Here is a 60948-nt window from a genome sequence, read left to right on the forward strand (position 1 = left end):
AAACTGTAAAGATGATGATGAATAATGGCGAAGAAGATGATGATATTTATAATGGTAATTAAACGGTGAAAATAAATCCTATTGTTGTGATAGTAGATGATATATAAGATTGATGGTAATGAATCAATGATGATGAAGATTACGGTTTTAAAAAGGGTTGATTAAGATTATGATTCGAATATTGATGATCCGTGAATTAGGATTAAGATGATGTAGTTGAGAATCACGATAATTATGATGAGCTTAGGAATATTATTGCTTTGGTCATTTATCAAATTAATTAGGAAGAAGAGGAAGAAACAGAAAACGAAATTAAAAGAACTAGTTTGAGTATTAATAATAAAAATAGAGGTGTAGCGTAATGGTTTATGCTACTATTGGGTTAGCGGGACGTCGCGGGTTCAAATCCGGACTTGGGCATTTTGTTAAGGGCTACATCATTGAGGTAGTTTAATTATTACTCATTTTTATTATTATTAATATTATTATTATTAGTAAAATTATTTTTACAAACGTAATTATTTAAAATATCACTATTATGAAAATTCTACTAATTATTAGAACTACCATTTTTATTAAACTTACCATTTTCATTATTATTATCATATTAAAACAAATAAAAAATTTTGTACACAAAGTATATTTATATTACCTATAAATATATATTAAACATATGAAAATATTATATATATATATATATATATATATATATATATATATATATATATATATATATAAATAAACATATATATAATATATAATTTAAGTTATATTATATAGACAAAATGTAATGCAAGTTCTATATAAACTACAATACTAAATATAAAAATATTATATAATTAATAAATGTAATTATTTGATTACCATTATATGTGTTAACATATATAAATGATATAGGTTCGTGAATCCAAGGCCAATCCTGCATTGTTCAATATCGTCATATGTATTTTTACTACAAAATACAGTATTGTGAGTTTTCATTTGCCTTTTTACCCTTTATATTTTTGGGCTGAGAATACATGCGCAATTTTTATAAATGTTTTACGAAATAGACACAAGTAATCGAAACTACATTATATGGTTGAATGATCGAAGCCGAATATGCCCCTTTTAGCTTGGTAGCCTAAGAATTAGGGAACATCACTAATTTTGAGAATTAGTGGACGCCTAATTGACGCGAATCCTAAAGATAGATCTATTGGGCCTAACGAACCCCATCCAAAGTACCGGATGCTTTAGTACTTCGATGTTGTTTTTATCATGTTCGAAGGATTTCCCGGAATGATAGGGGATATTCTTATATGTATCTTGTTAATGTCGGTTACCGGGTGTTCAATCCATATGAATGATATTTTTATCTCTATGCATGGGACGTATATTTATGAGAACTGAAAATGAAAATCTTGTGGTCTATTAAAATGATGGAAATGATTATTTATGTTAAACTAATGAACTCGCCAACCTTTTGGTTGATACTTTAAAGCTTGTTTATTCTCAGGTATGAAAGAAATCTTCCGCTGTGCATTTGCTCATATTAGAGATATTACTTGAAGTCAATCATGACATATTTCAAAAGACGTTGCATTCGAGTCGTTGAATTCATCAAGACTATTGTTAAGTCAAATTTTAGTTGGAGGTATGAGGAAATGGTATGCATGTCGTCAGCTTTCGAAGTAATGAAAGTTTGTCTTTTAAAAACGAATGCAATGTTTGTAAAATGTATCATATAGAGGTCAAATACCTCGCGATGTAACCAACTATTGTGAATCGTTTGTAATTGATATGGACTTTTCCGGATGGATTAGGACGGGTCGCTTCAGTTGGTATCAGAGCAGTGGTCTTAGCGAACTAGGTCTTGCATTAGTGTGTCTAACTGATAGTCGTTAGGATGCATTAGTGAGTCTGGACTTCGACCGTGTCTGCATGTCAAAAGTTTTGCTTATCATTTTTGTCAGAAATCATCTGCTTATCATCCTTAGGAAATTACCTGCTCATTATTCTTAGTGTAGACACGTTTTACTGCATTGACTGTATGAATAGTGTATAGACAAAATTCATATCTTAGCGTATCTGACAATTCATATCTTAGCGTATCTGTTACTGTAGACCTTGCCTGATATCTCTCGTAAATTTCTCCGTAATTTAAGGGATCCTGGTACTATATATATCTATGCATATTATGCATTGAGAATACATCCGACTATCTTTTGCTGTCACTAAACTCTTCATACCAAAAATCTTTTCTGTGATCGCGTAAGATGGCCTCTACGAATCGACCACGTTCCTCTGACTCCGAAGACAGCGTGACAGGAGCACACCAACCAATCAACTACCGTGATTACTGGATAAAATGGGGGTGGGTTCGCGACATACTCACCCTATGGAGAAGGGAAGAAGGTACTCCATATCATGAACCAAATCTACCACCTAACCTTGGAGTACTCGACCCGCTCACCGGAGAACCTGTTCGCAACACCGTTTATACCCTTTTTGCAAGAATTTTTTGTCTTGAGGCTACCATTAACGGAACTAGAGAAGATATCCGACCTCAACCTCACACTGATAACCAACCAGGGTTAGTAGAAGAAGTTAAAGAACTCCGAGCTCGAGTGTTAACTTTAGAGAGCACGGTACACAATTTGCAAGCACCAGAAGTATCCCCAACACCAGTAACATCACCAGCCTCAGCACCAACAGCACTAATACCACCAACAACAACATCCGCGTCACCAGCTTCGACATCTCATTCTGTACCTCGAGTATAATCATCATTCTACATGACGTTCTACATCATTTATCTTCGCTCGACATAGCGATAATGTAATCTCTAATGTTTTAGAGATTATATATTCTTATTCTAACGATAAATCAAATGAGAATAATATCATATTAATTCATTAAATCCATGATTACATCTGAAGAAAATATATATATGTATATATGTTTTCATAAAGATTGTAATTAAAAATTCTTTCGTACAAAGTGTTAATTGTGAAAATATTTTAACGGGTAGGTAATACCTGAGGAATATTCAGATTTCACATTAATAAGTTACAATGTACATTCTTCAAAGCTGATTCAACAGTCGTTTACTATCCTACTTACATTCACCGATATACAAATCCGTTCACCACAGAATAACCATATTCATCCAATTTCATATTTGGATTTTTATTTATCAGAATCCAACAAGTGGCATAATGAAGAAAACATTTGACAAAATAAAATTTGTTAGAAACAAACAAATTAACTATGAAGAATTTTGTTAAGAATCCACGCTAACTGTTTCTAGCTAACTGTTCCTAGCTAATTGATTACATTTTATTTATCGCAGTTTATTTATCGCAATTTAATTATCGCAATTTAATTTATCGTCATTTAATTTCTGTTATTTATTTTACGCACTTTAAATATCGAGACACGTATACAAGGTTTTGACATATCATATCGATGCATATCTATATATTATTTGGAATCATCATAGACACTCTATATGCAGTAATGATCGAGTTCTCTAAATAAGGTTGAGGTTGATTCTACAATAATATATATACTTTGAGTTGTGATCGAGTATGAGACATGTACACGGGTCATTATACGTATTAATTAATTCGAATGTTATATATTAAACTATATATGAATTATTAGACTGTTACTGTAGACTATCGACTGTGGACTAATAACATTGGACAATTAAAATGAATTAAAATATTGATTATAACATATGAAACTAAACATCTCTTCAAGTTTGCCACTTGATTTCATATTAAACCTCATTTGTATCTTGACGATTACGATCTGCGTTCAAACCTTTCATGATACTTGAAAACACCTCAATCGAGAGGATGAACCAACTGTACTTCATCTACGGAAGAAAAGATCGATGCATATAGTTATGCACATGAAAACATTCGGAACTTGTGTAAATGTTTAACACGTATCTGTGTTAACTTCTTTGGCGTGTTATTATCGAAAATAACTTTACAACACCTCTTCAAATTAGCCAATTTTGTCACAGCTCCAGCAAGTCAACTTTGACTTTTCGTTCGAAACAACCTTACTATAACCTTGATTTATATGTGTGCTCTTTTATTGTTATCGGGGAACCTATTATATTCCACCATATTACCAGCAGATGTACCAGCAACCTCATCGCTCCTTGGTTTAAATCTCTCTGACAAATCACTAACTTTATCTATTGAAGTCTCATCATGTACTCATCCGCATCTTGTAACAAGAATTGCCATTGATAATGCTAAAAACGAACATATATTTCATAGCATTATTCCTCAAGAAAGACAAGCTTTTAGTTGCAATTGTTCTATTTACAAGTGATATTCGTTTAAATAATAAAAGGTGAAGACAAAAGACAGATTCGACGAATTGAAGACGCAAACGACCAAAAAGCTCAAAAGTACAAAAGACAATAAAAAAGGTTCCAATTATTGATAAGAAACGTCTCGAAATTACAAGAGTACAAGATTCAAAACGCAAAGTACAAGATATTAAATTGTACGCAAGGACGTTCGAAAATCCGGAACCGGGACCAGAGTCAACTCTTAACGCTCGACGCAACGGACTAAAAATTACAAGTTAACTATGTATATAAATATAATATAATATATAATTAATTATATTAATTATATATATATTATATTTATAAAAAAAAAAACCGTCGGCAGAGAAACTCCAAGGACTGAGCTGTAAAATTAACCTCCGCGACTCGCGGAGTTTGAAGAGTATTTTGCCGCGAGTCGCGGAGCCCCAAATTTCAACTCTGGCTATAAAGCCAACCGAATTCTGATCAAAATCATCAATCTTTTTCTTCTCTTATCATACGTAAAATTTATATATATATATAATTTATATTTTAATTTTAATTTTAATTCTAATAATAAGGGTATGTTAGCGAATGTTGTAAGGGTGTAAGTCGAAATTCTGTCCGTGTAACGCTACGCTATTTTTAATCATTGTAAGTTATGTTCAACCTTTTTACATTAATGTCTCGTAGCTAAGTTATTATTATGCTTATTTAAAACGAAGTAATCATGATGTTGGGCTAATTACTAAAATTGGGTAATTGGGCTTTGTACCATAATTGGGGTTTGGACAAAAGAACGACACTTGTGGAAATTAGACTATGGGCTATTAATAGGCTTTATATTTTTTTAACTAAATGAAAGTTTGTTAATGTTAATATAAAGATTTACAATTGGGCGTCCCAATAAATTACCATATACACTCAATCGGACACGATGGGCGGGGTATTTATATGTACGAATAATCGTTCATTTAACCGGACACGGGAATGGATTAATAGCCACTAGAATAATTAAAACAGGGGTGAAATTACATTCAAGGGTAATTGGTGTAATTGTTAACAAAGTAGTAAAACCTTGGTTTACACGCAGTCGATAACCTGGTGTATTCATTAAACAAAGTATTAAAACCTTGTTACAATTCGAATCCCCAATTAGTTGGAATATTTAACTTCGGGTATAATAATAATTTGACAAGGACACTCGCAATTTATATTTATGACTGATGGACTGTTATGGACAAAAACCAGACGGGCATATTAAATAATCCAGGACAAAGGACAATTAACCCATGGGCATAAAACTAAAATCAACACGTCAAACATCATGATTACGGAAGTTTAAATAAGCATAATTCTTTTATTTCATATTTAATTTCCTTTATTTTATATTTAATTGCACTTCTAATTATCGCACTTTTATTTATTGTTATTTAATCGCACTTTTAATTATCGTACTTTTTAATTATCGCAATTTTATTTTATCGCACTTTTATTATTCGCAATTTTATTATCGTTATTTACTTTACGCTTTAAATTAAGTCTTTTATTTATTCAATATTTTACATTAGGTTTTAACTGCGACTAAAGTCTTAAAATCGACAAACCGGTCATTAAACGGTAAAAACCCCCCCTTTATAATAATAATATTACTTATATATATATTTGTATTTTTATAAAAGTAAACTAATATAGCGTTGAGCTTTGTTTAAAGATTTCCCTGTGGAACGAACCGGACTTACTAAAAACTACACTACTGTACGATTAGGTACACTGCCTATAAGTGTTGTAGCAAGGTTTAAGTATATCCATTCTATAAATAAATAAATATCTTGTGTAAAATTGTATCGTATTTAATAGTGTTTTCTGCTAAAATTAATAACTATTTTATATACACCTCGCATAGCATCAAGTATTTTTGGCGCCGCTGCCGGGGAGCTATCTTAAAAGCCGGAAGCGCAACGCTAATATAAAAAAAAAAGATTTTTTGTTTACTTTTATTAAAATTCGCTTTTGTAAAAATACGTTTTAATTATTCAAAAATATAAAAAGAAAAAACAAAAATATAAGTATTTTTTTTAAGATTTTGTTAAATATTTAAGTTTTATAAGTTTCTTTATTTTTATTTTAGTTTATAAAAATATAAGTTTAATTTTAATATCTTTTATTTATATAAAAATTAAAAACAGAAAACAGAAAATTAAATAAATAAATAAAGAAAAAAACGCGTTGAAGATAAAACCTGTCAGCTGAAATTCTGAACCCCGCGACTCGCGGGGTTTTCTTTATAAATTACCGCAACTCGCGGAGGCTACCTGACACACGGACAATAACCCTAAAGCAGCATTAATTACGAATTATTATTAATTATTAATAATATAAACCCTAATTATGTATTATTATTATTATTAGTTTTATTTTTACTTTTACTTTTTATTTATTTTATATTTTGTTTAATTAGTTTTATTAAAATTGTAAAATTAATAGTTTAATAAAATAAATAATATAAAAATAATATTTTTATAAAAATTGTAATTTTTACAACTTTTTGTATATTTTTATATTTTGTACCTTTTTAATCGTTGTAGCGTAATATTTGTATTTTTTAGCTCATATTTAATTTTAAACTTAGTTTTTGCTATAGTTATTTTTACTCCTAGATTTTTAGGTTTTGTCGTAGAATTCCTTAAGTGCTTTTTTAGACTAAGATTTAGGTACTTTAGAATTTTGCGACGCCTTTTTAAGTTTTAGTTTCTTTTTAAGTTATTTCCATTTGGGATTTAGTTTTTCCTGTAAGCATTAATATTTTTAGACACCTTTTACTATGTACCAATTATCATTCCAATTAGTAATATCAATTTGCGATTATAATTTTAAGTTAGTTGTAGTAATAAGGTTAGGTTAGTCAAATATTTTTAAGTTTTTATAAGTTTCTTTTATTTTTCCATCACCTTTTATTTTTCAACCATTTTTTTTCTTTTTCAACCTTTTTCGACGAACTCTTTTTCTCTCTTATTTCTCGCCATTCTAGTTTTTAGGACTTAGAATTTTTTCTACTTCTTATCTAAATTTCTTAAAATTACGAAAATTTATTTAAGTGGTTAAATTAATAGACATCAAAATTTTCTGGTTCGTAGTAATAGTTGGATTTGTACGTGGACCGGGTTATTGGAGCCAAACAGTCCTCAATTATATTGAGACCAAACGAATCCTGCCCCTCTGCTGCATCTTTTGGCTATTCAAAACGTGGGCAAAATCAGAAAAGTCTATTAATTGGATAACTTATTATAATTTTTCTTTCCTTTTTAAAAAACTAATAGGATATTCAGTGAATGCACCGAGCAAGACGTTCATCACCTTTTGTACGTTCACCACCTGTAACTCGATCAAGACATCGTTTAACAAATATAACCGCCGTTGATTTTTCTTTAGAATCGTCATCCAGTCAACCAAGTACTTCAGTTCAAATTTCCGATAATCCATTTTTTGAACCCAACCTCACAATTGAGAATCCAGAGAATATTCAGGAACGGTTCGTAGATCCTGAACCATTAAACTTTCCTCCGGAGCCACCAATCATTCAAACAGAGATTGTTGAGGAACGAACCATTAAATCAGAATCATCTAGTGATACCGATTCAACAAATTCAATTATGGAGAATCTGGAACCTTTAAGTATGGAAGACCGAATGAGAGCTAAACGCACTGGCCAAGGTCACGCAATTACTCATCCAGACATTAATGCGCCAGATTATGAAATCAAAGGACAAATTCTACACATGGTGACTAATCAATGCCAATTTAGTGGTGCGCCGAAGGAAGATCCAAATGAACATCTACGTACCTTTAATAGGATCTGCACACTATTTAAAATACGAGAAGTGGAGGATGAACAGATATATCTCATGTTATTTCCCTGGACTTTAAAGGGAGAAGCCAAAGATTGGTTGGAATCGTTACCTGAAGGGGCGATCGATACATGGGACGTTTTAATTGACAAATTTCTTAAACAATTCTTTCCTGCATCTAAAGCCGTAAGACTTCAAGCAGAAATTGTTACGTTCACACAAAAACCAAATGAAACTCTATATGAGGCGTGGACAAGATATGGAAAGTTATTAAGAGGATGTCCGCAACATGGTTTAGACACCTGTCAAATAGTACAAATATTCTACCAAGGATGCGACATCACTACAAGAAAAGACATAGATATAGCAGCTGGTGGTTCTATTATGAAGAAAACCGAAACTGATGCTTACAAAATTATTGATAATACTGCTTCCCACTCACATGAGTGGCACCAAGAAAAAGATATCATTAGATCATCTAAAGCAGCTAGAGCCGATTCTAGCCATGACTTAGATTCCATTTCCGCAAAGATAGATGCTGTGGAACGACGAATGGAAAAGATGACTAAAGATATTCACTCAATACGAATTAGTTGTGAGCAGTGTGGAGGACCACATTTGACAAAAGATTGTCTCAGTATTGAATTAACAATGGAACAAAGAGAGAATATTTCATACATAAACCAAAGGCCTGGAAATAATTATCAGAATAATTATCAACCGCCAAGACCGATTTACAATCAAAACCAGAATTATAACCGAAATATTCCATACAACAACCAACAAGTTCCTAGCAATCAACAAGTATCCAATAATACTTACAATCAGCAAAGACCTAATTTTCAAAACAAACCACCACAACAACCCGATGATAAAAAGCCGAATTTAGAAGATATGATGACGAAGCTAGTTGAAACTCAAACACAGTTTTTCACATCTCAGAAATAAACCAATGAACAAAATGCTCAAGCATTTAGAAATCAACAAGCTTCTATTCAAAATCTGGAACAAGAAGTAAGTAACCTAGCAAGGTTAATAGGTGAAAGAAAACCGGGAAGTTTACCAAGCGATACAAATGCTAACCCCCGGAATGAAACAGCTAAAGCCATTACCACAAGAAGTGGTACAACACTTAAACCACCTGAAATACCTGTAACTTCTGATGAAACTATTCCTACTCCACAAGAACCACAACCTGATCAAGATAAGGAAAAAGAACCGGTAGTTGAAAAGGTTAATGAAAATAACACAGTTAAAGATAAACCTTATGTTAAACCATACCAACCACCACTTCCTTATCCGAGTAAAATGAAGAAAGAGAAACTTGAAGCCGAGCAATCCAAATTCTTGGATATGTTTAAACAGATAAATGTAAATCTTCCTTTCATTGATGTGATTTCAGGAATGCCTAGATATGCTAAATTCTTGAAAGATCTAATCTCAAATAGAAAGAAAATGGAAGAACTCTCGGCTGTTACTATGAATGCTAATTGTTCAGCAGTGCTGTTGAATAAGATACCAGAAAAACTATCTGATCCAGGAAGTTTCACAATTCCATGTTTTCTGGGTAGTCTTAGTTCAATAGAAGCATTGGCAGACTTAGGTGCTAGTATAAATCTAATGCCGTATTCACTATACACTAAACTAGACCTTGGAGAATTGAAACCAACCAGAATAAGCATACAACTAGCCGATAGATCAATAAAATATCCTAGAGGGATAATGGAGAATATGCTAGTTAAAGTTGGTACTTTAGTATTTCCAGTAGATTTTGTTGTTTTAGACATGGAAGAAGATTCTCAAGTTCCTCTCATATTAGGAAGACCATTCTTAAACACGGCTAAAGCAATGATAGACGTGTTCGGTAAGAAACTGACCCTAAGTATAGAGGATGAGAGTGTTACCTTTTCAGTTGATAGAGCAATGCAACAACCACAATCTGCAGATGATACATGTTATTATATTCAAACTATAGATGCACATGCAGAATTATTAGAAGAATTTCCAGAATTACAAGGAACAGGAGAATGTTCTTTAGGAGAAGGTAATGAACCAATTGATGAAGCTGAAATGTTAGCTACACTTATAGCTAATGGATATGAACCAACAACAGAAGAAATTCAAATGCTAAAAGAAGAAGACAGATATCGATATAAATCATCGATAGAAGAACCTCCGAAATTAGAGTTAAAGCCACTTCCAAACCATTTGGAATACGCTTATTTACATGGTGAATCTGAATTACCTGTAATAATATCGTCTTCTCTTACTGAAAATGAGAAATCACAACTCATTTCTGTGTTGAAAGCTCATAAACCAGCCATTGCATGGAAGATTCATGATATTAAAGGAATAAGTCCTTCGTATTGCACACATAAAATCCTTATGGAAGAAGGTCATAAAACGTATGTGCAACGCCAACGAAGACTAAATCCTAATATGCAAGATGTAGTTAAGAAAGAGATTATTAAACTGCTAGATGCAGGTTTGATATATCCAATTTCTGATAGTCCATGGGTAAGCCCAGTTCAATGCGTACCTAAGAAGGGTGGCATGACTGTCATTACAAATGAGAAAAATGAGCTTATTCCTACTAGGACTGTAACAGGATGGCGTGTATGTATTGATTATAGAAAATTAAATGATGCCACCAGAAAAGATCACTTTCCCTTACCTTTCATAGATCAAATGTTGGAAAGATTAGCCGGAAATAGTTACTATTGTTTTCTAGATGGATTTTCCGGATATTTTCAAATTCCAATAGCACCCGAGGACCAAGAGAAAACCACATTCACGTGCCCTTATGGTACTTTTGCTTACAAAAGAATGCCATTTGGACTTTGTAACGCCCCTGCAACCTTTCAAAGGTGTATGATGGCGATTTTTCATGACATGATAGAAGAATGCATGGAAGTATTCATGGATGACTTTTCAGTCTTCGGTGATACATTTAAATCATGTCTAGTTAATCTGGAACGAATGCTAATTAGATGCGAAAAATCAAATCTAGTACTTAATTGGGAGAAATGCCATTTCATGGTTAAAGAAGGCATCGTTCTTGGACATAAAATTTCAAAAGAAGGGATTGAAGTGGGTAGAGCTAAAGTAGATGTAATTGCTAAACTTCCACATCCCACAAATGTTAGAGGAGTTAGGAGTTTTCTAGGGCATGCCGGTTTTTACCGACGTTTCATAAAAGATTTTTCTAAAATTGCCACTCCTATGAATAAACTCCTAGAAAAGGATGCGCCATTCATCTTTTCAGATGAGTGTATCAAATCTTTTAATATTCTTAAAGAGAAACTCACTAATGCACCGATCATGATAACACCAAATTGGAATCTACCATTTGAACTAATGTGCGATGCAAGTGATTTTGCAATGGGAGCCGTTTTAGGACAAAGGATTGAAAAACGATTTCAACCTATATATTATGCTAGTAAGATGTTACAAGGAGCACAAACGAACTATACAACTACTGAAAAAGAACTCCTTGCTATTGTCTTTGCTTTTGACAAATTTCGATCATATCTCGTTCTAGCAAAAACGGTGGTCTATACCGACCATTCTGCTCTTAGATACCTATTTTCAAAACAAGATGCTAAACCAAGATTAATCCGTTGGATCTTACTCTTACAAGAGTTTGATATTGAAATCAGAGATAAAAGAGGAGCAGAAAATCTCGCCGCTGATCATCTTTCTCGTCTTGAAAATCCCAAATTAGAAGTTCTAAATGAATCAGCCATACAAGACAACTTTCCTGATGAATATCTATTGAAGATAGATTATAAAGAAATTCCATGGTTTGCAGACTATGCAAACTACTTAGTTTGTGGATTCCTTGAAAAAGGATTATCGTACCAAAGACGAAAGAAATTCTTCAGTGATATAAAACACTATTTCTGGGAAGATCCACATCTGTTTAAAAGTTGTCCCGATGGAATAATACGCCGATGTGTATTCGGAGATGAAGCCAATAAAATATTAAACCATTGTCACACAGGACCAACAGGAGGGCATTATGGGCCTCAACTAACAGCAAGAAAAGTTTATGAAGCTGGATTCTATTGGCCTACAATTTACAAAGACGCACACCTTCTTTGCAAATCCTGTGATGCATGTCAAAGGGCCGGAAAAATAAGTCAACGTGATGAAATGCCACAAAATGTCATCCAAGTATGTGAAGTATTTGACATTTGGGGTATTGACTTTATGGGTCCATTTCCAAAATCTCATAATAATCTATATATACTCGTAGCCATTGATTATGTATCTAAATGGGCGGAAGCACAAGCTCTCCCAACTAACGATGCACGAGTTGTAGTCAACTTTTTAAAACGTCTTTTTGCAAGGTTTGGAACACCGAAAGCTTTAATAAGTGATCGGGGTACTCATTTCTGTAATAATCAACTTGAGAAAGTTCTTAAAAGATATGGAGTAACTCATAAAATCTCCACCGCATATCATCCACAAACAAGTGGACAAGTTGAAAATACCAACCGAGCTTTAAAACGTATTCTAGAGAAAACCGTAGGATCAAATTCGAAGGAATGGTCCATTAAATTGGAGGATGCACTCTGGGCTTTTAGAACAGCCTACAAAACTCCAATTGGAACCACACCTTTTAGACTTGTTTATGGAAAAGCATGTCATCTTCCAGTAGAAATTGAACACAAAGCATTTTGGGCTTTGAAGACATGTAATCTTGATTTACATGAAGCCGGACGTCTACGATTAAGTCAACTAAACGAATTAGAAGAATTAAGACATGAAGCATACGAAAATTCGTTAATCTATAAAGAAAGAACGAAGAAATGGCATGATAAAAGAATCAGAAGTTCAAAGGAATTTAAAGAAGGAGACAGAGTTCTTCTTTTCAATTCACGATTCAAGCTATTTCCTGGAAAATTGAAATCAAGATGGTCTGGACCATTCATAGTCAAAAGAGTTTTCCCATACGGAACGATAGAATTAATAAATTCAAATGGGATTGAATTTAAAGTTAATGGTCACAGAGTTAAACATTACATACATGGTCCGATAGAAGTCGACAGCGAAGTTAATCACAATTTCGACACCACAGCTAACTAAGTGTGGGGAGAATCAAGTCTTTAAAGGATAATATGTATTTCTGTTAGAGTTAGATTGTCTGTTTTCGTGTAGTTCTCGAAAATGGAACACGTATGGTCTTTCCCTAGCAGACCCTAAAGAACTAGTCTTCTCCCCCCAATTCTGAATTTTTATTTTTTTTAGGTTTCTACGAAATGAAGACTGCCTGTGAACTAAACCATGGTCTAATGCTACACGCTTTGATCACTAAACGTAATAATGACATACTACCGAGCGAATTAGTATCAGTAATCAGAGAAAGAATGGACGGAGTTAGAAAAGAATCCAGATGCGAAGATAATAAGTTACAATTTGGTAAAGGAAAATCAAAATCCGCAGCGAAAAGAAGAGCACGACACCTAGAACGATGTCACAAATGCGGAAAATGGTCACATGGAGGTAAATGTTCAAATAATCAAACCTATTCAAATACCGAATTTGTTACTTTATGCAGAGACGGACCGTTCATATGTTTAGAAGAAAAGACACTGAATGCTCGAGGTTACGCCTATGTAGCCATTTAAAATCAATTAAACCGACTATCTTATGAATGGAATAGATCATATAACTAATAAATCTATTTCACAGGTATGTCTGTACAGTTTTTATTTTTATTTTTATTTTTAACCTTTTGATAATAAACGCTAATTTGTTCGCTAAAAAGTATTAAATTGGTATTAAATAAAATTAGGTTTGGCGACCGAAATTATTGATATCATTCAAAAATTTATTACATCACTGCGAAATTTAACGTTTATTCTTAAGGTATAAATATCTTTAATCAATCAACCCAAAATATTTCAAAAATTCGTCATGAGTTAAATTAGGTCTTGGAACCGAAATTACTTTACCGAAAAGAGGGGCGCATATTTTTGATAATATTTGATTGATTAAAGTGGGATAAAAAGACAAAAAGATTTTTAATTTTATTTTTACCATGTTTTTAAAATTAATATTTAAATCTTAAATTAATATTGTAAACTTTGTAAAAACAATATATTTAAAATTGTAAATATTTGAAAAATTAATATAAGTTTGATATGAATTTATAAATTTTTAAATTAAGTTTGGTATGAATTTTTAATTTTTAAAATATTAATTTTTAATTTTATGCATTTCAAATTTTAAGTTTGGTGTGAATTTTTAATATTAATTTTGAATTTTATATTTAAGTTGTGTGAATTTAAAAACAAAAATTTACTTTATCTCATTAAGTTAAGAATATGATTTTTAAAATTCGTCGTAAGTTGAAGACTAGGTCTTTGAACCGAAATTGCTTTACCCGAGGGAGAGACGAGAACTTTTATTATCATTATTTTTAATCTTATTGATTTAAAGTATGCCAAAAACATTAAAAAAACCCAAAAATCTTAGCTTTTAAAACAATCGCTACAAAAAGACAAATTGTAAAATTTTGTCGAAGGACGGACTAGGACATCGATCCGAAACGACCTCGTCCTAAATAACAAGGGAAACAAAATTTTAAAATTAAGTACTTAATTGTTTCAAAAGTTAATGATTATAAAAAAAAAAAAAAATAAAAAAATAAAAAAAAAACTCCGCGACTCGCGGAGTTTGAAGTGCAAAACCTCCGCGACTCGCGGAGGGACCGAAAATCAGAAAAAAAATATAAAGAGCTGAACGATCAGTGCACTCCAAAACCCAAAACACAGAAAAAATACTGCGAAAAACACCCCGAAAAACCCGAGAAAAAACCCCAAAAATCCCAATTTTTAACCGTTAATCACCAAATCTTTTGCTAAAATCATGTTGAGAAGGATGCTATCTAAGAATTACTCAAGAAAAACGGTAAATTTCTACACCTAAACACCATTTAATTCGAAATTTGGTGTTCTTGAGCTATTTTTTCCCCAATTTGATTTTGATGCTTTTTAGTGTAATTAAGCTTAAATTGTTTATGTATTATGTTTGTATAACCTAGATTGATGCTGTTTAACATGATTAGAAGCCTTAAACTTCAAATTTTGAGTAATCTAGGGTTTGTGTTCTTGAGCAAATTTGGGGCTTTTTGATATAAACAGGTTATGGCTGATTTTTGTCATGAATTGTTGCTAAATTGAGTAGTGTAACATGTCTAGGTAGTTAAATGATCCAAACTTTGAGCCTAAACATGATTTTGAGAATTAAAGTGGACTTTTTCAAGTCTAAAATTCATGAACTTGATTTTTGAAAGATAATGCCATTTGAGACTTGTTTAATTGCTAGTAATAATTATTTTGACATGTTATTTGAGTTGAATGCTTATGAACTTGGCGAAAATTTTCGTTTATGCTTATTTGAAAAAGTGTAGATTTGATAAAAATGTGAAAATAAGCTTAAGTTTGATATAAATTGATAATGTCATTGTAATTATTTTGATTGATGATTTTGCTGACACTAATGCATATTTGGATGCACAAAATTTGTGTTTGATGTGTTTTGCAGAATGAAAGGGGTGAATCTTCATCCCAAGCCCGCAATGCTCCTGCTGAGAATTTGGAACAACAGGAGGTGGATAACTACTACAAGCAGGATGTACCTCATCCAGTCATGACCTTTTCCGATATGCACTTGGAAGAGTTGCACCCGAACCTGAGATTTGACAGACTTTGGATAGATTATCCAAAATATCAACGGGGTTTGCATACTCTTCACTCTAAGGTTGTTGAGGTACCGAGGGTCATAGAATGGGGACCCTTAGAAGCTGTAGAATTGGCCGGGCCAATTAGGGAATTACTTGTACAGAGGTATGGTAATTCTTCTTTTAATGACTGGATATGTTTATTCACCATACGTAGACCTGTATATAAAGTATGGTGTGAAGAATTGTTATGTAGTATAGAGTTGAATGATCGGGTAGCTAGTTTAACCGATCGTTCTTTTATTAGATTTTTGTTAGGCGGTTCGATGTGCCACATGTCTTTACTGGACATGGCTCAGGCTTTACGTATATATACGCCTGAGGAGTTAGCGTCTGCCGATTGTAGAGGATTGATACTAAACGGTAGAAAGATAGATGAGAATTTTGATACACACGGTGTGTGGAGTCAAATGACAAGCCATCACCGTTTCAAAGGGGGAAACTACTCTTATTTGGATATAGATAGAGCCGAATTAAGAGTGATACATAGGTTTTTAGCTAATTCGATTACACAAAGGGGTAAAAACAAAGAAAAAGTAAATGAACAAGATTTGTTTTACCATATGTGTATTCGAGACCCACAGAGCGCTGTAAGTATACCATATTGTGTGGGTTATTATTTATCAGCTATGGTTCGGGGGATGCGACCACATAGCATAATAGGAGGTGGAATTTTTATTACTTTGATTGGTGAATATCTCGGTGTGGATATAAGTCGGGGGGGATTATTAGTAGAAGAACCAGAACCCCGCGATACTATAGGTTTAAATGTATATCATGGTGCGAAAGTTTTGAAGAGGCGAAATAACGCCGCAGTACGATACCATGGTAGACATCCACAGGTGGAGAGAAACCAGCAGCAAGGTAATGTAGGAGGGGGGAATGAGATGCAAGAAATGCATAGGTTTATAGCTTCTCAGGAATACGAAAATGCTAGACAGAGAGCATTTGAAGATTGGCAAGTTCATCAGAACCAGATCATAGCTCATTGCCAACATATAGGTAGAAACTATATTCCTACACCGAAACCCATCTTCTCTCCTTGGTCTATAGAGATGCAGCCACCATATCCTACGTATGACCCTGCCGAAGCATTCTATAGCACTTATGGTTATGCCTGGAACCCCTATTGGTACCAATATCATCCTTAGTTTACTTATTATTTTTTTTTATTTTGTAATTTGTAATTATTGATACATTTAATATTTTTGTTAATATTGTAATCATTTTTATAATTATCTAACTTTTATTCTTAGATTTTAATAATTTTTGAATGTGGGGTAATATACCAAACTTCAAAAATATGTATATATGTTTGCAGTTTATCTTATGTACACAACAGGGTAAAACAACGCATTTTCAAAGACTGGCATTAAGTTCAGCAAAAGCAACTAATTTTGATGACAAGATGCAAAATATATGTGAAATAACAACAAGACGGAATGAACAAATGATGTGCACCATTTATCATTCAGCAAACAAACGCCAATATATTTGGAAACTTTGGTAAAAATTTAATCATTTTCACACAAATCACCCTCAATAATTTAAATTGTTACTGATTTCTTGCAAATGAGGGCATTGCAAGATCTTAAGTGTGGGAAGGGATTAAATTCTTTCGAATTTTAAAATTTTTATATTAAACACTTGGTTACCATTAAAAAAAACTAGTAAAGCAGTAGTTGTATTAGAATCTAGTGCTCTCTGATAAAAAAGAACAGCCCTAGTCTTATATACTGACTACCCAATTCTAGTAAAATTTTTCAAAATTTTCAATTAAATGAATTCAAAATCATGTTTATACATATTTATGAACGATAAAACTAGGTTTTAACACCGAAATTATTGTTACCTCGGAAAGGACATAAATTGAGAAACAAACTAAAATGTTAAAATTCATTTAAAATGGAATAGAGGACGATAAAAAGGAAAATAAAAGCCAAGTGTGGGAAAATTTACCAAGTTATTTTAAACATATGTCACATATATCTGTAACAAATAACTGAAAATACTTTTGCTTTGAACTAAACTAAACTGTTTTACCCAATGAAAGAAAAGAAGAGATGGATCTACACGATGAATCAATTCCATCATTAAAAGGAAGTAAAGTCTTCCGAAAAAGACACGCGCTTCTTGATTTAGGTCATGAAGTTGTCGTTCAGACCAGCTGTAGGTTGACGAAAAATCTAGAAAAGTCATCACTAAAATCAGCAGGAAATCCACGGACCTCAGCATTAAACAGGGTCGCCAAGTGGTCAGATTTATCCTAACCATGAGAAGGATTTATCTCGTACAATGGGGGGCACCATGCAAATTAGCTGGATAAGACTAATGAATCAGATCCCCAGAAAGGATAATCTCCTTAAAGATTAAAAATCAGCTTTTAAGACTGATATTACTCAATCCTAGAGATTGACCTTAAAGATTGAGAATTACAAACTCATGGAATTCGATGATATCTAAACTCGAGCTTAAACGAGAAAATATTTTGATCAAAATTACAAACCGATTTGTTTTCTGAAAACCCTATTTTCAATGCGTTCATTACCATTGAACGTAAAATCCTAGGAATTCACCTGGAATTCATTAGGTCACCTGAACTAAATCGGGTGTCAACCGTAAGAACGGTGGTTGCATAACATGGTCAAAGACAGGACCTTGTGCCAGACCGAAAAAATTATAAGGGTGAGCTTTACTATTGCTCCTACCAAGGATAGTAATTGCGTCCGACACGTTATAGACCATAATCAAAAGCATGTCACGGGACATTGCCTTAACAGTTGCTTGTTCAACGCTTTCCTTTACAACCGGACGGTAGTTTATCGAAAGGTAATATACGGGACAAGTAAACTGGACGTGTTGCTTTCCAAATACAAGGTTAGCAAGTGGGTGACACAAAACAGCAAGTTTTGAGCTAAAATTTTCAAATCTGAAACCCACCAAACCCACAAAAATATTTTGCAAACACCGGTAAAGGGTTATCCCGGAAAACTTATCTAGGGTAAAAACTAGATTTAATTTTCAAAAGATCAAATGTTTTCATAAAGATCCAATTTCCTTAATGGATCTAAATTTTTATAGTCATGTGGGACTGTAAACCATATCGTTACTACCATTGTTTATACCGCCGTATAGAAATCACTGATGTACAAAGTGTGAAGAATAAAGAAGTGATTCTAGTATTTCAAGACAATATTGCTTGAGGACAAGCAACGCTCAAGTGTGGGAATATTTGATAATGCTAAAAACGAACATATATTTCATAGCATTATTCCTCAAGAAAGACAAGCTTTTAGTTGCAATTGTTCTATTTACAAGTGATATTCGTTTAAATAATAAAAGGTGAAGACAAAAGACAGATTCGACGAATTGAAGACGCAAACGACCAAAAAGCTCAAAAGTACAAAAGACAATAAAAAAGGTTCCAATTATTGATAAGAAACGTCTCGAAATTACAAGAGTACAAGATTCAAAACGCAAAGTACAAGATATTAAATTGTACGCAAGGACGTTCGAAAATCCGGAACCGGGACCAGAGTCAACTCTTAACGCTCGACGCAACGGACTAAAAATTACAAGTTAACTATGTATATAAATATAATATAATATATAATTAATTATATTAATTATATATATATTATATTTATAAAAAAAAAACCGTCGGCAGAGAAACTCCAAGGACTGAGCTGTAAAATTAACCTCCGCGACTCGCGGAGTTTGAAGAGTATTTTGCCGCGAGTCGCGGAGCCCCAAATTTCAACTCTGGCTATAAAGCCAACCGAATTCTGATCAAAATCATCAATCTTTTTCTTCTCTTATCATACGTAAAATTTATATATATATATAATTTATATTTTAATTTTAATTTTAATTCTAATAATAAGGGTATGTTAGCGAATGTTGTAAGGGTGTAAGTCGAAATTCTGTCCGTGTAACGCTACGCTATTTTTAATCATTGTAAGTTATGTTCAACCTTTTTACATTAATGTCTCGTAGCTAAGTTATTATTATGCTTATTTAAAACGAAGTAATCATGATGTTGGGCTAATTACTAAAATTGGGTAATTGGGCTTTGTACCATAATTGGGGTTTGGACAAAAGAACGACACTTGTGGAAATTAGACTATGGGCTATTAATAGGCTTTATATTTGTTTAACTAAATGAAAGTTTGTTAATGTTAATATAAAGATTTACAATTGGGCGTCCCTATAAATTACCATATACACTCAATCGGACACGATGGGAGGGGTATTTATATGTACGAATAATCGTTCATTTAACCGGACACGGGAATGGATTAATAGCCACTAGAATAATTAAAACAGGGGTGAAATTACATTCAAGGGTAATTGGTGTAATTGTTAACAAAGTAGTAAAACCTTGGTTTACACGCAGTCGATAACCTGGTGTATTCATTAAACAAAGTATTAAAACCTTGTTACAATTCGAATCCCCAATTAGTTGGAATATTTAACTTCGGGTATAATAATAATTTGACAAGGACACTCGCAATTTATATTTATGACTGATGGACTGTTATGGACAAAAACCAGACGGACATATTAAATAATCCAGGACAAAGGACAATTAACCCATGGGCATAAAACTAAAATCAACACGTCAAACATCATGATTACGGAAGTTTAAATAAGCATAATTCTTTTATTTCATATTTAATTTCCTTTATTTTATATTTAATTGCACTTCTAATTATCGCACTTTTATTTATTGTTATTTAATCGCACTTTTAATTATCGTACTTTTTAATTATCGCAATTTTATTTTATCGCACTTTTATTATTCGCAATTTCATTATCGTTATTTACTTTACGCTTTAAATTAAGTCTTTTATTTATTCAATATTTTACATTAGGTTTTAACTGCGACTAAAGTCTTAAAATCGACAAACCGGTCATTAAACGGTAAAAACCCCCCCTTTATAATAATAATATTACTTATATATATATTTGTATTTTTATAAAAGTAAACTAATATAGCGTTGAGCTTTGTTTAAAGATTTCCCTGTGGAACGAACCGGACTTACTAAAAACTACACTACTGTACGATTAGGTACACTGCCTATAAGTGTTGTAGCAAGGTTTAAGTATATCCATTCTATAAATAAATAAATATCTTGTGTAAAATTGTATCGTATTTAATAGTGTTTTCTGCTAAAATTAATAACTATTTTATATACACCTCGCATAACATCAGCCATACCAATTACCGGGAATCAGCAAATCTGTATTGAGAGGCTCGCAACATTTCCACATCAACAGTTATATGTATTCATATAACATTTATCTCTTAGAACTATGATCTTCCATTCTGAATTCCTGAAAAGCGCTTTAGTTTATGAATCAGTTTCCTGAGTTTTGAAAAAGCTAATGAAGCAGTGAAAACTGAAGACTGCCTTAACAGTCAAAAGTTTGATGATAAAGAATGGAGTATTGGAAAAGCTCAAAGATTTTGATACTGAAAAACTGATTGAGCAAACTACGAAGGAGTCTCTGAACAAATCACAAGGACTAAACTTGTACATTAAAAATCCTGATGATTCTATATCTGATGAAATCTTTAGCCAACACCATGCTTCAGAATCTAAACCCTTACGGATAAATCTTCTTCATCATCCTTCGATATTAGAAATTCCAAGATATCATCGTATCTATTATTATAAATATCCTCCATATTTCTGAAGATATTTTTAGAATTATTCTTATCTAAAATCATTAATCTCTTCGTGCTATCAGTGTTACATCATATAGAAACTGTTAGTTTCTATATTCTGTAAACTTTCAAGATTAAAATATGAATGTTATTGAAGTAATGTTGGGAACTGATGCATGAGTTAGTATAATATAATGACACTTGATCAACGTGATTATATTACAGTAAGTCATGCTGAGTTTCTAATGGAAGGTGATGATTCACAGATTATAACGTCATCATGTGTCATGTTACATAACTCTTTCATTCTGATTACCTTCTGAACATATCAAGAAAATATATTCTTGATAGTTCTATTCTCAGTGATTCTGGTAATTTGACAAATCAAATCATACTATTACGTTCTTTCTCGTTTAGAACATTAAGTTCATTCGAAACTCCATACTTACGAATTCTGGACCATTACTCGCTTTACTAGAGATCGAGAGGATAATAAAAAGGCAAAGAGCTTCAAAATACGAGATAAAATATAAAGCCCAATAACAACACGAAGGTTACAAATGACAGATATTAATACAAATAGCAATATAAAGAAACAGTATAATTAAGAATAGTATCATCCCAAGGTAATAGTATAAGTAAACAGATTTTTCTGGTGGAAGATTGAAAGGAAGGAAGACAGAAATGATAATTAGTAAAATATCAAGGATTAGAACGGGATTAAGCATTTTCACAATCTTTTGAATGTATGAACTAAGAAAGAAAGTATTGGAATGGTGAGAATAATGGAACGGAAGAGTTTAATTTATAATGGAAACATCAGACAGAGTAATCAAGGCAGATCATCGTATTTAATTATGGAGATATTAATTTCCTTATTCGCCGAAGAATCAAATCTTTTAGATTTCGAAGATTTTCTTTAAATCTCTTGAATTCCGGAATTCAATCGTGACTACGTCACAGGTTAAGTCGAATCTTCATTTACTCATTTCACTCTTTTGTGATAGCTTCATTCGTACTCTTCGAATAATCAAATTGTTTTATCCATATTACTCAATGATGATAAAACTCTATTTATCAACTCATATTCGTCATGAAAACATTTTTATTGTTAGCCATGACCACCTCACACAAATTTTGGGACGAAATTTCTTTAACGGGTAGGTACTGTGACGACCCGGAGATTTCCGACCAAATTTAAACTTAATCTTTATATTATTCCGACACGATAGGCAAAGTCTGTAATGTTGAGTCTCGAAAACTTTGGAACCGTTTACATGAATGCATTTGACCTTTGACGATTCCCGACGATTCACGAACAATTGTTGTATATAAATATGCATATGTGTGTGTGTGTGTGTGTGTATATATATATATATATATATATATATATATATATATATATATATATATATATATATATATATATATAATAGTATGCATAATAAATTAAGATAATAAAAATACAATTTAATCATTTGAATTGAAATGAATATTTAAATTAATACATAAAATAACTAAGTTGCTATTAAAATGAACATATACATATATATTGAAATATATAATAAATATTCAATATATATATTATCATAGAATATATTATCAATATGACATAAATAATAATATATAAATATTTTCAATTTAATTATTAGTTTAAACATAATTGTTATATATTATTATTATTACCTTTATTATTATTATTAATATTAATGTTAATATCTGTAATATCAGTATTATTATTTCTGATATAAAATATACACATGAAATTAGTATACATATAAGTTATTATGTCTACATTATTACTTGTAGTAGTATTATATAGTATTATCGTCATTTTGATAATTACCATTATAAATATCATTATTTATTATTACTAATATTAGTATGATTATTATTATTATTAAAAAATAATACAATTGTTATCATTAATAATATTATTATCATTTGTATTATTATTAAATAACATTATCATTAGTATTATTTTTAAGTATTATTTTGGTTATCATAAATATTAATATTCTTATTATTATTATTAACAACAACCAATTATCCTTAATATAATTATATTATTATTAATACTATTATTTATTATTATTAAAGGTATTATTATTATATATTAACTATTAATTTGATAAAATTACAAAAGGATAGAATCAGTTCACGTTCCATCAGATCACTACAAGTTTTTGATGGTATCTGCAATTGGTTAATCATCCTTATCATTCGTACAAATCAGATTCAATCAATACAGCGATTTCCAAAATCTGTTAGATATCATTATCCCTCTTTTATTTCTTTTATATATTTTTCTGTACTAGCAGAATAAAGCTTGTCGATCCATCTGCTATATACCAAACGATCTCTCACAAGTTGCTATCTAATACAGTCGAGTACTCACCCTCAAAACTAGTTACACAACAAACAAATTCAATTAGATCAATTAAATTCATTTAAATTCTTATAAACAGAGGGAAAGAAATAAACTAACACTCACATTATTTAACAAGTACCGTTCAAGAACTCAATTAAATTGATCATCATTCAGCCACAATACCCGAATTCATCATCAAGCTAGAAATATTTTAAGACTATAACTACGACGGTCTTCATTTATAGTTCTATCCAAGAACAAACCCAAACTCAACCATGTTCGAGTGCTACTACTACTCACATGTTCATGTTTCAAACGAATTCAAACAACCCTTAAATCAATACCATCGAATCATTAACCTGCTCGTCTTATCACTACCTTTATTACTCGATTATTTCCGTTTCTATGCAGCTGCTATACATCGTTTATATCCCTGAACAACCATCAATCCATCGTCGAATCTTTCTATATGCACATACGTACACCCCTTCAATCATATTAATCACCACACCTTTATTTTCTCACGCAACCATTAAACATCCTCATTTTCTATATTCTGTTTTGGAATAACACCAACACCATCTTCAACCCACAACTGCATCATCATATATTTTTCTATTTTCTTTTATTCCTGCTCGACACTCAACAAAACTGCTGCCTTTTGCCTCGTTCCTTCACTTATCGACTGAAACAAATGACAAAGATGCAAAGAGAAGAAAGTGATATGATATTATGAATGAGAAAAAATAAAGTATGCCTTATTCAAATTCTAACCTTTATTTATATCGTGAACTTGATTATTATTTAAACGACCCACTTGTTTCTCCCTTTTTGATTTTTCGTCCATAATCCGCCCCACCATCAAAGCAAGTGACGATTGATAATTAACTGGTTTCTGTTTGTGCTTCCCTATTCAACCAAGTAAACCACAAAAGGATTTCTATATCCTTTCACTAAAGTTTGTTATATTTATGATAATGATAAATGGGGCCATAACAAAATAGTGATCCTCCTAATTCATGCTACCTTTGAAAATCTTGGATTAATATAATGAAAGTTGGATTTGGGTCGTTGAACCTTGTTGTTGGATGGTCGACCCCTAAATGGGTCACACAAGAATGTATCATATTTTTATAATGCTTTCTTCATAATGACGTGGTAGTTACAGTGGGGATAATGGAGTCAAAAATGTGGAAATATGATGATTTCAGCTCGATCACATTTTTTTCTTTTTTCCAAGCAACAACCGAAATGCCTTTTTATTTTATTTAATTAGTGGATTAGTGGGTGATTAGGTATTGTAGGGTACAAGGGATCGGTTCCTAACAAGGGTATGAAAATAATATTAATACAACATGATGATGGTGAAAAGTGGGAGACGTGATTGACGATGATACATGTTAACAATGAAGGATGAAGATGATATGAACGCGTATTATAATGATCACGAAGTACGATGATAAACTGTAAAGATGATGATGAATAATGGCGAAGAAGATGATGATATTTATAATGGTAATTAAACGGTGAAAATAAATCCTATTGTTGTGATGGTAGATGATATATAAGATTGATGGTAATGAATCAATGATGATGAAGATTATGGTTTTAAAAAGGGTTGATTAAGATTATGATTCGAATATTGATGATCCGTGAATCAGGATTAAGATGATGTAGCTGAGAATCATGATAATTATGATGAGATTAGGAATGTTATTGCTTTGGTCATTTATCGAATTAATTAGGAAGAAGAGGAAGAAACATAAAACGGAATTAAAAGAACTAGTTTGAGTATTAATAATAAAAATGGAGGTGTAGCGTAATGGTTTATGCTACTATTGGGTTAGCGGGACGTCGCGGGTTCAAACTCGGACTTGGGCATTTTGTTAAGGGCTACATCATTGAGGTAGTTTAATTATTACTCATTTTTATTATTATTAATATTATTATTATCAGTAAAATTATTTTTACAAACGTAATTATTTAAAATATCATTATTATGAAAATTCTACTAATTATTAGAACTACCATTTTTATTAAACTTACCATTTTCATTATTATTATCATATTAAAACAAATAAAAAATTTTGTACACAAAGTATATTTATATTACCTATAAATATATATTAAACATATTAACATATTTTATATATATATATATATATATATATATATATATATATATATATATATATATATATACAAAATAAACATATATATAATATATAATTTAAGTTATATTATATAGACAAAATGTAATGCAAGTTCTATATAAACTACAATACTAAATATAAAAATATTATATAATTAATAAATGTAATTATTTGATTACCATTATATGTGTTAACATATATAAATGATATAGGTTCGTGAATCCAAGGCCAACCCTGCATTGTTCAATATCGTCGTATGTATTTTTACTATAAAATACAGTATTGTGAGTTTTCATTTGCCTTTTTACCCTTTATATTTTTGGGCTGAGAATACATGCGCAATTTTTATAAATGTTTTACGAAATAGACACAAGTAATCGAAACTACATTATATGGTTGAATGATCGAAGCCGAATATGCCCCTTTTAGCTTGGTAGCCTAAGAACTAGGGAACATCACTAATTTTGAGAATTAGTGCACGCCTAATTGACGCGAATCGTAAAGATAGATCTATTGGGCCTAACGAACCCCATCCAAAGTACCGGATGCTTTAGTACTTCGATGTTGTTTTTATCATGTCTGAAGGATTTCCCGAAATGATAGGGGATATTCTTATATGCATCTTGTTAATGTTGGTTACCAGGTGTTCAATCCATATGAATGATATTTTTGTCTCTATGCATGGGACGTATATTTATGAGAACTGAAAATGAAAATCTTGTGGTCTATTAAAATGATGGAAATGATTATTTATGTTAAACTAATGAACTCACCAACCTTTTGGTTGACACTTTAAAGCATGTTTATTCTCAGGTATAAAAGAAATCTTCCGCTATGCATTTGCTCATATTAGAGATATTACTTGAAGTCAATCATGACATATTTCAAAAGACGTTGCATTCGAGTCGTTGAATTCATCAAGACTATTGTTAAGTCAAATTTTTGTTGGAGGTATGAGGAAATGGTATGCATGTCGTCATCTTTAGAAGTAATGAAAGTTTGTCTTTTAAAAATGAATGCAATGTTTGTAAAATGTATCATATAGAGGTCAAATACCTCGCGATGTAACCAACTATTGTGAATCATTTGTAATCGATATGGACTTCGTCCGGATGGATTAGAACGGGTCGCTTCATATTTCTCAGGTGCTTAGACGATGTTGCTTCCGCTGTTAGACTTGCTGTCTTGGTGTTATAGACTTGCTGTTATGGACCTGCTGTGTTAGATTTCCGCTGCATTACTTAGAGATGTCTCAATCATGAAACTTTTATCTTGCATTCGTAACTTATGTTATTTTCAAATAATGACTGTGTAACGACCTTTGTGTCACGTTATCTTTTGTAAACGCTATCTTATTATGAATGCAAAACTGGTTTTCAAACAGCATGTAGTATTTGACCGTGTAAAGATCCTGTTGTTGACGAATCGTACACGATGGTTTTGTACGGGGCGTCACATGATCTTCATTAAAAACAAGGAAACTGCGAGAATGACAGAAGAAAAAACTTACAAATTGGAAGCTTTTTGCTTCCACTTTAACCCCAGCTTGCTCCCGTATTCTTTAACCGAATTGGGATTGAATAGATCCTCCGAGGAATTGCCAGGTTGAGAATCAGCCACCTTGTCTTTCGATTGCCCAATTGTCGAATTCTCTGAATTGGCTGTACAAGAAGAACAAGTGGATCTAATAGGTTTATTATCTACCCTAGGTTTCCTCGCCGCCCCCTTCAAATTCAACATTCTTGATGAAGATTTCCACTTTCTTATATTCGTCCAGCAACAATCTTTTCTTGTTTGAACACTCGTATCCCCAACACATCGATTCACAGTTTTGGAGCTTGCTTTCTGCTTCAGACTCCCTTTTTTATTCGGTGGGATCGTTTTATTTTTAAGTTTGGGCTTAGGGGTGTTACAATTCACCTTTTGGCCCACTTCCTCACAAAATGAATCCTTAACACAATTGGGGCCCAAGTTGCTAGATCCGTTATCTTCTACAGAGTTCAAACTGCCATCCAACTTGGTTTTAGGCCCACTAATCAGATCTAGCCCACAAGTATCTACTTTAGGGCCCGAAACTTTTGGGCTTCCATCTCTTGGCCTAACATTCTTATTGTTACTGGGTGTCTGACGTGTATCTTTGCAGTTAATACGCGAGGTATCCATTTTGCTTGGAGAAAAGAAACCGCCGTCATCTACCTTGGAACTCCCCAAAACATCAATAGGTTGCTTGGCATGCAGCATGTCATCATTACTTTCTTGGAAAAGATTCCTAATTCCCAATTCACCCGACCCTTCATCTTCGTCTTCGACCACTGTGTTCATGCCGGAAAAGCCAAACGGACCGCCAACATGTTCTGAACCAACTCCATGGTCATCTTTTTGTCGGTTTTCATTGTAATTTGAATTCGGATGCTGATGGTCCTGGTTATTCACGAAATCTAAAGGGTCCTCCTCATTTTCAGAGTTATAATCCGATATAAGATCGTCATCTTCTTTATCAAAGGTGTCATCAACAAACTCATTGCCATCTTCGTCTGACTCATTGTTCTTATCCTCTCCATCTGAATCACTTCGGACAACCTCATCTAGATCCTCTGGTAGTTCGATGATATTGTTTGTGTCCTCCAGTATGTGTATTTTGAGAGAATTTTCTCCAATATTGACGGTGATCCAGTCATCCACACAATTAGGGTTTTGTACATGGACCAAAACCCTATCCTTCACCAAGTTTTGATCGTCACTATCAATGTTACAGTTGACTGTTTCCAGCACCTCACCATAAAGACTAGCAATCCCTCGGAAAAAAAAATCATTCCACCCCAGGACATGGACACCTGTAATGTCGACCCAAACAAGCCTACTTGATGTCGAGAATTCACGATTCATCATGCTAGTATTTTTACACCATTTGTGCAGAGCATGTTCCTTGTTGTTTAGCACTTGTTCCGCTTCAATTGATAAGGAAAAAACGAATGCCAGCTTAAGTCCACCGAGATATTTGATGTCACAGTTGTTGAGTCCTTCCGCCTTGCACAGATCTTTAATGTGGAAAATTATCTTCCAATCGGTAACAGTCCCAACGATGGTCCTTCAAATCAAGTGGTGATTAAGCACTTTCGGGTTGAAGAATAGAACTTTTCCACACCTGCTAGCCTCATCAAACCATTTATTCCCATGAATCCTATTAATAGTCTCTCTCAAGTCTTCTTTGCTCTTCAGCTTTTCTCTAAGGTCACTTGTGTCTGCAGCTTGATTTCTCACGACATTGTTGTATTTTCTTTCATCTCTGTAGGCGTTGCTGTTGATGCCCGGATTACCCACCTTTTTCTTCAGATGAAAGTGGTGTTCCTCCTCCCTAGCAGACCTTTCAGTTGCCTTGAATACCCTGATTGGTTTATCTTCAAAATAGATTTTACTTAGAGCTGAAAGCAGGCAATCAACATCCCCAACATGACCAAAGCGAACGAATGCAAATGTGTGCCCTCCTCTTAGCTTTTTGCCCGCCATGTACACATCCCTTAAATCTCCATATTTTTTGAAACCCTCCATAAGTCAGCAACACTCCAACTATCAGGGAAGTTGAAAAACATGAAAGATATTAAATGAATGCCGAAAGTCCTTGTAAGTCAATCCTGCTAGCCTCCGTTGTCACTAACCCTTGCTCGATCCGAACCACGGATTTTTTGCTCACGTCTCTCACCCCTCTCTCTCCTCTATCTCCTCTCTCTCTCATTGTAAGCATGTTTTTACCGAGTATATTTTAATTGTAGGTGCTTTTCACATCAGTTTGATCACAAATGTTTTGATTTATAAAAACTAACCACAAACATTTATTATTATTAATAATGAACACTTAAGTCTTAACCTTTTACTTTTTTGAAGTTATAAATATAAATAATAGTTAACTTTTTAATTTTTACAAAGTGACCACAACGTTTTTAATTTTCAAAATTAGTTCTATTCAACCTCATGTATATTAGCTAGCCAATTTCCCTGAAATGAAACTATAAGGTCAACAATAACCTTAAAACCCTCATTTCCTCACCATCATTAATTTCTTCAAAAACTTTGAACTGTAAAATAAATCCTAAACACTTTATAAAATTCGTTTGGATCTTCAAACCTTAGAGAATGGGTCTCGGTTTTGTTCATCTAAACATTATAAAATAGAAAATAACCAAAACGAAATACGGAGTAATAAACGCATTGTAGCTTCAGTTTGTTGATGCTACATATCTTGAAATTTTTTCGTTATATCGATCTATAATATAATTCCAGAAATTTCAAGATGAATATAGAAGACAAGATAAATAAAATTCAATAAACCATTTCTTTACATGCAATAAGCATTTTAACTTTAGATCTAGATGTCTAATCTCCAATTAAAATAGCAGATCTATGCGTTTAGCCTCGTATTATTACGACTTTGTAACTTTAGACAGGAAAAAAAGACAGAATTAAAAAAAAAAAAATATTTAAAGTAAAGTAAAAGTAAGATGAAGATGAAGATGAGAGAAATACATACGGGTCTTATTAGTTTTTTTATTTATTATTTAGTGATTTTTTTAGATATAGCTCAGTAAATCTTCTATTCCTAAATCATACGGAGTGTTAACAAATACTCCGTAATAAAAATTTATATAAGATAACGATTTAATTGCATTAAATTTTAAAACGTCAACAATTTCATAACGAAGCGCGTAGATGCACATATATCGTTAATTTATAATAAAATTTTAATAACAACCCCTACTAAACCCATATAAATCTTTGACGGGTTATATCATTTCGCTCGACTCGATTTGCGCTTCAACTACATCATTGTTAAATACGAAACAATTTTACGAACTAAACGCAATAAATTACATTGAAAACGGAGCCCCGACGTGAAGCGAGACCTCCAAAACTAGTTTATACTATATATAAAATTATTGTCTTTAAAAAATATATATATATATATATATATATATATATATATATATATATATATATATATATATATATATATATATATATATATATATATATATACATATATATACTAGTGAAATGACCCGTGGAACCACGAGTTTGTTTAAACGTTGTGATCAAGAGACAACAGTTTAGACTCCAAAAAATCTTATTGCACAACACATAACATGGACATTTTAAGAGCTTTAGCTCGTTATAACTTTGAACATATCATTCACACACTTCATTCAAAATTCTGAAAATTTATGAGATATTACAGATCTAGAGATAAGGTAAATAATGGTACCTCATTAAATAACATATCTGTACTTTTCTATAGAAGCATTATCAAAACCTACACAAGCAAATCATTGTCAACGAATTCTCACATAGCTGTGGATGAAAATCAGCAACATCATCCGTCTTGGCTTCCACTAAACCTACAATAATAATGCCATAGGATTCTTGTATCACTATAATATATGCCATTTAACTTTTGAGGATATATATGAATACTTGCATCTATATAGAAATCAAATGGATAACTTCACTATTTTGATACATATAGGATTATGTAATGTAAAAAATATAATGATTACCACAGATTATGATACTTTTGCATATGGCTCACCTATCTCAAGATACCACATATAACAGTGGATTGGGAAATGAGATCAGTACTGTAGTTTCATTATGACGATGGAAACAGCCAAAGACCTCATTCAACAGGCATCTCGAATCATACATCTTCTTTGATAAATCACATTTTTGATAATGCTTATATCTAGCAATACCATTTAATAAAAGCAACATTAATTAGAATCATTGTAACCGAATTAAAATTATTTACTTATGAGAAAAGTTGAATGATTTATAGAAGATACATACCCATAAACCATCTTCGCAAAATGCAAGTGTTTCATTGGGAAGTCTTGGAAGCAAAGCTTCTTAGCTAATTGTCATTTTGCCCATACATTCTTGTTATTATCAGCCTCCAACATCAAAAAAAATGACAACCCTATAACCAACCAAATCTTTAACCTGCATAGAAACCATATAAAGATAAGAACATGCAATATCTAACCGAAACCCAAAAACAAAAAAGATGCTCAACATAATTTATAATCCACAATATAGGAGTACACAGGGCCGGTCTCGAGTTTTTCGGTGCCCGGAGCGAGGCAGTAAAAAAAGGCCCTTTTAGATACATTTAATGTTATTACATTTTTTTTAAAGGAATAATTGAATAGGGAAGATTGATGGTTGCTAGACAAAACCAATACCTGCAGATCTAATTATAAGTTAACTATTTACTATTAACTATTTCGTAACGTAAGGATAATCTTTCAACTTTTGGTTTATCTTACAAATGTGGACTTCTATTAGTTATTATATTATGTTTCCCACATCGATTAGCAAGCAAAACTTTCAACAAGATTTAATGTTTAGTCACAAAATAACACCTCAATGTTATAAATATTGACCCTTAGTAATCTGATTCAACATGGGCCCTTGTATTACAATCGTCTTTTCCAGAGGTGATCCAATTTGTATTATTTGGGCCCCCTGAAAACTTGGGCCCTGTACAAATGTTCGGGTTGTACATGCTCTAGGCCGGGCTTGGGAGTACATGTGTAATTTTGCAAAACTTATTCAAAATCATTTTCACTACCTACCAAAATTTAGTTAATAGTACAGCTTCATGTGTACCATTAGATCATAGTATAAGCTTAGAATTTGTCTTAGAATTTGTTATTCCATTTTTCCTGTGAAATATCGTGAACATCTACGCGCGACCAAAAAAATAAAATACATGACTCATGGACTAATGAAACACCTGCAAAAAAACTCATAAAATAGAGGTTGCAATTTAAACCCATGGAACTTTAACTCTCTGATCTACCTACCAAAATTTAGTTAATAGTAAAGCTTCATGTGTACCATTAGATCATAGTATAAGCTTAGAATTTGTCTTAGAATTTGTTATTCCATTTTTCCTGTGAAATATCGTGAACATCTACGCGCGACCAAAAAAATAAAATACATGACTCATGGACTAATGAAACACCTGCAAAAAAACTCATAAAATAGAGGTTGCAATTTAAACCCATGGAACTTTAACTCTCTGATCAATATATCGCCTCGCCTCATAATCTCAAAGTAAATTAAGATAGATCACGGTAAATAAAATAGCCCCATTTTTACGTAGTCATCCTAAATGGGTACACTGTATATGCCAAAACAATGTTTACTTTGATAGGGCCATCATACTAAATTTGAATACACACAAAACCAAATTTAACTTCAAAATAAGTACATGTACGAAATACTATAAACAATTACTTCAAAATAAGGAAGTACCAAATACTATAAACCAATTTTATAGTAATTAGTAAATAGCAAGACAAGACAAACCATATACTTAATTCTTTGCTGATCTTTCAAGTTCTTCAATAGCAATCCATCACATCATTGTCTTTCCCGAAAGACCACAAAAACCAGCCTATACATATAAAATTAATAAACTAAATCAAACAAAAATCAAAGTTGTTGACTGACTTCGGAACAGAATTATTCAAAAATACCCGTTCAAAACAACCAATAATTATTATTGACATTACATCGAGCAACTTGTGTGCATCCAAAAAACTTGGCAAATCGTAATCCATAATCAATGGATGTACACAAAAATGAAATACATGATGGTAGTACCCGATTTAACTAAACATTATAACAATAGTAAAGAAATAAAATTGTGTATCTTCAAGCAAAATAAAATTGATTTATCAAACCTGGGTGAATTACTGATTCGATGAGTCTGGAGTTAACAGATTTTTGTTAATTAAGTTTTAGCTAGGGTTCTACAAATTGCAATTGCAATGAACCTTAAGGAAGAAGAAAATAAGATCCCGATGAAAGACGTAGAAGGTGATAAATTAGAAACAAATAGATTTGAATTTGAATTTAATTGAAAGGAAGCGTGTGTAATCGGTTGGGTTTGTGAAGCTCTAGGAAGGAGGAGCTGGTGTAGTTTCTCAAGAAAAAATACGCTATGTGTTTAACGCGTAGGGCTTAATAGAAACTCTAATTTGGAACAGATACAGATACATAGTACTCCGTAAATTGTGGATTTAATTTTTATATATATAATTAATTATTATAAATACAATTATGACATCATCTAGAGTGTCTAGATTTTTTTCTATTTTATTTTAAATTTTTTTTAACAAAGAAAATTACTTTTTTATGATGTTATCATTTTAGCATTATAATAGAATCTATACATATATATATATATATATATATATATATATATATATATATATATATATATATATATATATATATATATATATATATATATATATATATAGTGGTAGGATCAAGAGGGAAGTAACCAATCGGGGGAAGCGGGGGGAAGCAAAAACTTTTTTTTTTCGTTTTTTGAAAAGATTTTGTTCACGAACATTATAGATGGGATGAAAATATGAACATTTAGTAGAGACACTTTGTGATAAATGTTTTTATTTTGGCGGGAAAACGCTCGAAGAAGTAATATATAACAATTATCGTGTTTTTCGAGCGTATGTTGAGGTTTTAGCTATTGGGGTTTAGATATTAGGGTTTATAGGGTTTAGATATTAGGGTTTAGAAATTTAGGGTTTAGCTTTAGGGTTTAGATTTAGGATTTAGATTGAGTTTTTAACACGAACGGTTTAGAGTTTAGGGTTTAGGGTTTGGTGTTTTGGGTTTATGGAATAAACCCAAAACACCAAACCCTAAACTCTAAACCTAAACCCTAAACTCCCCAAAACACCAAACCCTAAACTCTAAACCTAAACCCTAAACTCTAAATCGCGCTAAATTTTACTTCACAAAACATGAAGAAAATAAACGTTCATATTCTTCACGAACAATATTATCTTGAATGTTATTTTTGTCGATCGTTTTCTCGCCTAAATAATAACATTCATCACGAAGTGTCTCTTCTAAATGTTCATATTTTCGTGTGATCTTGATACCGAAAAAAAAATTCCAAAAAAAAGGGAAAAAAAAAATGTTGCTTCCCCCCGCTTCCCCCCGATTGGTTACTTCCCCATTGATCCTGCCTATATATATATATATATATATATATATATATATATATATATATATATATATATATATATATATATATATATATATATATATATATACTAATAATATACATGTGGAGTCGATAATATAGGTAAATACCACTTGAAGATACTTCATATACGGAGTACATATTAACATTTATCTATCTTAGACACAGTATACTAAAATGGCGGACAACATGCGTCATCAAGACCCACTTTTGCTAATGCGGCATTCATCGATTGGGCGACAGAAGTAGTAATTAAAAATGTATGTAGGTAGGTGTTTGTATTTGTATGAATGATATGATATGATGATATCTATTTTAATGAGTGAAAGTAGCCAAATTATGAAATGATTGGCCACACAACAAAAATGTGTACTTAAGTTGATGACTCTCAATTATTTCTTTTGTATACATTATCAAGCCATGATACGTATTAGGCTTGACTCGTTTAAAATTCATAGAGTTAAAGTTTGACTTTGACTCGTTTAAAATTTATAGAGCTCGAGTTCGAGCTGATCGAGCTCGTCTCTGCTTTAACATATTAAGCTCTTTGAGTCGTTTAAGATAATACAAGCTCGAGTTTAGTTCGAGTTCAACTCGTTTGTATACAATATTTCATACTCCAATGATTATTATATCTATATAATTATATTATATTGTATTACAATATATTATAATAAATACTACTGATACCACTTGAAACGACCTCAAACCGATATTTGAAAAATCGACCCTTTTCTTTATAAAAACAGATGGATGGGGAGATCTACATGATGCGGCGCATCCCTTCAACAACAACAGTTCAATCAAAGAATTATAGAAGCAATGCATTGCAATGATTTTCATCTTTTAATACTTACATACTCATTTGACACCCAACATACAAATTGCACTTACCATTTCTTCAAACATGAACATGTTTACATACTAATAATAAAACGAACTTGACATCTAAGCGAAAACTTACCTGTTGTTGTTAATCCTTTTATAAGTTTGTATGTGGATGTGGGCATGACTCATGAGTAAGCCAGGAGATTAGCTTCGCTGCATATGGATTGCTTGTGGTTATGATTTGAAGATTGACTTGGGACTATGTACATCATTAGCTAGCATTAGTTAGCATTGGGAAGGGTAGTGATGCCCTAAGATGATGTTCATGATAATTTTGTTAAATGAGTAAATGAGTTGTTTAGGCTCAGTGGCTCACAAGCTTGTTTGACTTTAATAGAAGAAGATTGAGTTCAAAGTCGTTTACTAAAATGAGTTGTAAAATATGTTCAAGCTCGTTTGCTAATGAGCTACAAAATATACTCAAGCTCACGACTATCTAGATCATTTAGATCCATAAACCCATAAAAAAAAACCCTTAACAGTTAACTTATATGCAACATAAATGTTTACGATATGGGCTCCCAAAACACTAAAAACTACTAGCTGAGCCCAATTATGAAATAACATTTCTCTGAAATACATTATTTAATTATTTAATTGTTTGTAGGCCAAATTGGTTAATGAAGGATACAAGTATTAACGGCCCTACTGAAAACATGGCCAAATCAGCTAGACCTCATCAAGAATATGCTTTTAATAAATTCCTCTCAGTTTCTTATTGGAAGATTCGTGTTTTAATTCGCATCTGTTGGCTTACAAATCATAAACTCTTACAAATTCTTGATCAATATTTATACCCGCACGAATTCATCGTCTTCTAACAACCAATTTCAGGTACAATATATATAATATATAAATAAATGTGTTTGGTTATAGAATTATAGGAGTAATTTGTATTTGTAGTGTATAACATAGAAGTATGACTTAGCTTGTATACCTCTAATTGATTTATAATGTTGTTTATGATACTTTATTTGTTGAACTTTGATAGGGATTTATTTTAATTTAGGGTTTATTCGAATATTAATTCAGGAATTTCGGGTTTTAGTTCAATTTGTGGCGTGTTTAGATTCACGTTTCAAGTGAAAGTTACCATTTTTATAATGGGGTTTAGTTTTTAGGGATAGTAATTACTTAAAGTTGTGATCTATTGATGAAATAAGCTTACATTTGCAACAGTATTGTAATTTTGTAAGTTGTAAGTCTTTAATCCAGCTTTTAAGATTGCAAAGTTCTTCAATGAGGTATAGCAATTAGGACTTTTATAGTAAAAGGATTTTTTTTTTTTTTTTTTTTTTTTTTTTTTTTTTTAATTCGAGCATACGTTTGATATCTCTAATTAAATAATTGAAGTCACCTTCAAGCTAAATCTACAATTTTTGAGTGTATCTAGTTAATATTTTGTTCTTTTTAGAGATTATACATCGGGAGGCCACCAAAGTTGACCAGTTTGTGTTTTTAGGCCACTCATATCTAAAATGATTTTGTAGGCCACCCAGATTCATATGTTACTTAATTTATGCCAAATTCGCATAAATTCCCATCGGAAAAATCTTAATACACACGAATTTCTTAAGTAATACTATTTTAGTTATTTACTTTTCTCCGATTATAAGAGTATTTGTATTCTTTTACGTTTTTATAAATAGAATAATTTATAACTACATTTGGTATGCCTGGAATAAAATACAAATTTGAGTAACCTATAAAATTGTTTTCAAATACGGGTGACCTACAGACATGTATGTGTATGTTTGGCAAAACTAGCTGGTAGCTTTTAGCTTGTAGCCCCTAGCTTTTTAGATATATTTTGGTGTTTGGCATAGCAGCTGAATCTATTAAATAAAGAGTAAAATGACAAAAAGCTAGAAGCTAAAAGCTAAACGCTAGTTCTAGTAGCTTTTAGATTTTTCCCTTCGTCTAAAAGCTTTAAGCTCCCTTAACCAAACGGAGCTTTTTATTAAATATGAGCTTTTTCAAAAAAGATAAAAGCTAAAAGCTCCTAAAAGCTTCGCGCCAAACATACCCATATAAGGATATACTTGGGTGGACTCCTAATATATGATATCTTTCATTCACTTAAAAATAAGGTTACAATTGATATTTATCAATTTGTATTTAACTATTGTGCTAGCCAACTGATTGTGAGGTAGTCATCTTTTGGCAATCAGTTGATCCGAGTGTTGACTGATTGCCAATTGAGTTATGATGATGGGTCCCGAAAACACAGGAAGAACACTAGACCATGTGCATGGAGTTCATGTTGTTCAACATTCGCCGTTTGAGTTAGAAGAGATTTCTCATAACGGAAACTTTCAGGAGTCAAAACATGAACGGTTGACCTTAGGAGTTAATCAACTTTTACGAGTTCACACTGTACAGTGAGTCCAATATGTTTCAATCTAATTTTATTGTTTTCTTGATGATTGTATCGATCTTCACACGATCTTTTTTGGTGATCATAGGAAAGTGTGGCAGCAAAGACCGTCCTGTTTGAGACCCATCCATGGTTGTTTACATGGTACAAACAATTTATTAAATTAAAGAATTTATTTAACCGCTTGTCATTTTGCTAATATATATTCTTATTAAAATTATGGTAGGTGATAGACATCTTGGTGAGAGAATTGCAAATGTGCTTACTTCGATTCCTTTTATTGCTGTTGGTATCCAAGCTCCAAGGCATGTACTCTGTGGCTGCATTTTCTTAAATGGGTTGGGTTATGGGTCGATATGGGTTAAAGTCAAAATGGATATGTTTCACATGCTTTATTGCCTTGACCCCAAAAAAGAAAAAAAAAAATTGGCCAAAATTGTTAAGTTATTTATAATATTTAGCGTGTCAAATATGATTACCGAAACCATATTAATAAAATATAAACATGGTATTATGAAATTACGAGGATTTACGCATCAAAAATAAACTTTCGGCTACATTTGACACGTCTAATTTGTAACTAATTTTGATTGAGATTGCACGTTTCACCTTTTAGATATCCAACATAACCTGAATAGACCAATATGTTATTGTTTAGGTTGGTTTAACAAGCCCATATATGTCATTATTGATAAGTAAATGGGTTGAAATTGTCATCTATCTCTAGATATGAAACATGATTCAAACTATATCTAGGAAATTAATTAGTTGTTCCAGTAAAGTTATTAAAAAAGACAATATTTTAGCAATCTCTCGTGTACTACTATATTCAAGAATTAAAGAATAACAAGAACCCTAGCAATGCTCAATTTGTAAGGAAATTGTTTAACCATATAATGACTGATTGTAAAATTTTCTATTTCCAGAAAGAACCTGAATTCGAAGCTGTATGCAAATTCATTAATTGGAGTAGGAATAGCTTCAAGTGTATACCATTCTTCTAAAGGTAGATGGAGAAAGTATTTGAGATGGGCCGACTACACAATGATAGCAACAGCTACGGTGGTTAGTTAGTTAATAACATGCTTCTTGTCTCTATATTTCATCACTGATATATATGAATATTGAATATTGATTATTAATTAATTGTTTTTTTTCAGTGCTTATCAAGAGCTCTTAGGGATGAGAACCCAAAACTACTGATGGCTGCATCTGCCTTGTGTCTCCCTATACAGCCACTCATGGTTTCGGCTGTTCATACTGGAATGATGGAGGTATACAATACATTTGTATCTTCAATAAAATACAGTGTCTTAATGAGCGGGTCAGGATGGTTGGGTAAGGTCAAAAACTCAAAATGTGTTCACTTTTAAAAAAGCTTAGGTTAATTTTATTTTTATTAGTTTAAATTAAACATACATGGAAATAATCAATTTATAAATAAAAATGTACCAAGTATTCTTGATGAATACAGAATACTTGTGAGGGGAGATTCAATAGTTTCTATGTTGTTGCCAATTTGTTTGTCCAGGTTGCATTTGCAAGAAGAGCGGTGAAAGATCCCGAGCTTAAACTTGTGCACAACGTTCACAAGATGTCGGCACTTTTAGGTGGAGCATTCTTCGTGGCAGATGATCTTTTTCCCGAGGTACCATATCTTCATGCTGGTTGGCATTTAGCAGCTGCTATAGGTGTTGGTGCTTGTAACAAGCTTCTAGAGTAGCGTATTATCTTATCCAATTTGTCGAAATAGCCTCAATTTTTCACCTATCGGTGGATCCTAGAACCCATCTTGGAGTTAAGATTGATTATAGACAAGACCTTGATCATTGTCAGTTTGGTACTTTGGTTTCAATATCATTATAAATTATGACTAATTATTATGTAAAATTTTAGGTTTTTAAGTGTAATCATCCTTATATATGACAATGCATTACAATTTGGAGGTTATTTTGTTATACCAACCATTTGTCATGATATTCTGAAGATTTTTAATCACTCGCTGAAACACGGATGGGTGAAATTGGAAAATGTGCAGCTGGTGTAATATATCAAAAACAATACAGAGTAATAAGAATTATTATTATATATACCGCCGTAGTTGTACTATTAAGTCCAGTTTTCATTTGCTTGTCTGGGGAGGGGTGTCTGATATTATAATGTTAGAAACAAATAAATTTTTGAGATTAAGTAACAATGAAACAACAATTTCACTTACTGAATTAAGAGCTGTATAGAAACAGACGGAAAGTAAACAACGACAATTAGTCTATTTCTGCAGTAATAATCTAAAATTTAAAAATGCCGCAATTTAGTAGCCTTTGGGTATGTTCGGTACATAGCTCTTAGACAATATTGATATTGGGCCCTGAACTTCGTATAAAACATCAGTGACATTTTATCTTTATTTATTTTTCTTTTTTAATTTATTTTTTGAATTCGTTGACCTCAAATTTTAAAGAAATTCCACCGATGACCCTAGATTTAACTTTTGTTAAATTTTTGCTCGTTACATGAGCTCACGTGAACAACACGTGAGGGTATGTTGTGTAGTGACTCGAACTTTTTCGAACCTTTCTATGATTATATGTTTAATGAAAACTATATTTACATGATTAAATGTTTTCAACATGTTAAGCAATCAAACTTGTTAAGACTTGGTTATTTGAAACGGAAATTTTGTAAACGTCTGATTACCCAGTTTGACCAATGATTCACGAACGCTATAAGTTGTATATGACATGATGATACATAAATGAATAAATATATATGTTTAACATGATATAATGATCATCAAGTATCTCATTAAAAATAGTAACAATAAGTTATATACTTAAAAAGGAGACTATTGACGTATGAAACTCGAAACGATACAAATAACGATTATCGTTATAACTACGTCTTACTAAATATATATGAAGCATATTAATACATTGTTATATTATATATAACATGATAATATGATAATTAAATATATCATTAAGTGTATTAACAATGAACTACATAAGTAAAAACAAGACTACTAACTTAAGGATTTCGAAACGAGACATATATGTAACGATTATCGTTGTAACGACATTTAAATGTATATATCATATTAAGATATATTAATATATCATAATATCATGATAATATAATAATTTAAAATCTCATTTGATATTATAAACTTTGGGTTAACAACATTTAACAAGATCGTTAACCTAAAGGTCTCAAAACAACACTTACATGTAACGACTAACGATGACTTAACGACTCAGTTAAAATGCATATACATGTAGTGTTTTAATATGTATTCATACACTTTTGAAAGACTTCAAGACACTTATCAAAATACTTCTACTTAACAAAAATGCTTACAATTACATCCTCGTTCAGTTTCATCAACAATTCTACTCGTATGCACCAGTATTCGTACTCGTACAATACACAGCTTTTAGATGTATGTGTAGTGACCCGAACTTTTCCATGTTTATATATATTAATTGAGATTGATATTTACATGATTAAATGTTTCCAACATGTTAAGCAATCAAACTTGTTAAGACTTGATTAATTGAAATAGGTTTCATATAGACAATTGACCACCCAAGTTGACCGGTGATTCACGAACGTTAAAACTTGTAAAAAAACTATATGATGACATATATATGGTTATATATATAGTTAACATGATATTATGATAAGTAAACATATCATTAATTATATTAACAATGAACTACATATGTAAAAACAAGACTACTAACTTAATGATTTTGAAACGAGACATATATGTAACGTTTATCGTTGTAACGACATTTAATGTATATATATCATATTAAGAGATATTCGTACATCATAATATCATGATAATATAATAATTTAAAATCTCTTTTGATATTATAAACATTGGGTTAACAACATTTAACAAGATCGTTAACCTAAAGGTTTCAAAACAACACTTACATGTAACGACTAACGATGACTTAACGACTCAGTTAAAATGTATATACATGTAGTGTTTTAATATGTATTTATACACTTTTGAAAGACTTCAATACACTTATCAAAATACTTCTACTTAACAAAAATGCTTACAATTACATTCTCGTTCAGTTTCATCAACAATTCTACTCGTATGCACCCGTATTCGTACTCGTACAATACACAGCTTTTAGATGTATGTACTATTGGTATATACACTCCAATGATCAGCTCTTAGCAGCCCATGTGAGTCACCTAACACATGTGGGAACCATCATTTGGAAACTAGCATGAAATATCTCATAAGATTACAAAAATATGAGTAATCATTCATGACTTATTTACATGAAAACAAAATTACATATCCTTTATATCTAATCCATACACCAACGACCAAAAACACCTACAAACACTTTCATTCTTCAATTTTCTTCATCTAATTGAACTCTCTCAAGTTCTATCTTCAAGTTCTAAGTGTTCTTCATAAATTCCAAAAGTTCTAGTTTCATAAAATCAAGAATACTTTCAAGTTTGCTAGCTCACTTCCAATCTTGTAAGGTGATCATCCAACCTCAAGAAATCTTTGTTTCTTACAGTAGGTTATCATTCTAATACAAGGTAATAATCATATTCAAACTTTGGTTCAATTTCTATAACTATAACAATCTTATTTCAAGTGATGATCTTACTTGAACTTGTTTTCGTGTCATGATTTTGCTTCAAGAACTTTGAGCCATCCAAGGATCCATTGAAGCTAGATCCATTTTTCTCTTTTCCAGTAGGTTCATCCAAGGAACTTAAGGTAGTAATGATGTTCATAACATCATTCGATTCATACATATAAAGCTATCTTATTCGAAGGTTTAAACTTGTAATCACTAGAACATAGTTTAGTTAATTCTAAACTTGTTCGCAAACAAAAGTTAATCCTTCTAAATTGACTTTTAAAATCAACTAAACACATGTTCTATATCTATATGATATGCTAACTTAATGATTTAAAACCTGGAAACACGAAAAACACCGTAAAACCAGATTTACGCCGTCGTAGTAACACCGCGGGCTGTTTTGGGTTAGTTAATTAAAAACTATGATAAACTTTGATTTAAAAGTTGTTATTCTGAGAAAATGATTTTTATTATGAACATGAAACTATATCCAAAAATTATGATTAAACTCAAAGTGGAAGTATGTTTTCTAAAATGGTCATCTAGACGTCGTTCTTTCGACTGAAATGACTACCTTTACAAAAACGACTTGTAACTTATTTTTCCGACTAGAAACCTATACTTTTTTTGTTTAGATTCATAAAATAGAGTTCAATATGAAACCATAGCAATTTGATTCACTCAAAACGGATTTAAAATGAAGAAGTTATGGGTAAAACAAGATTGGATAATTTTTCTCATTTTAGCTACGTGAAAATTGGTAACAAATCTATTCCAACCATAACTTAATCAACTTGTATTATATATTATGTAATCTTGAGATACCATAGACACGTATACAATGTTTCGACCTATCATGTCGACACATCTATATATATTTCGGAACAACCATAGACACTCTATATGTGAATGTTGGAGTTAGCTATACAGGGTTGAGGTTGATTCCAAAATATATATAGTTTGAGTTGTGATCAATACTGAGATACGTATACACTGGGTCGTGGATTGATTCAAGATAATATTTATCGATTTATTTCTGTACATCTAACTGTGGACAACTAGTTGTAGGTTACTAACGAGGACAGCTGACTTAATAAACTTAAAACATCAAAATATATTAAAAGTGTTGTAAATATATTTTGAACATACTTTGATATATATGTATATATTGTTATAGGTTCGTGAATCAACCAGTGGCCAAGTCTTACTTCCCGACGAAGTAAAAATCTGTGAAAGTGAGTTATAGTCCCACTTTTAAAATCTAATATTTTTGGGATGAGAATACATGCAGGTTTTATAAATGATTTACAAAATAGACACAAGTACGTGAAACTACATTCTATGGTTGAATTATCGAAATCGAATATGCCCCTTTTTATTAAGTCTGGTAATCTAAGAATTAGGGAACAGACACCCTAATTGACGCGAATCCTAAAGATAGATCTATTGGGCCTAACAAACCCCATCCAAAGTACCGGATGCTTTAGTACTTCGAAATTTATATCATATCCGAAGGGTGTCCCGGAATGATGGGGATATTCTTATATATGCATTTGTTAATGTCGGTTACCAGGTGTTCACCATATGAATGATTTTTATCTCTATGTATGGGATGTGTATTGAAATATGAAATCTTGTGGTCTATTATTATGATTTGATATATATAGGTTAAACCTATAACTCACCAACATTTTTGTTGACGTTTAAAGCATGTTTATTCTCAGGTGAATATTAAGAGCTTCCGCTGTTGCATACTAAAATAAGGACAAGATTTGGAGTCCATGTTTGTATGATATTGTGTAAAAACTGCATTCAAGAAACTGATTTCGATGTAACATATTTGTATTGTAAACCATTATGTAATGGTCGTGTGTAAACAGGATATTTTAGATTATCATTATTTGATAATCTACGTAAAGCTTTTTAAACCTTTATTTATGAAATAAAGGTTATGGTTTGTTTTAAAAATGAATGCAGTCTTTGAAAAACGTCTCATATAGAGGTCAAAACCTCGCAACGAAATCAATTAATATGGAACGTTTTTAATCAATAAGAACGGGACATTTCAGTTGGTATCCGAGCGTTGGTCTTAGAGAACCAGAAAATTTGCATTAGTGTGTCTTATCGAGTTTGTTAGGATGCATTAGTGAGTCTGGACTTCGACCGTGTTTTCTTTAAAAATGATTGCTTAACATTTTTGTTGGAAACTATATATTTTTAACATATGAATATTATGTGATATATTAATCTCTTAACGTGTTTGATATTATGTGATAGATGTCTACCTCTAGAACAAGTCCCATTGACTCACCTAATAATAATGAAGAGTCAAATGTAAATTGGAATGATTTGTGGACTGATTCACAAGTTCCCGAAGAGGAACCGGAAGAAGAGTCGGAACCGGAAGAAGAATCGGAACCGGAAGAAGAATCGGAACCGGATGAAGAAATAGAACCGGTGGGGGAAATAATAAAACGGTTAAGTAAAATAAAATCCTCAACCAACCGACCAAAGTTAATTATGGTCAATGGTGTTTCCGCCAAGGAAGCAAAATATTGGGAGGATTACCAATTCTCCGATGAATCGGATTCCGACGAGAATTCCGATGATGTTATAGAAATTACCCCAACTGAATTTAAAAAGGCAAAAGAAAATAATAAGGGAAAGGGCATAAAAATAGAGAAATCTAATTCCAACCCCGATGAACTTTATATGTATCGTCAACCCCCGAAGTCCTTAAGTTGTAACAATGACCCGGGAACCTCTAAACCACCGGGTTTTTCTAAACCAATGTGGACAACGACGGCTCGTATTAGGGGAACATCATATATCCCTAGAAACTTGGCAAAACAAACCAAAACCGAAGAAGGAGAAACGAGCGAGTCGGAATAAGATAGTTGTATTCGTGTGGTGTAATATATGGAATATAGTGTTCTTATGCTTTATGATATATGTAAAAATTGCTTGTATTAATAAGTATTTTTTTTATGAATCTAACTCTTGTCTATTTTACAGTTTAAAAACACAAAATGGATAGACAACCCAATATTTTAAGAGACCTACCCGGAGACATGATTGATGAAATCTTGTCTAGAGTCGGCCAGAATTCTTCGGCACAACTATTTAAGGCGAGATCAGTTTGTAAGATATTCGAAGAACGTTCCAAGAATGTCTTGGTTTATAAGAGACTTTCGTTTGAAAGATGGGGGATATCACATTGGGAAACCCATAAGTTACGATGTGTTTACTTTGACGCATATATTGCGGGGAACCCAAATGCTATTTTACGCAACGGGTTAAGAAATTATTTTGACTCAATATATCCGAATATTGGACTTCGTGATTTAGAAAAAGCGGCTAACATGCAACATAAAGAAGCATGTTATGCTTACGGATTAGTAATGTTCGCTTCTCACCAAAGTGAGAACAAGAACATCGGGCTACAACTATTAAACAAAACATTTCCACAAGTGACGGAGTCGGTAATTGGGGTAAGAAATGAGGTTTTTAGATTATTACGGGACTGTTGGACATTACGTAACCCTCGTCCCTTTGACGACGTTACAACACGCTGTCTTATCAACGGCCATAACGGTTATGTTGCACAAGACCAAGGATGGGAAGTGGTCCTAGTAAAACCAGAATGCATGACTTGTTTCTGGACGTATGAATTACGTGTCTTTATTGCCTTTGCTGAACGACTTGTGTACTAGCTAGAATTATCTTCACAACTATCTTGTATCAAAGTTATTGTGTGCTATATTTCATGCTTTATGTAAAATAAGCGGTATTGTAAGTTTGTAAAATATTGTGTAAAAGTTTGAACGCGAAATATTATTATAATCAGTTTTTCATATAGAATTGAAGTAGTTGAATTGTATATTAGCTACTAAGTATGAACTTAACGGGTAAGTACTACCCGAATTTAAACTTATAAAATGCTAATATGAAGAAAAAGCTTTTATAAATGAGTTCATATTATGCTACGAAATACTATTAACTACTCTTAATATTCTGTATGATTAACTTGTTCCATTTGTCTATTTTGAAGGAAATGGCACCGACTACTCGACATACCGTGAATATGAATGAAGAGGAATTCCGTACTTTTCTAGCTTCAAACATAGCCGCAGTACAGGCTGCGCTACATACCAACAATAACCTTGGATCTAGCAGTACAGGAAATCGTGTAGGATGCACCTACAAAGAATTCACTGCCTGTAAACCTTTGGAATTTGATGGAACCGAAGGACCGATCGGATTGAAACGGTGGACCGAGAAGGTCGAATCGGTGTTTGCCATAAGTAAGTGTACTGAAGAGGACAAAGTGAAGTACGCTACGCATACCTTCACAGGTTCTGCGTTAACATGGTGGAATACCTATCTAGAGCAAGTGGGACAAGACGATGCGTACGCACTACCGTGGTCAGCATTCAAGCACTTGATGAACGAGAAGTACTGTAACGTCCTCCCAATAGGGTCTGGAAGAAACGTTACTAATATCAAATAAAGCAACATATTATAATACGAGAACAATATTAAATGAGAAAATTTAACTTTATTGAGTACGCAGCGGAAAATGAAATGTCGTTACAATAATGGAAATAACGATAAAGTAATTGTTCATATGCAGAAGTAATAAATGCGATATCTCTTGATCCTAAGTCCAAGTAGCATCACATAAGTAGTAGATAAGAAAGCTTGAATCAAACAGCACCTGAGACAAAACATGCTAAAGTGTCAACCAAAAAGGTTGAGTGAAGTTCATAGGTTTAACAAAAGTAGTTATCATTGTTTTTAGACCACAAGATTTAGTTGTAAAGTTGATCTCCCGCAGGATCAAAAAGTAGATCTCGCAGATCCAAAAGTTATGCCAGTGCGTGATATTTAGACTAAACGTTCAAGTTTGCCCCATGACAAGTTGTGTCTGTCCTTGTCGGTTTAAATTTCATTATCAAGTAATACAAAGACTGAGTCAAATGTATCGGGGACGTTACTCCCGATAGGCCTACCCCCAATAAATAAGCATGCCGCAGCACTTAAAAATATCACTGTAGGGACTTAGTCGGACATAGCCGGGTATAGCATAGTTTTAGCAGTTGGTACTTGTGTCTAAATTGTAAATAGTAAAAGCAGCATGTGTCTCACCCCAAATAAGTTAAATAAGTTTGCTAGCAATAAAGAGTGGGGCTATGAATTCACCTTAGTAAGTAGAGAGAGAGTTATTCCTCGGAATAAAGAGTTGAACGAGTGAGCAGGAAAATCAACCTATTGACATTTAAGAGTAGTTAAGTGTTTTGCCCATGTTTAAGTTTAAGTATGTGTTTAAGTATAGTTTGTTTTACTAAGTTTCTATTCCTAGTAAGTTACTATTTTTATAAAGTTTCCATTTTTAGAAAGTTTCTTATTTTACTAAGTTTCTATGACTAGAGAGTTTCTACTTTTATGAGTGTTTTCCATTTTAGGATACTTGCCGTATTAGATAAGCTTCCAATCACCCCTTTCCCTTTGAATGGCTAATTTAGATCTAGGGGCTTGAGCCATAGGACCCTTTAAATCGGAAATCCAAACCCTCTGCCTAGAATCTCGTAGAAACCATTCGTCAAGAAAGTTCGAAGATCTATACATCTCTAATACATATCCCAAAATATTTTTGTGCTACAATATAAGTAGTAGGTTATAGGTGCTAGTAATAGTAATAGTGTATACATGTTAAGTACTAGTATAAGTAGTATTAGGGTTTAAGGTTTTAATATGTATATGTATATATAATTTGTATATATATGTGTATATATATAAAAATATTTTTTTTACATGTATATATGGTTATATAAATCTAGGTGTGTTTATGTATATACTTATGAATAACAAGTTTATAATATGAATATGAATTAACAAAGATTAAAGTTTATGTAAATAGTTTAGGGTTTATGTTATACCTTTGAAGATTCAAGATAATTAACAAAGAAAAGATGAACACGATGAAGATGGAAGATCAAAGCCTTGAAAATCTTGAAGAACTCCTTGAAGATTCTTGAAGAACACGAAGAACAAGCTTGAAGATCCGAATATCATAAGAGAGGGAGAGGGAGAGATTGTTTTTGAGAGAGGATTTTGGTGTGATTTGTGAATGAGAAACTAGGAGTCTAGGAGTGTTTATATAGTGCAAGTATTAGAGTGTTAGTCAACATAAGGATGTTCTAATTAATGATTTTGTTTTGTTTTATAATTTTTAGTCAACAAAAGGTGGTACTAGTTTATAATTAGTCAACATAAGGATGTACTAGTTTATACTTTATTTTTAGTCAACATAAGGATGTAATTGTTTAAGATTCTTTAGTCTCATTATTATTACTATTATTACTATTATTATTTTTACATTTACTACATGATAAGTATTATTTTCTTTTTACTAATTCATGACTTGTATATATTTAGTTCCCAATTGTTTTATTATTTATATCAATGTCAATTTTTATTTATTACTTATAGGTTATTAGTTATAATATTACATAAATGCATAAATTTTAATTAGCAATGAGTGTCGACTAACAGTTTATTATTTTCATCTTTTATTAACTTGTCAATTATTGCACAAAATTAATTAATATATTTTCTAACTCTTAATACTTAACAATTGTTGATTAAAGTTTAATCATTAAGTTTTAATTATATTGTTTGGGCATTTAATATTGGAAAAATATAGAATGGAAAAATGAGGGTCGTTATAGTACCTCCCCGTTATTAGAAACTTCGTCCCGAAGTTTTAGGTAAAGCTCTCGTTTGCATCAGTAGTTGAGAAGAGATAGAGGTATTTCCGTATCGTTTGGTCTTCGCATTCCCATGTATGTTAGGGGCTGCTACGCGAATCCCAACGGATTTTAATAGAGTTTGATTTTCACGTTCCCTAGTACAATCAGGGCCCTTTCGTGAATTCCAATGAGTGTTAACAATAAGTATATTGTTTTGTTTACACGTTTGATCTCATGATCCTTAACCTTATTAGGTCGTTTACAAAGTGCATTAGGTGCGGAGATTTTCCAAGGAATAACAAGAGTGTTGTTTGACTAGTTTTCCTTTAAAAGGAAAGATGATGCTATATCAGCATGAAATGTATCGTTGAGCTCATTATGATTTTGAGTGTTTATGCCGCAATAGTAGGGCAGATAAAATAGAGTAGAGTACGTAAAGATTTCAGTTACGTAGTTTGATGTATGGCTGGTGCTTGTTAGGGATAGTACCATCTTCAAGTTACCAAAAGTAACCATGATACCTTTAGTTTTCAAGAGATGTCTAATAGATAAATGAGACATTAGTTGAGGATCCATTGACCTCAGGATACTATAATTTCAGAATGTAGCTTCAAGATTTATGATTTCAGCTTCATGTCGAATCATAGATCTAGACTTGACTAGAATAACATCTAGTTGCAATCCAAGAAGGAAGAAATGTGTAGAGTATCTTCATAAATGTTTAAGGTAACTCCTCCAGAGTAAGAAAAGTGTTTTCGCACAAATGGCTAGTCTGTCTATTATTTACTTACGAGTTTAAATGCGGATTCGAATAAATGTTAATCATTGTTTATAGGATGAAGGAACCTCTGCTTCTTTGTTCGAAAGATCGTAGAATTGATGTTTACGAGTGCATTGTAGTTTATCCATGAAATACTGGAAGTAGAAACTTCTTAATGATTAGTATAGCAAGGAAGAGATGACGTATGTAAAGAGGTAAGTCTCGTTCTTGCATGGAGAATGAGAATAAAGGTGATCCAAACACATTGGAGAGAAATACGAAAGTTTTAATAATGAGCCAAAGTAATTTTTGAAAAGTTGTGACATTCGATATAACAATATAAACGAAGCGGAGCTATTAGTAAGACTTGAGTTATGTACATCACGTACTATTTACGTGAAATAATTTGACCAATACGAAAAAGAGTTGATTAAAAGAATATTTAATTTGATAAAACAAAGGTAAATTGATAAAAATGCGAAAGTGTTTTTATAGTTAGTGAAAGTAATTTTTAGAGAAGGTGACGAAATGATGTCCATAGTAAAACTAGGGTTTCGTAAAATTTGTAAAGTAATTTCGATTTAATCAAAGTAAAAATTTGTAGAAACGAAAGTATTTATTTAATATGTACTAGTCAAAGTACGTAAAGTTAAATTTATGTATAAGATTTTATAAATCGCATAAGTGAAAAAATCATTTTTTATAAATTCCAAGATAGTTTGAAAATAAAGACTCGTGTATGAAATCTTTGGAAAATAGGGTACTTGTATTTAAGAGTTTATCTGTTTGAGAAAAATTGATTGAAGATTTTAAAATTCCGGAGATAATTGTGTAATAATTGTTTCGAGGTAGTGAAAACTAATGAATTGGCTTTTATCAGGGCGTGAGTCTTTGGACTCGGAATGTTAGCGTTGAAGTAAGAAGGATGATAATGTGATTATCATCAATTGAGTAAATCCCTCGGATTTAGAGTTATGTATGAAGGAACATCAAATAAGATTTGCAAACTTTGAATCGTTCGAGTGATAGTGAGAGTTCGAGATCTCGGCATAAATAATCTGGCAGTCGCAGAGACAAGTATGAACAAATGCTATAGCAGTGAATATCAACTATGTAATGATCGTCTGAATTTAGCCTTAGTTGGTCTGAGAGGAGGATACGTTAAAGTATGATGGAATCATTTTAGTTGTTACAACAGTATGTGATGAGGTTAGCTCCAGCCACAACTTGAGATAGTGTATTTCACCTTTGATTTTCGAGTTGACAATGATCGATTATTGTTTGAGTATGACACCATTACTTGCATGGTGCCAAGTAGTCTATTATAAGTAGATGCACGAGTGCAAAAGTTTCTTGACTATAATAGTCAAAACGATACACGTATGGAGGTTCCCTTCTTCAAAAGGTTATGCATATGAGATATTCGTCATCTCGACATAGATAATGTAATATTGGACATGTTGTTTGTAATATCGACGTTTGAGGGTTCAAGTGGGTTTTTGAATGTCATATATAAATTTACACCAAAAGTGTATTAATAGAGAGGATTTGGATATAACAAGTGATAATTAAGTATCAATGATCAGGAGGTATTCATTTAGGATAATGAACGTAAAATCTCAAGGTTTGATTGTTCACATCCTTTGTGGTATATGAAAGATCGTTAAATGAGTATGAGATAGATTTTCGTATATCTACAAATATTGAGATGATCATTTTTCACCATTAATGCCCTTGCATTTGGGTTTTTGAACAGATAGTTTGAGAATTTTTTTTTTCCTTGGGTTTTTGAACAGATAGTTTGAGAATTTTTTCCTTGATTCACTTTTTATTCCATATGTCATGATATTGGAATATTCCTATGAATTACCAGAATATAATCACGTTGGCCACCGTCATTATATTTCACTAATTCATATTTCCATTTCAATATCACTTCATAAGGTCAGGATATGTGATCAATGATGATTTATAGTGTGTTAAGGATAGCAGTAATCTTAGCTCGATCGACAACATGTCGGTTTTAAGCCAAAACTTGTACTTGGAAAAGTTTGCGTAGAGTTGTTCTTTTTCTTAAGAGTTCAAGAATGAATTTTCAAATGTTGCTCATGTTCCTTCTCACTCTTGGAGTAGATCGAAATGTCATCCATGAAAACAGTTACAAACTTGTCTAGTTTTAAGTTGCAGTCTTTATAGACTTGGTCAACCTTCATATCTTTGAAAGTTATGGAAGTCGTGAAAGTTAGGAAATGGACATAGTCAGACATCGTGGTAAGAGTTGGTGTAGTTGGGTGAACCATGATTCTTCACTACATAAGGGTGTATAGAAGTTTGATAAATCTGATAGGTCATAAGTTTGAAAAAATTTTAAGCGAGATAAAGATGAATATGATATTAACAAAACACTTTATTTTATTAAGAACGAGGCATTAAATAAGCCTTTATTACACGAGTTGAAAATAGGAATAGTTAAGGCATAGCCTTTACATGGATAAGAATTTGGAAAGATAACTAGGAAATATTAAGATTGAAGTAGTCTTCATATTCCTTCTTCTCGTCCTCAACCTTCTTCATAAACTTCTCAACTTTCTCATTCTTCGCCTTTTGTTTCTCATGCAGGAACTCGAGATTATCATAAAGATTAGAAACTTCATTGTTGATTACATGGTACTTGTGGTCCCTTATAGAAAGTTGATTATTCACGCGGTTTTCCTCCATCTTCAATCTAAGGTCAACATCTTCTCTTAGGTAGGAGAGAGATTGCTTTCCCCATCGGGTATTTCTATCACCTTCATACTTCATCAACTTTATATCTTTCTTTAGTTCAGCATTTTCCTCCATGAGCTTCTTGATCGCTAGGTCTTTTTCCTTCATTTGAACATCGATCCTTGCAATACGGCGAATTAGGTCATCGGTAGTTTTTCGCAGATTCATGAGCTCGTACTTGGCATCAACTTCATCGTAGGAAGGAGATCGGGATCTTTTCTTTGACGGGCCATCTTCTTTGAAATTAGCAGGGCGTTTCCCTTTACTTTCCGATCTTGGAGTCGGGTGGTAACTGGGAGAATTAGGTAAAGTATCCGGACTATAGTTTGGTGAGAGAGGACCACCAAAGCCATAAGGTGGACTTTGGACTGGTCTTTCAGTGGAAGACCTTTCAGTATCTTTTTCGGTTGGCTTGAAAAGATTCATTTTGGTCGCTTGGTAAGAATTAGACATCCTAACATTAGGAAGGAGATTTTTGATCAGTTTTAAATATAAGATTGTAAAGCATATGTTTTAAGATTACAAGGCAATCCTAAGTGCTTTAAAGTCTAAGGCAGGAAAGGTTATAGTTTCTTAGATTGCTAAGGCACCCTAGCTAACAAGTAAGGCACACATAAAAATGCAATCCTGGTTCTCTATAACAGCCTGGTTATGCTCTGATACCAATCTGTAACGTCCTCCCAATAGGGTCTGGAAGAAACGTTACTAATATCAAATAAAGCAACATATTATAATACGAGAACAATATTAAATGAGAAAATTTAACTTTATTGAGTACGCAGCGGAAAATGAAATGTCGTTACAATAATGGAAATAACGATAAAGTAATTGTTCATATGCAGAAGTAATAAATGCGATATCTCTTGATCCTAAGTCCAAGTAGCATCACATAAGTAGTAGATAAGAAAGCTTGAATCAAACAGCACCTGAGACAAAACATGCTAAAGTGTCAACCAAAAAGGTTGAGTGAAGTTCATAGGTTTAACAAAAGTAGTTATCATTGTTTTTAGACCACAAGATTTAGTTGTAAAGTTGATCTCCCGCAGGATCAAAAAGTAGATCTCGCAGATCCAAAAGTTATGCCAGTGCGTGATATTTAGACTAAACGTTCAAGTTTGCCCCATGACAAGTTGTGTCTGTCCTTGTCGGTTTAAATTTCATTATCAAGTAATACAAAGACTGAGTCAAATGTATCGGGGACGTTACTCCCGATAGGCCTACCCCCAATAAATAAGCATGCCGCAGCACTTAAAAATATCACTGTAGGGACTTAGTCGGACATAGCCGGGTATAGCATAGTTTTAGCAGTTGGTACTTGTGTCTAAATTGTAAATAGTAAAAGCAGCATGTGTCTCACCCCAAATAAGTTAAATAAGTTTGCTAGCAATAAAGAGTGGGGCTATGAATTCACCTTAGTAAGTAGAGAGAGAGTTATTCCTCGGAATAAAGAGTTGAACGAGTGAGCAGGAAAATCAACCTATTGACATTTAAGAGTAGTTAAGTGTTTTGCCCATGTTTAAGTTTAAGTATGTGTTTAAGTATAGTTTGTTTTACTAAGTTTCTATTCCTAGTAAGTTACTATTTTTATAAAGTTTCCATTTTTAGAAAGTTTCTTATTTTACTAAGTTTCTATGACTAGAGAGTTTCTACTTTTATGAGTGTTTTCCATTTTAGGATACTTGCCGTATTAGATAAGCTTCCAATCACCCCTTTCCCTTTGAATGGCTAATTTAGATCTAGGGGCTTGAGCCATAGGACCCTTTAAATCGGAAATCCAAACCCTCTGCCTAGAATCTCGTAGAAACCATTCGTCAAGAAAGTTCGAAGATCTATACATCTCTAATACATATCCCAAAATATTTTTGTGCTACAATATAAGTAGTAGGTTATAGGTGCTAGTAATAGTAATAGTGTATACATGTTAAGTACTAGTATAAGTAGTATTAGGGTTTAAGGTTTTAATATGTATATGTATATATAATTTGTATATATATGTGTATATATATAAAAATATTTTTTTTACATGTATATATGGTTATATAAATCTAGGTGTGTTTATGTATATACTTATGAATAACAAGTTTATAATATGAATATGAATTAACAAAGATTAAAGTTTATGTAAATAGTTTAGGGTTTATGTTATACCTTTGAAGATTCAAGATAATTAACAAAGAAAAGATGAACACGATGAAGATGGAAGATCAAAGCCTTGAAAATCTTGAAGAACTCCTTGAAGATTCTTGAAGAACACGAAGAACAAGCTTGAAGATCCGAATATCATAAGAGAGGGAGAGGGAGAGATTGTTTTTGAGAGAGGATTTTGGTGTGATTTGTGAATGAGAAACTAGGAGTCTAGGAGTGTTTATATAGTGCAAGTATTAGAGTGTTAGTCAACATAAGGATGTTCTAATTAATGATTTTGTTTTGTTTTATAATTTTTAGTCAACAAAAGGTGGTACTAGTTTATAATTAGTCAACATAAGGATGTACTAGTTTATACTTTATTTTTAGTCAACATAAGGATGTAATTGTTTAAGATTCTTTAGTCTCATTATTATTACTATTATTATTTTTACATTTACTACATGATAAGTATTATTTTCTTTTTACTAATTCATGACTTGTATATATTTAGTTCCCAATTGTTTTATTATTTATATCAATGTCAATTTTTATTTATTACTTATAGGTTATTAGTTATAATATTACATAAATGCATAAATTTTAATTAGCAATGAGTGTCGACTAACAGTTTATTATTTTCATCTTTTATTAACTTGTCAATTATTGCACAAAATTAATTAATATGTTTTCTAACTCTTAATACTTAACAATTGTTGATTAAAGTTTAATCATTAAGTTTTAATTATATTGTTTGGGCATTTAATATTGGAAAAATATAGAATGGAAAAATGAGGGTCGTTATAAGTACCGTCCGAGAACCGAGGTCAATAAGCTCAAGACAGAACTTAGAGGGTTACGAACCCAAGGATTTGATATTACCACGTACGAAAGACGATTCACAGAATTGTGCCTATTGTGTCCGGGAGCATTCGAAGATGAGGAAGAGAAGATCGACGCATTTGTGAAAGGATTACCGGAAAGAATCCAAGAAGATATAAGTTCACACGAGCCCGCCTCCATACAACAGGCATGTAGAATGGCTCACAAACTCGAGAACCAGATTGAAGAAAGAATTAAAGAACAGACTGCTGAAGAGGCCAATGTGAAGCAAGTCAAAAGAAAGTGGGAGGAAAACGGTGATAAGAATCACCAATACAACAACAACAGCAATTACAACAATAATCGCAACAATTATCCCAACAATCGCAACATCAATCGCAACTACAACAAACGGCCCAACAACAACAACAATAATAACAACAGCAACTACAACAATCATCCCAACAACAATAATAACCGCAACAACAACAACAATCAGAAGCAGCTATGCCAAAGGTGTGAAAAGAATCACTCGGGGTTCTGCACCAAATTTTGCAACAAGTGTAAAAGAAATGGTCATAGCGCGACGAAGTGTGAGGTCTACGGACCAGGGGTTAATAGAACGAAAGGAACAAATGGTGTCGGAACGAGTAATGGCGGAGCAAGTAGTGTCGGAGCAAGTTATGCCAATGTAGTTTGTTATAAATGTGGAAAACCAGGCCACATTATTAGAAATTGCCCGAACCAGGAGAACACGAATGGACAAGGCCGTGGAAGAGTTTTCAATATTAATGCGGTAGAGGCACAGGAAGACCCGGAGCTTGTTACGGGTACGTTTCTTATTGACAATAAATCTGCTTACGTTTTATTTGATTCGGGTGCGGATAGAAGCTATATGAGTAGAGATTTTTGTGCTAAATTAAGTTGTCCATTGACGCCTTTGGATAGTAAATTTTTACTCGAATTAGCAAATGGTAAATTAATTTCAGCAGATAATATATGTCGGAATCGAGAAATTAAACTGGTTAGCGAAACATTTAAGATTGATTTGATACCAGTAGAGTTAGGGAGTTTTGATGTGATAATCGGTATGGACTGGTTGAAAGAAGTGAAAGCGGAGATCGTTTGTTACAAAAATGCAATTCGCATTATACGAGAAAAAGGAAAACCCTTAATGGTGTACGGAGAAAAGGGCAACACGAAGCTACATCTTATTAGTAATTTGAAGGCACAAAAACTAATAAGAAAAGGTTGCTATGCTGTTCTAGCACACGTCGAGAAAGTACAAACTGAAGAAAAGAGCATCAATGATGTTCCCATTGCAAAAGAATTTCCCGATGTATTTCCGAAAGAATTACCGGGATTACCCCCACATCGATCCGTTGAATTCCAAATAGATCTTGTACCAGGAGCTGCACCAATAGCTCGTGCTCCTTACAGACTCGCACCCAGCGAGATGAAAGAACTGCAAAGCCAATTACAAGAACTTTTAGAGCGTGGTTTCATTCGACCAAGCACATCACCGTGGGGAGCTCCTGTTTTGTTTGTCAAGAAGAAAGATGGTACATTCAGGTTGTGTATCGACTACCGAGAGTTGAACAAACTTACCATCAAGAACCGCTACCCACTACCGAGAATCGACGACTTATTTGATCAACTACAAGGCTCGTCTGTTTATTCAAAGATTGACTTACGTTCCGGGTATCATCAAATGCGAGTGAAAGAAGATGATATTCCAAAGACTGCTTTCAGAACACGTTACGGTCATTACGAGTTTATGGTCATGCCGTTTGGTTTAACTAATGCACCAGCTGTGTTCATGGACCTTATGAACCGAGTGTGTGGACCATACCTTGACAAGTTTGTCATTGTTTTCATTGATGACATACTTATTTACTCAAAGAATGACCAAGAACACGGTGAACATTTGAGAAAGGTGTTAGAAGTATTGAGGAAGGAAGAATTGTACGCTAAGTTTTCAAAGTGTGCATTTTGGTTGGAAGAAGTTCAATTCCTCGGTCACATAGTGAACAAAGAAGGTATTAAGGTGGATCCGGCAAAGATAGAAACTGTTGAAAAGTGGGAAACCCCGAAAACTCCGAAACACATACGCCAGTTTTTAGGACTAGCTGGTTACTACAGAAGGTTCATCCAAGACTTTTCCAGAATAGCAAAACCCTTGACTGCATTAACGCATAAAGGGAAGAAATTTGAATGGAATGATGAACAAGAGAAAGCGTTTCAGTTATTGAAGAAAAAGCTAACTACGGCACCTATATTGTCATTGCCTGAAGGGAATGATGATTTTGTGATTTATTGTGACGCATCAAAGCAAGGTCTCGGTTGTGTATTAATGCAACGAACGAAGGTGATTGCTTATGCGTCTAGACAATTGAAGATTCACGAACAAAATTATACGACGCATGATTTGGAATTAGGCGCGGTTGTTTTTGCATTAAAGACTTGGAGGCACTACTTATATGGGGTCAAAAGTATTATATATACCGACCACAAAAGTCTTCAACACATATTTAATCAGAAACAACTGAATATGAGGCAGCGTAGGTGGATTGAATTATTGAATGATTACGATTTTGAGATTCGTTACCACCCGGGGAAGGCAAATGTGGTAGCCGATGCCTTGAGCAGGAAGGATAGAGAACCCATTCGAGTAAAATCTATGAATATAATGATTCATAATAACATTACTACTCAAATAAAGGAGGCGCAACAAGGAGTTTTAAAAGAGGGAAATTTAAAGGATGAAATACCCAAAGGATCGGAGAAGCATCTTAATATTCGGGAAGACGGAACCCGGTATAGGGCTGAAAGGATTTGGGTACCAAAATTTGGAGATATGAGAGAAATGGTACTTAGAGAAGCTCATAAAACCAGATACTCAATACATCCTGGAACGGGGAAGATGTACAAGGATCTCAAGAAACATTTTTGGTGGCCGGGTATGAAAGCCGATGTTGCTAAATACGTAGGAGAATGTTTGACGTGTTCTAAGGTCAAAGCTGAGCATCAGAAACCATCAGGTCTACTTCAACAACCCGAAATCCCGGAATGGAAATGGGAAAACATTACCATGGATTTCATCACTAAATTGCCAAGGACTGCAAGTGGTTTTGATACTATTTGGGTAATAGTTGATCGTCTCACCAAATCAGCACACTTCCTGCCAATAAGAGAAGATGACAAGATGGAGAAGTTAGCACGACTGTATTTGAAGGAAGTCGTCTCCAGACATGGAATACCAATCTCTATTATCTCTGATAGGGATGGTAGATTTATTTCAAGATTCTGGCAGACATTACAGCAAGCATTAGGAACTCGTCTAGACATGAGTACTGCCTATCATCCACAAACTGATGGGCAGAGCGAAAGGACGATACAAACGCTTGAAGACATGCTACGAGCATGTGTTATTGATTTCGGAAACAGTTGGGATCGACATCTACCGTTAGCAGAATTTTCCTACAACAACAGCTACCATTCAAGCATTGAGATGGCTCCGTTTGAAGCACTTTATGGTAGAAAGTGCAGGTCTCCGATTTGTTGGAGTGAGGTGGGGGATAGACAGATTACGGGTCCGGAGATTTTACAAGAAACTACCGAGAAGATCATCCAAATTCAACAACGGTTGAAAACCGCCCAAAGTCGACAAAAGAGCTACGCTGACATTAAAAGAAAAGATATAGAATTTGAAATTGGAGAGATGGTCATGCTTAAAGTTGCACCTTGGAAAGGCGTTGTTCGATTTGGTAAACGAGGGAAATTAAATCCAAGGTATATTGGACCATTCAAGATTATTGATCGTGTCGGACCAGTAGCTTACCGACTAGAGTTACCTCAACAACTCGCGGCTGTACATAACACTTTCCACGTCTCGAATTTGAAGAAATGTTTTGCTAAAGAAGATCTCACTATTCTGTTAGATGAAATCCAAATCAACGAAAAACTTCAATTCATCGAAGAACCCGTCGAAATAATGGATCGTGAGGTTAAAAGACTTAAGCAAAACAAGATACCAATTGTTAAGGTTCGATGGAATGCTCGTAGAGGACCCGAGTTCACCTGGGAGCGTGAAGATCAGATGAAGAAGAAATACCCGCATCTATTTCCAGAAGATTCGTCAACACCTTCAACAGCTTAAAATTTCGGGACGAAATTTATTTAACGGGTAGGTACTGTAGTGACCCGAACTTTTCCATGTTTATATATATTAATTGAGATTGATATTTACATGATTAAATGTTTCCAACATGTTAAGCAATCAAACTTGTTAAGACTTGATTAATTGAAATAGGTTTCATATAGACAATTGACCACCCAAGTTGACCGGTGATTCACGAACGTTAAAACTTGTAAAAAAACTATATGATGACATATATATGGTTATATATATAGTTAACATGATATTATGATAAGTAAACATATCATTAATTATATTAACAATGAACTACATATGTAAAAACAAGACTACTAACTTAATGATTTTGAAACGAGACATATATGTAACGTTTATCGTTGTAACGACATTTAATGTATATATATCATATTAAGAGATATTCGTACATCATAATATCATGATAATATAATAATTTAAAATCTCTTTTGATATTATAAACATTGGGTTAA

General features: G+C 32.6%; 1 protein-coding gene across 1 annotated transcript; it reads left to right on the forward strand.

Moving 5' to 3' along the window:
• Nucleotides 1-36762: 36762 nt before the first annotated feature.
• Nucleotides 36763-40393, forward strand: LOC139843391 (uncharacterized). The gene is made up of 7 exons (XM_071833460.1): nucleotides 36763-36909; nucleotides 38210-38456; nucleotides 38541-38596; nucleotides 38679-38757; nucleotides 39379-39517; nucleotides 39613-39726; nucleotides 39984-40393. Exons 2-7 carry the CDS (start codon nucleotides 38281-38283, stop codon nucleotides 40173-40175), a joined length of 756 nt encoding a protein of 251 aa, XP_071689561.1. The 5' UTR covers nucleotides 36763-36909; nucleotides 38210-38280; the 3' UTR covers nucleotides 40176-40393.
• Nucleotides 40394-60948: the final 20555 nt, after the last annotated feature.

This window comes from Rutidosis leptorrhynchoides, chromosome 4, assembly GCF_046630445.1.
Source record: "Rutidosis leptorrhynchoides isolate AG116_Rl617_1_P2 chromosome 4, CSIRO_AGI_Rlap_v1, whole genome shotgun sequence".
Taxonomy (NCBI): domain Eukaryota; kingdom Viridiplantae; phylum Streptophyta; class Magnoliopsida; order Asterales; family Asteraceae; genus Rutidosis; species Rutidosis leptorrhynchoides.

What these genes read in the sequence shown, in the direction of transcription:
- LOC139843391 (XM_071833460.1), top strand. Translation starts at nt 38,281, where the DNA reads ATGATGATGGGTCCCGAAAACACAGGAAGAACACTAGACCATGTGCAT. An exon ending in GTTGGTATCCAAGCTCCAAG is followed by an intron (nt 38,758 to 39,378) that starts GCATGTACTCTG and finishes TTCTATTTCCAG; the next exon opens with AAAGAACCTGAATTCGAAGC. An exon ending in TTCATACTGGAATGATGGAG is followed by an intron (nt 39,727 to 39,983) that starts GTATACAATACA and finishes TTGTTTGTCCAG; the next exon opens with GTTGCATTTGCAAGAAGAGC.